The sequence below is a fragment of the Cherax quadricarinatus genome, chromosome 78 (assembly GCF_038502225.1).
Source record: "Cherax quadricarinatus isolate ZL_2023a chromosome 78, ASM3850222v1, whole genome shotgun sequence".
Taxonomy (NCBI): Eukaryota; Metazoa; Arthropoda; class Malacostraca; order Decapoda; family Parastacidae; genus Cherax; species Cherax quadricarinatus.
Window position 1 is genome coordinate 10798526 of NC_091369.1, and position 54970 is coordinate 10853495.

General features: G+C 40.4%; 3 protein-coding genes across 7 annotated transcripts; 2 read left to right on the plus strand and 1 right to left on the minus strand.

Moving 5' to 3' along the window:
• The first annotated feature begins 971 nt into the window (after positions 1–971).
• On the plus strand, positions 972–8996 carry LOC128701623 (probable glutamate receptor). The gene is made up of 9 exons (XM_053795487.2): positions 972–1048; positions 1645–1788; positions 2534–2624; positions 3860–4157; positions 4818–5035; positions 5437–5617; positions 6650–6749; positions 7527–7656; positions 8847–8996. Exons 1-9 carry the CDS (start codon positions 972–974, stop codon positions 8994–8996), a joined length of 1389 nt encoding a protein of 462 aa, XP_053651462.2.
• Positions 8997–10218: 1222 nt separating this feature from the next.
• Positions 10219–22220, minus strand: Sardh (Sarcosine dehydrogenase). 2 transcript variants are annotated; one of them, XM_053795478.2, is made up of 13 exons: positions 22121–22220; positions 20390–20518; positions 19660–19813; positions 18897–19060; positions 18257–18404; positions 17723–17911; positions 16865–17070; positions 16060–16222; positions 15508–15794; positions 14935–15129; positions 14295–14495; positions 11885–12212; positions 10219–11516 (listed from the first exon to the last, which is right to left on the minus strand). In XM_053795478.2, exons 2-13 carry the CDS (start codon positions 20501–20503, stop codon positions 10942–10944), a joined length of 2724 nt encoding a protein of 907 aa, XP_053651453.1. In that variant the 5' UTR covers positions 20504–20518; positions 22121–22220; the 3' UTR covers positions 10219–10941. The 2 variants fall into 2 exon arrangements, with proteins under 2 accessions (XP_053651453.1, XP_053651454.1); XM_053795479.2 differs by having other exon boundaries at positions 21963–22205.
• LOC128701622 (uncharacterized) lies at positions 13630–42900 on the plus strand. Of its 4 annotated transcripts, none has more exons than XM_053795483.2 (3): positions 13630–13921; positions 38570–38661; positions 41436–42900. In XM_053795483.2, exons 1-3 carry the CDS (start codon positions 13840–13842, stop codon positions 42573–42575), a joined length of 1314 nt encoding a protein of 437 aa, XP_053651458.2. In that variant the 5' UTR covers positions 13630–13839; the 3' UTR covers positions 42576–42900. The 4 variants fall into 4 exon arrangements, with proteins under 4 accessions (XP_053651458.2, XP_069957824.1, XP_053651460.2 ...); XM_070101723.1 differs by lacking the exon at positions 13630–13921 and adding an exon at positions 37041–37238; XM_053795485.2 differs by lacking the exon at positions 13630–13921 and adding an exon at positions 37269–38459.
• Positions 42901–54970: the final 12070 nt, after the last annotated feature.

The following is a 54970-nucleotide window of genomic DNA, read 5'->3' on the forward strand; positions in this document are numbered from 1 at the left end:
AAGTAATTAGAACTTGATAATTGATTTACCTTCAATGTATTGATGAATGAATTAAGCTTATTATTCAAACATAAGGATCATGCCTCATTACCCTGACCACCGATATCTAATTAAATCCTGGTTTCTATTGGAGCATTTCCCCATTTGCGATGTATTATAGTCGACTAACTCCTAGATACCTATTTATTGCTAGATGAACAGAGACAGCAGGCGTAAGATTTGTCTACACTCCATGCTTTATCGTTTTTTATATTTGTGTCGTCAGATCAGCTAGTGAATTTTGTATTTCATGTACATCCAGTGAGCGGTTGCGCAGGGAGATAGGATTGCAGATTTCACTTATCTTTTATATACTGTACTTAAGCTTCCGAGGGACATCGCCTCCAGGGCCAGGTCTTACAACAGATTTCCTTAGAAGGAAGGTATTACAGGATCTATTAATAAACACGCAGACAAATAAAGTTATATTGAATGCAGGTAAACGGTTTCTTACATGTTTACGAGACAGAAAGGAAAGAACAGTACTCCTGCTAGAGTAGAAAATGTTTAACAAGCTTCTTTTTCAGTCATATGACAGGACGGTATCTCCCTGGATTGCTGCTGTCTAACCTACAACCTGGTCACACTGTCTGGATCAGACTCCATAGCTAGCTTGTGTCTACTTAGCAGCACACTACTGATGTACTCAGTCTTATATAATAAAAAGTAGTTAAAAAGGTGTGAGGCAGGCATGTAATCAGGCCAGGCAGGCAGGCAGGCAGGCAGGCAGGCAGGCAGGCAGGCAGGCAGGCAGGCAGGCAGGCAGGCAGGCAGGCAGGCAGGCAGGCAGGCAGGCAGGCAGGCAGGCAGGCAGGCAGGCAGGCGAGGGTAGTCGGGGCTGGATACTAGTAGCGCGTGAGTGGTTGGATCTCACGCACCTGGTATTTAAAAAGAAGGCGGAATCTTGCCTGTACACAAGGGTTGAAGGACTGATGGCCCGACCACTGAGAGAAGTACTGGTGAACCCGAAAGTGGTAAGAGGTCTGCAGGAACACCCTGGTACCTACAGGTAACTTTCATCCCTCCCTCTCTTCCACATTTACACATGAGTAAGTTTATTTAGGTACAGGCACACATAAGTACAATTATCATGCATTGTGTAAATTACCTAGGATAGCTCAAAAAATGTATACTCGGGATCTCCACTCTGAGTTTTTACATTTAGTATGTAACCCATAAGCCCACGAAGAGACCGATCATTGAACTTATAAAGACGAAGGCAAATTTTCTTCAAGTGGGTGATGGGTAGAGACGGAGGTCGGAGACTGCCGCTTTAAAAATTTACAGCGTTTGCATTAAATAATCCCATGATTAGCACAGGCACAGTGGTGATAAATTATGAAGATTTAATTATCGGTAGAGCGTTTGGCACAACCGAAATGACCCAGGAGTAAGGCGAGACGTTTAGCTTATACCACTTACCTCTTGTCACTTAGCAGTAAATGAATACATAGGAATTTGTCGACTGTTGGAGATAGCATCCTGGAGAAGAGAACGTAAGAATCCAGACGGAAATAAGTAACACTGCTTGGCTTGTTTGACCTATCCTGGGTTATTAACCCTTTGGTAGAGTAATCCAAAGATTTTCTTCTCGACGGGCTGCAGGTTCGAGGGCGGAGCTTCAATGGTGGTGTCTGCCGTTCACTGGCCACCTCACGTAGTAGTAACAGAAGACGCTAGTGGACGCCTCTCCATTGAGGGGCCCTTGGCTAACCTCCTGGACACCCTCGCTGCCTCCCTCAACTTCACGTAAGATTTAGAGTTTGCCACTGAAGTAGCTGGTTTATTGTGCACCCCATATCCATCCTGTGGACGGTAGCGCAAGAACATATGGATACACAAAAGGCCTAGGAACTAGGCCCCAAAAAAGTTAAGGCACATGGATAAATGCATGTTGCCTCAAGCGTCACAGAGCTTACCAAGACTCACGACAGATTCGAGACTACGTCATTCACGACAGATTCAGAACTGGGTCAGTCACGACAAATTAATTTAGAACCGTTATTCACGACAGATTCAGGACTGGCTCACTAACGACAGACTCAGGACTGGTTCACTAACGACAGACTCAGGACTGGTTCACTAACAACATATTCAGGACTGATTCACTAACGACAGATTCAGAACTGGTTCACTAACGACAGATTTAGGACCGGTTCACTTAGAACCGATTTGCTCAGAACAGTTTCCCTGTACAGGACTGAATTCTTACGATAAATTCAAGGGTGAATCTCAGTCTGCACCTCCTTATATTTGAGCATTTTCTACCCCTACCTATCTAATTCAGTGAGCATGAGTAAGCGTCAAGACAGCTACAGGACTGAATTCTTACGATAAATTCAAGGGTGAATCTCAGTCTGTACCTCCTTATATTTGAGCATTTTCTACCCCTACCTATCTAATTCAGTGAGCATGAGTAAGCGTCAAGACAACTACAAACATAAGAAATATATTACCTAAGTACGGATTGCCTTAGCATTGTATTTTTCGTCAGGTACCATATAGTGAAACCAGCAGATGGCTCCTGGGGCGCAAAGTTCAAGAATGGCACCTGGTCTGGCATGGTTGGCCAAGTGCTACAACAGGTGAGTCCTTCTTCTCCTCCTCCTCTATCTACTGATGGATGCAGCCATTCTTCTTCTATACTTTATTCCCTTCCCTTACCACTGTTATTGCTAGTTTTCATAATTTTCTTCACCCTTTCTCATTGCTGCTACAAGTAATTGTCGTTCTCCTAATCTTCTATTATTTATCTTCCACTTCTTGCGTTTGCTAACACCACAAATAAATATAATGCAAAGAGGCAAATACTGTCAGTGAAATGCATCACAACAGATTACTGCTGGAGAATCAAGCAGAAGAGATTCATATTATTAAGGTTACTCCTTATTAGTCTTTCTCTTAATTACAACTCATGAACTAAGTTAAAACAGTTGGTAATGCGTCTGTCCAACTAGGGATGAGTTGGCATAAGACCTGTTAATGCTACTTTGGAAATATTGACACAAGACTTGCTAGTGATGCTGCTGTACATTAACATCTCCGTTCAAAGCAGGTGAAATTACAGATCCAGAGAGTGTACAGTGATCCTTTACTGCACGTATAAGTTCTGCCAAGCATCTTAACTACTGGGAACGCTTGGAATCACTTGACTTGTACTCGTTGAAATGCAGGAGAGAGAGATATATCATAATGTACACTTGGAAAATCCTGGAAGGAATGGTCCCGAATCTGCACACAGAAATCACTCCCTACGAAAGTAAAAGACTGGGCAGGCGATGCAAAATACCCCCAGTTAAAAGTAGGGCGCCATTGGTACGCTAAGAGAAAACACCGCAAGTGTCCGGGGCCCAAGACTGTTCAACAGTCTCCCACCAAGCATAAGGGGAATTACCAATAAACCCCTGGCTGCCTTCAAGAGAGAGCTGGACAAATACCTAGTCAGTGCTGGATCAGCCGGGCTGTGGTTCGTACGTTGGACTGCGTGCGGCCAGCAGTAACAGCCTGGTTGATCAGGCCCTGATCCTCCGGGAGGCCTGGTCGTGGACCGGGCCGCGGGGGCGTTGATCCCCGGAATAACCTCCAGGTAGATGCTATGGACGTAAAACTGTTGGGTAATGGTACATTCAAATGCTGAAAGAGTTGGTCAAATAACTCCTTATAGAAAACTTAGAAATTCACAGCAGATACTTATCTGTTCCATTGCCTCAGTATTGCAGTTGAGAGGCATAATAACGTGTTGCAATTTAGGCTGAGGAGCTGATGTATATAATGAGCATTTTTTTCCTGTTAAATATAAAACCAACTTTACCCCTTACAGGAGGTGGACATCGCTCTGGGGCCATTTGGCATCACTGAGAGCAGGAGTAAAGTGGTCGACTTCACCCGCTCTTTCTACTTCGACGACCGCAGCATCCTGGCAAGGAAGGGCGCTCCTGAGGTTGACCCCTGGGGTTTCATGCATCCCTTCACAGAGATGGTGTGGTGTGCACTGCTGCTGACGCTGTTCCTAGCCTGGCTATCTCTCGTTGTGCTTGGTCGTGACCACAAAGGTTACGGTCACATCACGTGGGCTTCGAACCTCCTCTTCCAGCAGCTAAGAGTGCTCATCCAACAAGGTAAATTAAAAATACAGAAAAAATGCTAAAATATTAAACTGACATTCACATCAAACCTATATTATATTGAAATAAAATAATAATAGTCCTTTATCTTCTTGTGGTACAGTTATAATTACTACTAAAGATATAACTGCAACAAATTAAAAAAAAATATATTGTCTCTGTTGCACAAACGATTCCATAGGGGCAAATTTAAAAAAATGTAAAGTACTTTATATTTCGGCTTATCACCGAGGTCTTCTTCAGTAGACTGTGCAAGTCGAAGTATATAGTACTCTTCTGGAGGAGTATTTGTCAACAATCAAGTTTCAGACACTTCATTCAGCTCCTCAGAGCTGAGAAGTGTACCAAGGATTCAACTGTCATTATCCCTATGAACTGTAACACTGAGATGTTAGAACAGGAGAGTAGCTCTTCTGGAATCTCTGAGTCTTCTTCCTAATTCAGGAATGTGGAAGTACTGTTTCCCTATGAGCCGAGGGTGTCTTTGTCAACCAACATGTAATGAGGAAGTTCGCCACACTTTTTATAGACACTTTTTTAATATGTTGTTTTATTTTATGCAAGTTGATATGTTTTTGTCTCTGTCAATCTTCATTATACCTCTGTGTTTCCTGTTTATTTATAATTAGTAAGAGCATTGCTGTCCACGGTCAGACGCACCAGTGAAGTTGTTCCGCGGGCGCGAGCGTTTCCTGGTGGGTGGGTGGGTGGTGGTGGCTATGATGCTGGTCTGGAGCTACCAGAGCACCCTGGTGGCATTACTGGCGGTGCGATATATACCCCAACCCATACGGAGTATCAGGGACGTCGTGAACAACCCCTCCCTCACCGTCATCATGGAGCCCAACACCATTGTCACCGACACTATCTCCGTGAGTCAGGCTCCTTTTTCAGGTACTTGAGGAAGACAGGTTCGCAAAAAGTGGACGAAGGATTGAGCCTCCATCACTCCTCCCACTGAATGACCCAATGGGTAAACCGCTTCATGAAACACAACTGAAAAGGTCCTTGATGTAAATAATTAACTAGATTCAAATTCACTACTGTCGCGCAACAATAGTGCCGACAATAATGAATAAATGAAATGTTGCAGAACAAACTTTTATTGGGACAGCGTTTCGCTCTGTGTAGAGCTTTATCAAGTTTATCACGACTTGACAAAGCTCCACAGAGAAACATTGTCCTAAAAGAAGTTTATTTTAGAACGTGTCTTTTCTTCACCTCAAAATAAACATCAAATAACTTTGGATGGGGGGGGGAGGGACACTTACAGACAATCAAGTTCGGTGATTTGAAGGAGCTGAACGACCTAAAGTACATTGGTCGTGTGGATTACCAGCCAGCATCCAACTTTCCCCAGGCTCTAGATAATCTGGTGAGGCGCCACACACACGTCATCATCAGCACCAGCCTCTCCTCTGACCTCTTCATTGCTGACCTCTACGCCAAAACAGGTAGGCCTATATATATATATATATATATATATATATATATATATATATATATATATATATATATATATATATATATATATATATATATATATATATATATATATATATATATATAGGGAGGCACCACCTCTAGAACTGTCCTGGGGACACGTAAAATTGGTCAATTAGCAAGAACTCATTTAAAATTAAGTCATTATTAAAATTTTCTCTTATACGTTTAAAGATATGTTTTTCATTTGTGTTAATGTAAAAATTATTAATTTTGTACCAAAAGAACCTTAGAAAACTTACCTAACCTTATTATAACAAGCGCAATTTAATTTAGCCTAATCCAACTAAATATATTTTAGATAAGTTTACAATAATTTAATAATAAACAAACACAATGAAATATATTTTTTTCGTTAGGTTCAGAATGATTTTTCGAAATTATTGCATACACACATTTTCGCTTGCCTTATTCGGCAAGAGCGTTGCTATTTAAGCCAAATTCGCAAGTTTTACCTATTAGGCACGACAGGCAAATGGTAGTGTAGACACAGCAAAGACCCTTTTTTATATAGCGCTGCACTCCCTTGTTGATGAAATGTATAAATCAAAGATTCTTTGTCACTGCTAGTGCCGCTGTTGTCATGAAGAGCAATGACTCCTATACAGAAATTGGTGCATGCATGAACAACTGGGCTTCCACCCTTCAAGCTTAGCCGTTTGATTTACTCCTTGCAATCAAATGTGTCCATGTAACTAAAGTTGACACCTTAATTATAAGCGAGTCTCTGTCATCTATAAATTCTTTTGGCACTAAAAGTCAACTGTGATGTGCTCGTGTTTGAAGTCAAATACAAGTAGAAACGTATTAACTTCTGTTTGTATCTTAAAATCCATATAAAAGTGTATGTGTGTGTGTTATTGGCAAAAAGACACGTATGCACTGAGAGACATTTACTAAGGAAACTTTTTGCCTTAGTAAATGTCTTGATCAGTTCATACGTCTTACTCATCCACGTAATAGTGTCTTCCGTGGCACCGCAGGAAAGTGCGACTTCTACAAGGCGCGACAGACCTTTTTCACCTCGACTCACTGTATCATTGGACAAAAGGGCAGCCCGATCGTGCCAGTCATCAGCTATCGGTGAGTTTTTTTTTTTATTTTGCAAAGTTGGATATTTCAGCTGTATGCTGCGACGCAGTTCTATACAACAGTTACTTCAAATACTTGGGATAAAAGATATTCATGTTTTCCTGCCATATTCCATCACACTTGATGGGTTTTATACATGAGTGTTGAAATATGTCAGTCTAAGCTTTGGCCCTACCCACCATGGTAGGGTGACCCAAAGGAAGGAACGCATTTACTTTCATTCATTCAGTGGCTGTTTTGCCAGAACAGGGAAATCACAACTGAAATGACCTTCCGAACTGCAACATTCCTACCCATCCTTCAGAGTACAGACACTGTACTTCCCACTCTTAGGACTAAAGTCCAGGTAATCAGCTTCCTTAAATAAATATTACCCTGCTTATACTCTAGCAGCACATCCAGTACCAAAAACCAGATGTCTCCACTTCGACTTACCAGGTTCATACTTTAAAGATGAATGCTCAAACTACTACCGTTCAAAATTTCCTCGATTCCACTCCCTCCAACCCTTCCCGGGACTCCCCTTACGCCTGCTTCCATTCACCCCACACACACACACACACACACACACACACACACACACACACACACACACACACACACACACACACACACACACACACACACACACACACACACACACACAAATACACACATACACACACACAAATACCATGAACAAGACTATAACTAACATTGCTAGGTTTGATACAAGGGAGGGAAGGATACCAAACTTGAAATAAGTGAATTCCTACTGTTCTGACACAGGATTCGACCCTTAGTGGAGTCGGGGTTGTACGTCTACTGGTTGTTCCGAAACATTCATTTCCTCGCCAGCTGCAAGGCATCACCCTCCAAGATCACCGTCAGGGAGGCTCTCTCTCTCAGTAACCTCTTGGTAAGCTTCATTTACTTTCATTCTAAGACCTTTGAGTAGTTACTGGCTTCTCTCCAATTGTCATGCAAGAACCTTGAGTGATTACAACCGGTGCCCCGTCACTCAGTCACTCAAGAGTATTAAGTTTCTTCTGGGTTACTGTCACTTGTATTCACTCAGACATCACCATTCGCTCGCACACTAGCTTATATACCGGTATTATGAAATTCTAAGTAGCAACAACATTAACTTTAAGTACACTTTCATTCTCTGAAATAACCAAACGTACACTCAACAATCAACACTCACCATATACATTCAACATTCACCATATACACTCAACATTCACCATATCCACTCAATCAACATTCACCATATACACTCAGCAATCAACATTCACCATATACACTCAACAATCAATGCTTATCACTAGAATATCGTGAGTTAATGATTGTTGAACTAGGATACATTTGTAATGTTATGTTTTGTTTATAATCATGGGGAAGCGCTAAACCTGTAGGGATTATACAGCGCCTGTAGGTAGGGATATGGAAGGTATTCAGGCTCAATTCAGGGAACTGGAGCACAGATCCAGCGTCAAGGAAGCTCCTTTGAGGGAAATATTGCCTATATCGTTACTCCCACAAGGAAAAGGGGGTAAGGGTTGTTATCTTAGTGAAAGGCTCTTGATCCAAAAATTTAGTTAATATCCTTATTCTTACATTAAAACTGACTGCCGTCCATTTCCTTGGGGCTGTATGACCCCTTCGGATTCAATGCATGTACATGAGTTTTATTATTAACCATGAGAAGTAATAAACCCATACGAGTTTGCTAGTGTATGTTATACACGTATTCTTTGGTTAGTAGTTATAGCCTTATAATCAGAATTCCTAATGTAAAATGTGTGCAAAAAGTGTTGCACAGTATTATTTTACAAATTCTGCATTTTTTATATTTATATTTTCATAAATTCTTTTGCTGTAATTGCAGCATCGAGATGGTTAATGTTTATAGTGTAGTAGTACATATTCTTAAAGTGTTATTTAAATTTAAAATGTTTTACTTTTATATTATAGCCACATTCTGCAATTTTTGGCAACGTCGTTTGTTTTTACGAAGTTATCCTATGAAGTGTTAGAAGTTCCTTTGAACCTCTCTTCGCTGTTGCTACTCCTACTAATTTTTGTTTCTGTGGTTGATCATCCCAGGGCATCCTAGTGTTACTGGGGGCTGGCACTTTCCTTGCCACCCTCGTCTTCTGTCTCGAGCTCTGCATCACTGGACACTGCTCCGCCAAACGCTGCTTTTCTGGACGTCTCTCAGCCTCACGCGGCTTTTCTGGGCACTGCTCCGCCTGACGCCCTGGATCTATCTAACATCATGGACACGACTTCGTGTAACGAGATCCTTCACGCAACGTTATTTTTTTCTGTGTAACACTAATATAGCTGACCAAATTATAACATGAAATGATAACTCATGTAAGAAATTATGTGGGTGAATTTCACAGGTATAATGCTGAATTAACATTTCACACGTAACTTGGGAAAACTCTGGCACATTTAAAACAGATTATACTTACTAATACTTGTTGTACCTCAGATTATTATTATTATAATAAAAAAGAAGCGCTAGTTGTAACTCAGAGACAGGTGGGACTTGAACAGTGGGTCTCATCACTGTCCCTCATTCGATGCCCACCTCAGCTCCCCAAACTCACACATCTGGACCCTAAATTATTTGAACGTATAGTTCTAGAATTTTAAACAAAATATTCCAAGCCAGTAACACTGGCTGTATTAAATTTGGCTGCGAACTGTATATATATTTAGTTGTATCAATTACTTGATCTGAATAATTTGTCCGAGTGATTATATATAAATTACATAATTAGAAAAAATGAGGGACATTTAAATATTACTCACTAAATTATGATCCTGGTAATATATCCTAACGCCTCCCTATCGGGAGGCAACTAATATTGGTCTCACCTGCAGTGAGATTTAATTCACACTGGGAGGCGTACATTACATATTTGATGATACATGTGGTCGGCAATGTAGATTCTCCAGCAACAACCCACGTTTTATTCGTATTATCCTTATCACTTTGTATTAGAACCCTTTCAGATACACGTTAAATTCACTTATTATAGAGGACACTATATTTACCAATTCTGCTTCTATCGGCTTAGATTAAATGAGATTAAATCACAAATTCCCAGTCCGATCTGTATTACTCTCCCATTTTCGTTTTTCTCCTCCTACGTTTTCTCAAGCAATACATCTTTTCAATTAATTTTATAACCCTTCTAGGTATGTACTACATTTTCATTACTGGAATATTCCTTTCTTTTTAGCATTATAAGTACGTAAATTATAGGGGTTGTTGATTTCTCTGTGACTTAACATCTTCTAAGTCACATCAACACTACACATCTACACTACGTTATATAAATAATATCTCTAATTTATTACATTAATTACAGGAAAATTATAAAAAAAATCCACAACTAATCTCAAGTGAAATCTTGCAAATCCACTAATAAAAGCATGAGCAAATATAAAATAAATGATAAAATAATGTTTTGTTTTTTATTCATATGTAAATAAAAAAGTATAATGCACATACAAGGAACTGAGGATCTACTTGACATTTACTTGACAAGTCCTGAAATCTTTAAATATATTTGGTACGATATACCCTAAACTATTCTCAGTTTAGTTTCCATGCAATATTTTTTTTCGATTGGAAAGAAGATACTGTACAGTTTTTTTTTTTTAATCTCAGCAGCTACTCTAATTTCATCTTAGCGTACAATATTCCGAGTGTTCCAACCTAGCTCACCACAAGCTTCCTATATGAAGTGCAGTGTAGGGTCATTATCTTAGTTCTTGACTCCCTTTCTTAACCTCTAGAATTTGGTGATAAATTGTAGCCACTGCTTCATTGTTCGACCTTATACATGTATTAAATTGCAAGCTTCGTTATGTGTTCATGTTCCCAGGCAAGTTACTATTATACTTATAAACAAATGCTAAACCCATATGGGTCATTCGGCACTTCATCCAAGCAATTATCACTGATACGAGCTGTACATTCCCTACCAACATACGCGCACACAAACACAAACCACAGGCTTCTTAATGCTTTACCTTAAATTTGTTATTTCCCTGTACTCTAAAAGGTTCACAGATTTCAAAACTAGAAGCCTCGGAGCATTACAATAAACCATTGTACAAAACACAGATGCTTATAAATTTTTGCCCATTTTTACTATTAAGTTTTATATGACTTGTGAACCTACGTTGGCTGGTCTTCATAAATGCCTTTGATTCGAAGGTTCTTTGGGTCAAACGGTGGACGGGTGTGAACAGTAGCATCAAAAGTTTCTCCCATGGATTCCAGCTGCCACCTTCCACTTTCGAGGAAGTCACTTGTCACTTTACCTTCACTGGGGTTGTGCACGTACCCATACGCAATGGGCCGACCTAGAGCAAAAGCATATTCAGCGCGACGTATATAACCCACTGGCTCCCCATTACGCCAGATTCCCTCCAAACCCCAAAGAGGTCGTAGAGGGTCATCTAAGGTAAAGGTCACCAGTTTCTTGGTGATTCCCTCGGTCTTCTGTACCTCCAGTGCCTCACGACCCAAAAATTTTATGGGAGTCTTAAGCTTACACGTGAAAGCTAGACCGGCCTCAAAGGGTGTGTCATCTGGACGAATATCAGCGTGCCAGTGGCGGTAACCCTTTTCGCAGGAGAGGGAGTCAATGGCACGGTACCCAGCGTTAACAAGACCCAGTGGTGTGCCCACGGCCATTACCGCTTCGTAAACTGCGACCGCTGACGAGTTTGGAATGTGCAACTCCCAACCTGTAGTAAACATAGAGAGAAACATAGATTATAGATATCTTATGATTAATTGATAATATTCAAAGCATAATAAATCTTCAGTGAAAATATTGTAAATCACAGAATGGGTGAAGCTGGAACCCATGGCATGCGAGTCCTAAAACTTATTTGTTTGAAATCGTTTTATGATTTCGTGAGTGAGTCATACTGTAATTCATTATTATATTAATGGAAAAACGTTACACCAGTACGGATCATACAGCGCCTGGGAAATGGTACGTATTACGTAATCAGGATTCAAGGAACGCGAGGGTAGGTCCATTTATATTAATTAAAAGCTTCTCATTATCAAGGCAGCCCCCTTGAAGGGAGTAGCATGCATTACTTACCCATTTCTCCCACAAAGGAAAGTCTGAGAGCACGAGCTTTGTGTCCAGCGATAGTGATAACTTTATGAGTGGAGAATGGAAATACTTCATCACTGAGGTCTTCGTCAGTCAGCTGCTGCAGAATAGCCCTGCTGTTAGGGCCCTGCACTGACAACATTGCCAGCTTCTCTGTATGGTCTAACACGTCCACATCCCACTCATTATTTCTTATTTCCTTGACAACATGGGCCAGGTTCTGGAGTGCCGCTGCCCCTCCAGCTGCAAGGTAGAATCCTCGACCAGTGAAGGTGGGATCACACGCAGACCCCTCACCTCCTTCACAAATGCTCTGTGGCAGACAGCACAAGGATAATAATAGTATTTGGGGATGATAGGCATAGCGTTATTTTTTATAAGTTATTATGTATCGCAGTGGTTTCTAATCAGTGGTGTACAACATCAGTGGTATGTAGATTACTATTATATACTGGGGAGTGCTAAACCTGTAAGGGTCATATAGCTCCTGTAGGAATGGAAATCAATTAGCTTCGATCCAACGAAAAGGAAGGACAAGTCCAATTCCCTAGATCAGGAGCCCGTCACCAGCGTCAAGGAACCTCCCGTGAGGGGCCTGACTGCGGTAGTCACATATTACCCATATACCATCAGTGACGAATATTTTAATCCATAAAATAAACAGTAAACTGTTAGTGTATATGAACTCAGATACAGTATACACCTTTGGGTGTGTATACTGTCAGATTCCTGAATATTAAAAAAATAACAATCAAGCAGCAGTTCCAATCTTTAGTACAGAATTAATGTTTATGTGCATTAATGCTGTAAAATACATTTTGATTACACTTCTTTATGTTAAATAATGTTCTAAATTTACACTTAGTAAATTTAAAATATCTTATAAATAATGTACTGCACATTATTGTATCAGTACTGTACTCTTCAAATTGCAATGTTTTTGTCTTTCAAAAAATCCTATATATGCTGTATCTACCCTATTGCAAATATTTTTTTTATTTTTCATCAGTGGTATAACTTCTAAAAGCTGGAAACCACTACTATACTTAACCTATTTATGTATTATATGTATTAAATTTATGAGAGAATTAATACATATTCAGTCGTTAAAGAACTGCTTGTATGAATATAAGAAAGCCAAAAACACATTCTACAGAATGAGTGCAGTACTGGTTGGTTGGGATACTAGGTTTTTTAAAGCCTGTCAGTTGCACCTTTACCTTTGATATACCTTTAATGAGTTCTGAGTTTTTCTACTCACGAAGACCCATAGGATGTATACACCACTAGTCAAGAATATATGTATGTTCTGATGAGTATCACTCTTGATGTGTATATGCTGAGACAAACAGTGCATGTATACAAGAAGTGTCTTAGTATATAGATTGAATTTACTTTAATCCTATATTGGATATTAATTTAAAGTATCCATGACTTGTAGTGTACAGGTAACATGCAGCTTAATGACCATTCGTGCAGTAGACAGGTTTGAAGCCTAATGAACCAACCATTTAGTAACCCAGCAATTTCCATTATTTTTTTAAATAATCGAGAATGTGAAACTGGCATAAATCTGTCTTACATTTCAGCTACATATAGCTGTCTTTATATTTATAAAAAACATATCTATGAACATTTAGTCTAATAACGTCTTTAACTATGACATCGTTAGCTACAAAGCTTCATTCTGTCTATGCATTTTTGTTTATTTTTGGCATTAAAATATCGATTCGAGATAAAATTGTGCTATGTGGCAACTTAAAAATGTGAACGATAGGCGAGAAGTGTGTAACGCGTTCAGTGTGTTATCAGCCGCTGAGGGTGGATGTCATCAGCCGCTGAGGGTGGATGTCATCAGCCGCTGAGGGTGGATGTCATCAGCCGCTGAGAGTGGATGTCATCAGCCGCTGAGGGTGGATGTCATTAGCCGCTGAGGGTGGATGTCATCAGCCGCTGAGGGTGGATGTCATCAGCCGCTGAGAGTGGAGTGTTGTTTGGTGATTGCGCTATATTGTTTTTCAGGTTTGAGACTATATTTTTTTAAGTTATACTGTATGTATTACCCTAAAATCCATGTTTTTATGATTATTTTGTACTTTATTTTTTGTTAATCCGGTATAGATATTTCTATATCGGATTAAAGGAACCTCAGTGTTTATACATACACATACGTATGCCCCTCGGATATGCATAATTTCTCTCGGTGCATATACATCAAGGGAAATACACTTTAGAATATGTACAATGTATATTCTATAAAACACAACGTATCCTGAAAAATATATTTAGGGACGTGTCCAGGGGGTCAACGCCCCCGAAGCCTGGTCTGGGACCAGGCCTCGGCGGAACCTTATGATACTCCTGCATGCTCTCAATATGTTGCATTAACACTCACCACAGTGAGGTCTGCTTCAACGCCAGCCTTGTGGTTTAACATGCAGGTGTAGACTGTAGTGCCTGGAACTCGAGATACATCAGCTGAGAAGATCCAGTCAGCAGCTCTCTGCGCATCAGGACCCGTCATGTAGAACTTACCGAAGTAAGACATGTCGAATATGGCGGCTTTTTTGCGGCATGCCAGGCATTCCCTCTGTATCTGTCACATGAAAATTTGGTATTAAAGAACTACTGGAGATGTCAGTAGGCAACTGTAGCTCAACAGTAGATTAGCATGCCCACTGTTGTGCTCCTTATTCTGATATATGTACCTTTTTTTTTCATTACCATTCACTCCATCTCACTGTCTTGCCAGAAGCACGCTTACACTAGTTATAAAACTGCAGCAATGTACATAATATTTATATTCAGAAATAAGCAGTAAACCCGTATGAATCATGCAAGACACTTACGGTACTAGGACATTTATAAAAGACGTTTTACCCGTCAGGGGCTTTATCAATACAGATAGGGAAGTTAACTCTGCTTAAAGAGAACTTGCTCATCGCCGGAAATAGTTACATGCAGTCTGTATATTCCACTAGAAAATTTCTGCTACTCTTAAATTTAAAGAAAGTCAATAAGGATGTTTTACTTACTGTGTGATGATGTGTTGGAAAATCAAAGGAATAATCAGCTGTGAGTAGATTCTTATATAGGTCGTCAGTATTGAGTGGGTTTTCATAGGCACCATACCAGTCGTATGTCATAGTAGGAGTTGGTTGTGAGTTGAACCACCCAGGTCGCTCCCACCCATGGCGCTCTTGGAACACACAACCCTTATCCTCCAGTACCTATTGTGGAACAAATCAACACACCACTGAAGAAAAGACAACGTTTGCAGAGGATTTTAGTGCTAAAGCTCTACACAACGAAACGTAGTTACAATAAATGCTTGCTCTGTAACCAATGTTGCTCTTTCCACCACCCCAGGGGGGCGGTACCGCCCACTTTGAAATCACTGGACTACACAAAGGTTATTAAGGCTTTAAGTCATCTGTACACCAACAGTCAAGAATACTTTGAGATTAAAGTGAACTCACTGTATACACACTTCTAAGTGTATATGTACACTGACATATGTACAGATACACATCACTGTATATAACCTTGTTCTGCCACTGTGTAAAAACAGTTTGTTGTTGAAACAAAAAAAAAAAAACTCATCTGACCTGATGAAGAGGAGAGCGTCTTTGTCCACGAGCGGCCAGTGGTTCGTCGTGAGGAAACACAATACTGTAGTTCTTGGCATATGACTCGTGGGAACGAGCCGAGACCCAGGCCTTGTTGCTGTTGAGAGGAGGATGGAACCTACGTATGTCGTAGCCGAACATGTCAAACTCGGGGCTACCTTGAGCTACCCACTTAGCCAATTGGTCACCACAGCCACCGCCCAGCATCATCCCACTACTGTTGAACCCACAGCAGTGGTAAAAACCTTGCACCGTGGGGTCTTCCCCTGTGGCAGCCAAAGATTGAAATGTTATTACATTTGAGCTCAAAACCTACGAACTGGAAATGCAAACTAGACATTCCGGTCCGTCCTAAACCATTATGCTAAGGGTTATGCAGTACCCGGGCAGTAAGAGATTCAAAAAAGGATTGGGTAGTTCCAATCCCTTAGTTCAAGAGCTTTGTCAATATATATATTAGATAAAACACAGCATATACATACATTATATTGAAAAACTCTTTTACTTAAAACAGTTTAATTTAGAACTGACCCATAAGAGGTTTGTGATCAGGAGTGAAGGACTCCGGCCCACACACTGTAGACTTTATGCCTGTGGTCTTAAGTACAGGCACCCGGTTCACTGCCCCACTGATGTGGGCACTGAACGCATCCCAGTCCAGTTCGTACAGTCCAAAAGCAAAGTCCCGGTCCAGCTGTGGGGAGAGAAACAGTTGATCAAACGGGTCATAACATGTGTCATTTACAGCCAAATCGTCAAAACTAGCTGACACCAGGTGACGCTGGTGATACAAACAGGGTGGGAGATACAGCAGGAGGCAAAACAGGTGCTGCTGCTGCTGAGAGGCATTCATTAAGCATACTGCTTTGATCCCACAAAACTACAAAATACTCTTAGTTGACTAAAAGATATCTAAATCAAGTGTTGTAATTTTCTCTCAATTTAAAAACTACATTTGAATTAGGGAACAGCTACTGTGTGTGTAATACACGCACTCAAGGGCTCTCGATCAAAGGAATTTGAGCTACCCTCTCCTTCCTCAATTCAGACTTGTTTTTTTTTCTTCGCATTCCCAAAAGCTCTTTATATGTTTTACGGGTTTATCGCATAATAATTAGCTATCAGAATGCAAGGCACCCACAGTATCGGTCACTCAGCATCTGTTCCTTAATACTGGTGAAGAGCTGTTGATCCAAGAAGCTGGACTTCCTCTTCCTTGGATTGAACCTGATTATGTCCCAATTCCAGGCCGCTATATGATCTTTATGGATTTAGTGCTTCCCTTAATTAAAAACAAAGAGACACCATTATTATCGTTTACCCTCCTTTATCTTACCCTTTCAAGAAAGATGGGGTTGTTTTCGTAGCCTCCTACAGAGAGCGCGTCTCCTTGCAGCCTCAAGTACACAGATGCATCGTGGTCTCTCACATTAGGCATGTTTTCTATGCCTGGGATCTTCTCAGTTACCACATAAGAGTGTTTCATGGGTGTCAGGGGCACCTCGATACCCACCATGCTCGTAATGTCGTTTGCCCAGCAACCTGAAGTGCATGTACGCTCTGGGTTATACATACATGTCAAGTTATATTCAACTGAACACAAAATACATGTATGGAGATAAGTGTGGAGCTTGCTATATATTAAAAGCAGCAACCAACTGTAACTGTGCTGCAATCCATGTATTTTTTTTTTCTTATTCGCCGGTACTCTGTAATTATATGTATAAACATAACTAATGTAATCTGTGTAGGTTATTTTTTGTAAATATAATTTTGTAATTTGTGTAACGTCTAAATGTAACTGTAATGTATATGTAATTACGAAAACGTAATTGTACAATCTATGTAAAATTAATTGCGTAATGCAACGTGATATGTTTGTTATTCAACATGCATTATTTCAGGTAATTACAAACTTTTTTCTAAATTAATATTTACGAAAACTGACATGAACATTTGTGAAATTATTTTTATTAATGTAATAAATGCTACTGCATAATGCATTTCCTCTTATACAACTTTATACGCATCTTGCTTAATGAAGACACAAAAGTGCGATATTCACTGGGGAAGCACTAGACCTGCAGGGTGCCATACAGAGTCTGGTAAGTGGAAGTAATCAGGTTTGGTTCATATCCTAGCACCTCGAATCCTTGAACATCAATGAACTCCTGCCCTTGAAGTGTAGACTTGCCAGTAGCATTGACGACTGCATCTGTCTTGATAACACCATATGGAGTGTGCACCTCCTTCACTTTCCTACCACCTAACGTGGTCTCCACCGTGCGTATATCACTAACTGGGCATTGCTCCACCACTGTGGCTCCGGCGTGTCTTGCCCACCGCGTCAGGGCGCTGCATAAGCCAGCAGGGTCCATTGTACCTGCAGAGTAAGCTGTGTTAGTCCAGCAGCTGTCAGTGATATATGAACCAAGAGCTGAATATCTGTGCATACACTGAGAGAAGTATATATATCTAAATGGTAGGCGCATATATTGAGTACATACAGTTTAAGTCCCTATTTTATTGGAAGCGCCAAACCCGTTGGGATCATATGGCACCTGGGGAATTGAAGGTAACTTGGTTCGATCCAAGGAGAGAACAGGTCCAGTTCCTTAGATCAAGAGCACCTCTGGCATCATCACCTCCCTACTTCCCTTGAGGAGGGTCTTAAGACAAGTTGACACATTTATCACCATAAGACTCAAGGCTGTAAAATCAGTCTTACCATCACCCGGGCAGTACAAAGTACCAGTAATGTCTTCAACATTCAGGAGTGGGTAGAGTTTCTTCGTCTCTGTTGGGTCAAGTACATAGCTCTCTATGCCATGAACCCTCCCGATGGTCATGAGTCGCTTGTATTCATTCAAACGCTCCTAAAAGTAATGGTCATGTAGAGTACATTATTATTATTATCAAAAAGAAGCGCTAAACCCACTAGGGTCACAGTGCTACATGTAAAAATATTACTTTTTTGTTAGATATATTCTCAGCTCGATCCGTGTGGGTTATTCAGCGCTGTCTCTAGATATTATTAGATTAATATTTATTGTAGATTTTCCAGTGAATTTGGAAACTACATTTAGTTTCGAAAATTAACAGTTAAAATGCCCATGGAGACAGTTTTCTTTTAATGCTATATTTATAATCGAAACCAAAATTTAGAATTACAAATTTAAAGTCTAACTGAAAAGTCCTTTGGTATAACGAGAAAGTTCTCATTTTTTTTCCTGGTTTTTAGATAAGTCATCTTAAATTTATCACCTCTGAGTAATACATGGGAGTAGAGCTGTTTAAAAATATGTAATCAATAATAGGTTTAGCATTTAAAGTACGCATTTATAGGCTATAAATGACAAGTCAATTACTTTATTAGAGGCAATGAAGAGTCCACCATTGTTAATCCAGCCAGGATTGACTCCTGTCTCTTGCTCCAGTCTGATGAGCATCTCTCGTGTGGTGTGAATAAGCTGGATTTCTGTATCGCTAGGCCGTAGGCGCCACAAGAGCCCCGCTGTGTGCCATGTTGTTCCTGTCAGGTGAAAATGTAATATCCATTATATTTCCTTCAAAGGGAATGAATGCTGGTGAAGATTACTTGATCTAATTTACATCTAGAAAATCCTAGAGGGACTGGTCCCAAATCTGCTCACACAAATCACTCCCTATGAAAGCAAAAGACTTGGCAGGCGATGCAACATACCCCCAATGACAAGTAGGGGCACCATTAGTACACTAAAAGAAAACACCGTAAGTGTCCAGGGTCCAAGACTGTTCAACAGCCTCCCAGCAGCCATAAGTGAAATTACCAATAGACCCCTGGCTGTCTTCAGGAGAGAGCTGGACAGATACCTGAAGTCAGAGCAGGATCAGCCGGGCCGTGGTTCGTACGTTGGTCTACGTGCGGCAAGCAGTAACACCCTAGATGATCAGGCCCTGATCCATTGGGAGGCCTGGTTGTGTACCGGGCCGCAGGGGCGTTGATCCCCGGAATATCCTTCATGTAGCCCTAAGGAATTGGAGCTGCCCTCCCCTTCCTTGAATGCTGCATGACTCTACGGGTTTAACATTTCCCATATTATATATAATGCATATAGTTTAATATCTCTTTAAATACAGATAAGACAGTACCTGCGGTGAGCTGGTGTGCTTCAAGGAGGACGGTGTTGGTGATGCCGAGCCTAGCCAGGTGATAGAGTGTACTACAGCCCAGTGACCCACCACCAACCACCACAACTTCTGCTTCTGATGGTACTCTTATGTTCGATGACGACACCTTCTGATCCTATAAATACCATACATCCAAAGGAGAGGAGGGGCTTTTGATTCAAAGATTATAGCTATTCCCACTTCCCTAAATCAAACCCATTCTCTCTATTCCCCAGTCTCCAGGCGCTACATTACTATTATTATAAAAAAAGATATCATTTATTAATATGTAGCAAATTAAATACGACAGCTACAAGAACCCATAAATAATAATAGTCTTAGACTCATTTTACTTTAAAATAAATTACACTAACTTTATTGTTTTAGGTAAAATACGTGCAAATGAAATTCATTCCAACAGTATAGATAACAGTTATAGTATTTAGCAGCTGTATAAAATATTTTACTTGATGGATAGCTGACTAACACTATAACATGAGTTGGGAAACTGAACATTTGGGTCCCTCCTGAACCATATTCCCCGTGACTACAGTGGTCCAAGATGGACTGAAACGGCATAACGTATATACAATATGTGATTAATATTCGTCAGTTTAATTACTGTTTACTTTAATGACAAACCCGAGTTATAATTTTAATAAATTTACATTAATCGTCCTGTAAATCCTGACGGAGTGGCTTAGGCACTGACCTTCATAGTGGTTTTGTGAGGGACACCCTCCATGCCACTGGATGCTCGTACCCCATCCTTCATGCAATTTAAGGGCACCAACAGCTCCCTCAGTCGTCTCAAAGGCGCCGCCATCCTCTCCTACCCTTACTGCAATACAGAAAATTACTGCTCTCTCCATGGTGACTTGGATGTTTCAGTCGCAGTGGTTAACGCGACGGTCTGGAGTTTTGAGACTTACCGCGGGTTCAAACCCCATCCGTGGTATGGTTTGTTTGCAATCGTGTCATTACGATTTCGTGAGTCAGTCCTAGGGAAGTATGACCATCATAGATACAAAAGGAACTACCAACAGACCCCTAGTCTCCAAGAGGAAACTTTCTTGATAGGTTCCTGATCAGGCCAGCAACCATAGTTCCTTCTGGTAGTTCCTGATCAGGTCTCAGTAGTTCTCAGTAGTAGTAACCAGTTACCAGTAACCAGTGTACCGTTGACTCAACGACCAACCGTCTCTGCCTGAGTCACTATCTGAACTCATATTGCGCTGACCTGGCATTATTCAAAGACCCTCTATGGGTACGTGGGCGGCCAGCCAGTCAGTCAGTGTTACGAGTGGGAGCAAGGAGGCAGGTCACGGCTGTAAGGGCGCAACCCACCTTATCTGTAATTATACGTACTACCAGCCTACGTGAGTATTTCTTACCTAATCCACGTGTCGAACTCCCACATGATACAGGCCGGCAACCATAGTTTCTCCTGGTAGTTCCTGATCAGGCCGGCAACCATAAAGCCTCGTCCGCTACCAGGCCAGCAACCATAAAGCCTCATCCGCTACCAGGCCAGCAACCATAAAGCCTCGTCCGCTACCAGGCCAGCAACCATAAAGCCTCGTCCACTACCAGGCCAGCAACCATAAAGCCTCGTCCACTACCAGGCCAGCAACCATAAAGCCTCATCAACAAATTTTGAAAGGAGAAATCTCCCAGCCATTTATCTTGCAAAAGATGTTGGGTTCTTAGGCAAGCACCCTGTGAGGAAAGTTACTCAGCGAGCAGTGGCAACCTGTGAGAAGTGGCACCCAGTTGGGAATGGTACCCTGTGGGGAGGCACCCTGTGAGGAGTAGTAACATGTAAGAAGTGTCACCTTGTGGGAAGTAACACCCTGTGACGAGGGGCCCCTGTAGGGAATGTGGCACCCTGTGGGGAAAGTGGCATCGTGAGGAGTAGCACCTCTCCCAAAGACGAGGCCCCTATCCCTATCCCCTAGGCACAAACCACTCATCATGCCACCGCGTTAAAGAACCCAACATGAGAAATAAATGAATGGGTAACCACTTTGTATTGCTGCCAGGCATCAACAGAACTACAAGTCAAGTCATTTCACAACAACTTGGCAACAAACTCATGTCACTTTCAAGCAACACGGCAAACAACAATATATATATATATATATATATATATATATATATATATATATATATATATATATATATATATATATATATATATATATATATATATATATATATATATATATATAATTTGTTTCAAAGATATACGTTGACAACAACATATGACATAAAATAATTCTTACTTGTATTAGAGTAAATATGTCCTCACAAAAAATACTGTCATAATATGAATTAAATTGAAATTTAACTATACATTGTAGTTTATCGTCTTAAAGTAAATTTTTACAGGCGCAGACACGTAAACGTTAAAAATGCCACCAAAACAACAAGTGATTTTTACAATGAATCGTCCATTTGTGAATGATCACTAGAGCTTGGAAATAATTCCGCAGCACCTCACTTCTCAAGCTTCAAGCGTCTACTGGCTCGATCAGCGCAGATTATCAGATATTATTTTTCTCATTGCTGGTAGTCTCTTCCACAGTGTCTTATTTTTGTTGCTGTTGTTTATGAAAATTACACATTCGATTTTTTTGGGTCGCAGTTAGTATTGAAAAGGCATTATGTTTAGAGAGAAATGTCATCTTCCTCGGAAAGAGAACACGCCTCTAAATTCTAGGAAGCTGATTGGTCGAAAGGGAACGTGTGTGGCATTGCGCATACACACACACACACACACACACACACACACACACACACACACACACACACACACACACACACACACACACACACACACACACACACACACACACACACACACAATTGGAAGTTGAAGACACAAATGAGTCAGAGAGATAGTAGGAAGTATTTCTTCAGTCATAGAGTTGTAAGGCAGTGGAATAGCCTAGAAAATGACGTAGTGGAGGCAGGAACCATACACAGTTTTAAGACGAGGTTTGATAAAGCTCATGGAGCGGGGAGAGAGAGGGTCTAGTAGCAGCCGGTGAAGAGGCGGGGCCAGGAGCTAGGACTCGACCCCTGCAACCACAAATAGGTGAGTACACACACACACACACACACACACACACACACACACACACACACACCTCAACTAGGTGAGTATACACACACAGAGGAGGCAGGAACCATACATAGCTTTAAGATGAGGTATGATAAAGCTCATAGAGCAGGGAGAGAGAGGACCTAGTAGCACTCAGTAAAGAGGCGGGGCCAGAAGCTGAGTCTCGACCCCTGCAACCACAATTAGGTGAGTACACACACACACCTCAGTAAGGAATCGTTCAAGACTCGGTACACCGTGTACGTCAGGCCCATATTGGAGTATGCAGCACCATTTTGGAACCCACACCTGGTCAAGCACGTCAAGAAATTAGAGAAAGTGCAAAGGTTTGCAACAAGATTAGTCCCAGAACTAAGGGGAATATCCTACAAAGAAACGTTAAGGGTGGTGGCCCGGTGGCTTAAGCTCCCGCTTCATACACGGAGGGCCTGGGTTCGATTCCCGGCGGGTGGAAATATTTCGGCACGTTTCCTTACACCTGTTGTTCTGTTCACCTAGCAGCAAATAGGTACCTGGGTGTTAGTCGACTGGTGTGGGTCGCATCCTGGGGGACAAGATTGAGGACCCCAATGGAAATAAGTTAGAGTCCTCAATGACGCACTGACTTTCTTGAGTTATCCTGGGTGGCTAACCCTCCGGGGTTAAAAATCCGAACGAAATCTTATCTTAAATCGACCTGACGACACTGGAGGACAGGAGGGTTAGGGGAGACATGATAACTACATATAAATTACTGCGTGGAATTGACAAGGTGGACAGAGACAGGATGTTCCGGAAATGGGACACAACAACAAGGGGTCACAATTGGAAGTTGAAGACTCAGATGAGTCAGAGGGATGTTAGAAAGTATTTCTTTAGTCAGAGTTGTCAGGAAGTGGAACAGTCTGGAAAGTGACGTAGTGGAGGCAGGAGCCATACATAGTTTTAAGACGAGGTTTAATAAAGTTCATGGAGCAGGGAGAGAGAGAACCTAGTAGCGATCAGCGAAGAGGCGGGGCCAGGAGCTATGAATCGACCCCTGCAACCACAAATAGGTGAGTACAAATATGTGAATACACACACACAGCAGCGATCATAGAAGAGGGCCCAGGAGCCATGAATCGACCCTTCCAACTACAGTTAGGTGAGCACACAAATACACACACACACACACACACACACACACACACACACACACACACACACACACACACACACACACACACACACATTCTCTCTCTACACACACATACAGAAGTGCATATCGAGAATTATCTGGTTAATACCAGCCAGACTTGGTGTTGCTGGCTATGTGTTGTGGAAATTTATCGAGTCCAAGAAATTCCACCGACGGGTTAGTTTGTAAATAAGCCGATGCAGCGGGCCGGAACCCTTAACACCCACCCAAACAACACAAAGACAACTTTTGAAGTTTACATACACTAATTGAGAAATTTACACGTTAAGGAAGTCTTAGGTAGCTTTAAATTGACTCACGAAATCGTAATGACACGATTGCAAACAAACCATACCACGGGCGGGATTTGAACCCGAGGTCAGAGTCTCAAAACTCCAGACCGTCGCGTTAGCCACTGGACCAGCTAGCCACAATAAGATTCGTCCAACTAAGTATATTTCTACACCATAGGAAGGTTAGCATAGGCACCACTGTGACCACAAATGCAAGTTTTTACAGACGAATCTCCAGCTAGCGTGGCCGTGACGAATTCTAGCTCAAGTCCCCTCACTGCCGTCAACATGACTTGCATTTGTGGTCACAGTGGTGCCTATGCTAACCTTCCTATGGTGTAGAAATATACCTAGTTGGACGAATCTTATTGTGGCTAGCTGGTCCAGTGGCTAACGCGACGGTCTGGAGTTTTGAGACTCTGACGGCGGGTTCAAATCCCGCCCGTGGTATGGATAGCTTTAAATTGTTAGTAAATAATATTAGAATTAATATTGTAGCCTTAGACCATAATATTAGGTTGTATTACCTTGAGTTTACCTGGAGAGAGTTTCGGGGGTCAACGCCCCCGCGGCCCGGTCTGTGACCAGGCCTCCTGGTGGATCAGCGCCTGATCAACCAGGCTGTTGCTGCTGGCTGCACGCAAATCAACGTACGAGCCACAGCCCGGCTGATCAGGAACTGACTTTAGGTGCTTGTCCAGTGCCAGCTTGAAGACTGCCAGGGGTCTGTTGGTAATCCCCCTTATGTGTGCTGGGAGGCAGTTGAACAGTTTCGGGCCCCTGACACTTATTGTATGGTCTCTTAACGTGCTAGTGACACCCCTGCTTTTCATTGGGGGGATGGTGCATCGTCTGCCAAGTCTTTTGCTTTTAAGTGAATAGACTATATAAATTGAGACTGCTAGCATCTTGCAAGGTATCACATAGAAGATTTCCAAATATATATACATATATGTATGTATATATATATATATATATATATATATATATATATATATATATATATATATATATATATATATATATATATATATATATATATATATATATATATATATATATATATATATATATATATATATATATATATATATATATATATATATATATATATATATATATATATATATATATATATATATATATAATTTGTAATTGTCTAGGTAGTAGGTTGGTAGACAGCAACCGCCCAGGGAGGTACTACCGTCCTGCCAAGTGAGTGTAAAACGAAAGCCTGTAATTGTTTTACATGATGGTAGGATTACTGGTGTCCTTTTTTCTGTCTCATAAACATGCAAGATTTCAGGTACATCTTGCTACTTCTACTTACACTTAGGTCACACTACATATACATGTACAAGCATATACATGTATATTCATACCCCTCTGGGTTTTCTTCTATTTTCTTTCTAGTTCTTGTTCATTTCCTCTTATCTCCATGGGGAAGTGGAACAGAATTCTTCCTCCGTAAGCAATGCGTGTTGTAAGAGGCGACTAAAATGCCGGGAGCAAGGGGCTAGTAACCCCTTCTCCTGTATAAATTACTAAATATAAAAAGAGAAACTTTCGTTTTTCTTTTTGGGCCACCCTGCCTTGGTGGGATACAGCCAGTTTGTTAAAAAAAAAAATTGTAATTGCGTATTTGTTGCTATATGGGATCCCGTCTTCTTTCTTCATCATATAATTTTTATTTTTAATATCCAATTATTAAAGCATTTACTGCATCCCTTTGTAATTCATTCCACTGATCCACCAACCTGTGAAGAAAAAATTCCTAATATTGATATTCTTTGTGGTTGGGGTTGGTGATTTACGCTGCTTAGTAATATATTCGTCTCTGTTTTCTTCTGCCTAGTCGATTTCTTCACTTGGGTAAGTTTTACAATATATAGGGATAATTACAATATATATTTAGGTACACCTGTATACCTGCTCGTTAATGCAAATATCTAATTAGCCAATCACGTGGCAGCACCTCAGTCCCTAAAATCATACAGACATGGTATAGAGGTACAGTTATTCAGACCAAACATCAGAATGGGGAAGAAATGTGATCTAAATGACTGTGAACATGGAATGATTGTTGGAATAGGGTAACCACCTCTCAAAATATAGGTATGGCGTGATCACCTCCCATAGTATAGGTATGGGGCGACCACCTCCCATAGGACACGTATGGAGTGACCGTAACTACCCCCGATAGGATAGGTATGGGGCGACTACCTCCCACAGGATAGTGAGAGGTAACTTGCTTCCCACTATACTATCAGTTTGCTTCTCATTGTCCACTTCGCCCTATCATACTGATTAGCCATCACATAAACACAGCAGTCCGATATGGACCATAACTTTTTTTTTAATTCTGGTATACCAGTATTGTACAGTTGCCTTAAATTATAAGAGGTTACAAAGATTTTTTATTAAACTTAGCTACATAATACTGTGTGGTTACTCTGATCTATATGACATTTTGCAGGGTAGGTTAGGTTAGGTAAGATCGTCAGGAAACAGGACAGTTGTTTCCTGACGCGGGTCTTAGTCATATGACGACCGATGAGAAGATACACAAGGTAAAGAAATCTATCTGCTTGAGCTGGGAAACATTTGTAGGGCGATAAGGCTATAGTTTCAGTAGTTAAGGCAGCCGTAAAGTTTTCCTTCAAATAGGGCTGGAGTTACTTTTAAGTGGGAATTTTCATATTGGATGATATATCACATGTTTAGTAGAAAATGGACGAGGACTTCATCATCGTAAATTAATCATAACTTACTTCTTACAATATCTGTAATAAATTAAAAGATGAAAGATAAAGTAGCAAGTTGTGGATGGACAAAGAACATCAACAACACAATTTGTAAGATGCCTCAAGGGGTATATAGTTATAATATAAATGCTATACATTACCGACAAGCTGATGAGAAAGATACGTGTCAACATATGGTATCTTTATTGGCGAAACGTTTCGCCTGCGCTGCAGACTGCGGGACTGATTATAATGATGTTGGTAGAATTACCGACGATATGTTAGGTAAAAGGACACAAGTACAACTAATGTGACGTTTTACTGTGGCAACATTTCGCTCTCCAGGAGCGAAACTACCCTTCCACGTCGTCTACTGTATCCACTACTGTAATTCATACCTAGTGTTGTACATGTGTCTTGCTCATCAACTTTTTAAGAGATTAAAGCATTCTTGGTTGTTTGTATATTAAAATAATGCATTTTTAATGACCAACGTGCAATCGATATACATAAAAAAAACTCACAAACTAACAGTTTAAAAAGAACATGCCAGAAGTCACTACACTGCAGTGCAGCAACATTACACTAGTGTAATATCTCATCTGTAACTGCCACACAGTAAGATTTGAGTGTGAACAAGAGGGTACATCCTCAGACGCAGACGCTTAGGGATTCGCGATCACTGCGCTGATTTGGGGACCCCATGGCCATTTTCATATGCTGCTTGTTCAACTTGTTACCTAAGGCGAAACACTTGCAGTTTATGCATAACTCACTGAGGTGAACCAACTTTACAAACAGCAGATGGTTTAGTCACGGGGCCCCGATGACCATCTCGCTAATCTGTCCATGGATTTCCTTGAGATTGAGAGACTGTGACATCATCCCTCCTGGAGTATTCTGGATGAGGTATGTCGATAACATCCTCATCATTTCACCAAACACATTTGATCTCGTACACAAATAACCCGCACATAGGAGAGAGGAGCTTACGACGACGTTTCGGTCAGCCTTGGACCGTTTACAAATGGTCCAAGTCAGACCGAAACGTCATCGTAAGCTTCTCTCTCCTATGTGCGGGTTATTGTGTATTGTTCCAGTCACGGTATTGTGCCTTTTTGTTATTTATTGATCTCTTCCAGCTCAAAGACTATCTCGATGCTATTGAGCCTTCCATTCACTTCACATTGTAAGAGGAAAACAACAACACTGCATATCTTTAATGTCCTTATACAAAAAAATAATACCAGAAACTTCCTTTGATTTAGTGTGTACTGTAAATCCACACCAATCAAAATGATCTCATTTATTTCTGGTCTCACCACTCCGCTTGAATTTCGGTTGACGTTCTTTCTAAGGGTTCTCAGAATTTCCAGTCTTGATATCTTGAAAGACGAGGGCCTAAAAATCACCAAGATCTTCCACATTTTACATTTTAATGCTTCCATTATCTCCTGACACAGGAGAAACTTTGGGCATGTTTCCTTACTCCTTCCCCTGTTTACCTAGCAGCATGTAGGTACCGAGGTATTAGTCGACTGTTGTGGGTTGCATCCTGGGGAGAATCATTATTATTATTATAATAATGGGGAAGCGGTAAACCCGTAGAATTATACAGTGCCTGTGGGGGTGAAAGGTATTCAGGCTTAATTCGGGGAGATTTTTTTATATTTTGCCACCGAAGTGGCTAGTTTATTGTGCACACCATATCCATCTTGTGGACGGTAGCGTAAGAGCATATGGATACACAAAAGGCCCAGGAACTAGGCCCCAAAGGGTTAACAGGAATACATATGGATTTATATCTACATATCTATAGTTCAATTATCTGTTACAAGCAAATTTAGGAAATTTGCTTAGTATATCTGGTATCTTATTTTCATTAATAAGATATCTTGACATGTCACATGGGTTATTATACTGTCTATCTCTGTATTCCTCAATAAGTGGACAGTTAAGCACATAGTGTTCAAGACAGTGACCATATGCCTGATCACATAATTTACATTTAGTTTGATCATCTGTGTCTCCCTAACTGCCAGAAGTACTTGTAACCAAGCCTAAGTCTGGCCACTACAACATGTCAGTCTGTTCACATTGCACGTTGCTCCATAAACATACTTATCTATGATCATGTTATCATAGTAATTCAGGGAACTGAAGCACAGATCCAATTCCCTAGATCAAGAGCCCCTCACCAACGTCAGGGAACCTTCCTTTGAGGGGTCCTGAGGGAGAAGATTAAAGCACTGGGTCACTTTGTCTAACTTTTTTGAGTTTTCCTAGGTAATCTACACATATGCTGCTATGTATGATAATGTATGTGACTATTTATGTATACCTATACTTGAATAAACATACTAATCTCACGTGAAATAAGACAGTCTTCGATGATGCATGGACTTACTGGGTTATCCTGGGTTACTAACCCTCCTGGTTAAATATCCGAACGAAATCTGCTCATATCTCCTAAAAAACACGATGCACATCTATAGGTGTATATTCCGTGCGATGTACCTTTAGCTCACATATATACCAAGAGGAAGTTATTATTATTATATTCAGGAGGAAACACTAAACCCGTTGTGGTCACAGTGCCTGGATTTGATTAGATTTTCCCACCGAAGTGGCTAGTTTATTGTGCACCCCATATCTATCCTGTGGACGGTAGCGCAAGAGCATATGGATACACTGGAAATATAAACACAAATGCAGTATAATGTGATCCTTTATTGACAACGTTTCACCCACACAGTGGGCTTTTTCAAGTCACACACGGATCTACCTGGGGTTGGAAGGTACGAGAGTATTTATAGTCATGTTCAGAATGTTGCGGTCAGGTGGAGAATGCTGCATCTGATGATCTACCGGGTGGGGTTATACAGTCTTGGGTAGCTTGGCAGGGGTATTGGACAAGTTGTGAGTAGACCTTCTGCAGTGTTCTATGTTCTTATGTGGGATAGCGATGAAGAAGTTTCTTGGCGAGTGGTTCAGCTATGTTATAGAAGCCATTGTTCTGGTTGAAATTGTTGGTTGTAGAGATGAGCGATGATTCCAGGATTCTTCTGTATTGAGTGTTGTCTTCTGTGGCTATAAGTCTTGAGTTTCTGTAGTTAATTAAATGGTTGTGTGAATTGCGATGTTGTAAATGCCGTAGGTTTGATTTGTAGAGCTTGTTATTGAAAGAAAAACAGTTGAAATTAACACAGTTCAATTAAGTCAACAAAATCTCCGGGAGGTAGAGGAAGGTTAAGGTCCTGATTGACTTTACGTCGTAGAACCTCGATGGCTTTTTTGGTAGGTACTTTTGTGAAGAGGGAAGTCACATCCAAACTGCTTAGTTTCTTGTTACGGATGGAGAGGTTACGGATGCGGTTGAGAAGGTCACCTGAGTGTTTAAGATGAGCGGGGCTGATGGTCCCCAGAAGGCAGGAAAGATGTTTGGCAAGAACTCCGGCTAGTTTGTGTGGAGCACTGCCTATTCCTGACGTGATTGGTCTTAAACATTCAGGTGACCTTCTCAACCGCATCCGTAACCTCTCCATCCGTAACAAGAAACTAAGCAGTTTGGATGTGACTTCCCTCTTCACAAAAGTACCTACCAAAAAAGCCATCGAGGTTCTACGACGTAAAGTCAATCAGGACCTTAACCTTCCTCTACCTCCCGGAGATTTTGTTGACTTAATTGAACTCTGTGTTAATTTCAATTGTTTTTCTTTCAATAACAAGCTCTACAAACAAACCTACGGCATGGGAATGGGGTCCCCCATCAGTGCCGTCCTAGCCAACTTATACATGGAACACCTAGAGTCCGAACACTTCGCCAACATCATCCCTTCAAGCGTCACTTGGTTACGATACGTGGACGATGTCCTCATAATAACTCCAAAACGTTTTGATGTACGGGATCTTCAGGCAAGGCTCAACGCAGTTGAACCGGCGATCCAGTTTACACTAGAAGAAGAGTCCAATGACAAGCTACCTTTCCTCGACGTCCTCATTCACAAAGTAGACAACAACCTAAGATTTCAAGTTTATCGGAAACCCACCAATAAAAATGATCTCACACACTTCTATTCCAGTCAAGATACCAAGACCAAAAGAGGCATCATCATCGGGTTTTTCCTAAGAGCATACCGAATTTGTAGTCCTGAGTTTCTTGACGAGGAGTGTACATACATTCACCAAACATTCACAGAGTTACATTTTCCTTCTTTTTTCATCAAAGACTGCAAGAAAAGAGCTCTTCAGATCATAAATTCTCCACGCATCAACACCACTCCCAGCAAAGTTATAATTCTTCCCAACAGTCAGGTTGCACTGAACGTCTCAAAAGCACTTTCACAAGCTAACACCAGAGTCGCCATCGCTTCTAGCACTTCAATAAAGGATATAACCAGGACAAAATCCAAGCACCACGAACCAGTCAATGCAGGAGTTTACACTATACCCTGTGGAGGCTGTGACAAGATTTACGTAGGTGAAACAGCCAGAAACCTCGACACCCGCCTCAATGAACACATTTACGCATGTAGGAACGATAACTTGAACAACGCCTGTGTACAACGCCGAAATTCCACCAATCATCTCATGAAATTCAGAGACGCCCAATTAGTGATCAAAGAAACTAATTTCCGCAGACGCAAGTGCCTCGAATCAGCACTGATCGCTGTTTCGAATACAATTAAACAAAACAACGGCAGCTTCACCATCTCCGAAGTCTTAGCAAGAATCCTCCTGAAAACAGTAAACCCTGCCATCACATAGTCTCTCCTGTTATACTACACAAAGCACAGAGAGTGAACACTGAAATAAGCTGCCTCATTCCAGTTTATATTTGTCCAACCTATTTTTATGTTACCCAAGTAATAGCTTTTATATCCTTTTACTCATGTACGAATTAATTGCTCTACCATATTGCATTACTTTTGTCACTACCACTACTACTACTACTACTACTACTACCACTAGTGAACATCGAAATGGTACCTCACTAGTATTCACCTCACTCTGAGCCTTTATATACCCTCTGTGTCCATGTATTGTTTGTAATGGCTTGATAAAGCTCCTGGAGAGCGAAACGTTGCCACAATAAATGTCACATTAGTTGCACTTGTGTCCTTTTACTTTACATATTGTCGGTAATTCTACCAACTTTATTACAATTGCGATGTTGTACACAGGCATTCCTTGTATCGTCAGTCCTGCTTGCATATTGGTGTTCTGAAATACGTGTTTGGAGGTCTCTTGATGTTTCGCCCACATATAATTTGTTGCAGTCATTACAAGGGATTATGTATACCCCTGCAGAGGATGGAGGCTTGTCCTGTCTACTACTGGTGATGTCCTTGATGGTCGTGGTTGTGGAGGTAGATACTTGGAATGATGTTTTGGCAAAGATGTTGGAAACATGTTTGGCAAAGGAGTTGGTTGGGAGGACTATGTATCTCTTCTCGGCAGTGTCTTCTCTGGGTGTGTTGAAGATGTTTAATGCCCGCCGTCTGCAGTCTCTGATGAAGTGACGAGGATAGTGGAGTTTAGAAAATACTTGTTCAATTATAGTGCATTCTTCCTCAAGGAACTCATTGCTGCAGATTCTGAGTGCACGTAGGAAGAAGCCTATAATTACACCACGTTTGGTTTTGGTGTCGTGGTGAGAGTAGAAGTGGAGAAGATCGTTTTGGTTGGTGGGTTTTCGATAGACTTTAAAACGAAGTTCGTGGTCAGCTTTGCAGAGCAGAACATCAAGGAAAGGAAGAGTGTTGTCGACTTCTTCTTCAAGTGTGAACTGGATTGAAGGCAGCAATGAGTTCCTTGAGGAAGAATGCACTATAATTGAACAAGTATTTTCTAAACTCCACTATCCTCGTCACTTCATCAGAGACTGCAGACGGCGGGCATTAAACATCTTCAACACACCCAGAGAAGACACTGCCGAGAAGAGATACATAGTCCTCCCAACCAACTCCATTGCCAAACATGTTTCCAACATCTTTGCCAAAACATCATTCCAAGTATCTACCTCCACAACCACGACCATCAAGGACATCACCAGTAGTAGACAGGACAAGCCTCCATCCTCTGCAGGGGTATACATAATCCCTTGTAATGACTGCAACAAATTATATGTGGGCGAAACATCAAGAGACCTCCAAACACGTATTTCAGAACACCAATATGCAAGCAGGACTGACGATACAAGGAATGCCTGTGTACAACATCGCAATTCACACAACCATTTAATTAACTACAGAAACTCAAGACTTATAGCCACAGAAGACAACACTCAATACAGAAGAATCCTGGAATCATCGCTCATCTCTACAACCAACAATTTCAACCAGAACAATGGCTTCTATAACATAGCTGAACCACTCGCCAAGAAACTTCTTCATCGCTATCCCACATAAGAACATAGAACACTGCAGAAGGTCTACTCACAACTTGTCCAATACCCCTGCCAAGCTACCCAAGACTGTATAACCCCACCCGGTAGATCATCAGATGCAGCATTCTCCACCTGACCGCAACATTCTGAACATGACTATAAATACTCTCGTACCTTCCAACCCCAGGTAGATCCGTGTGTGACTTGAAAAAGCCCACTGTGTGGGTGAAACGTTGTCAATAAAGGATCACATTATACTGCATTTGTGTTTATATTTCCACTGTGTCGGTATTTTATACCATTTATTTCCATATGGATACACAAAAGGCCCAGGAACTAGACCCCAAAGGGTTAACAGGAATACATATGGATTTATATCTACATATCTATAGTTCACTTATCTGCTACAAGCAAATTTAGGAAATTTGCTTAGTATATCTGGTATCTGATTTTCATTAATATCTTGACATGTCACGTAGGTTATTATACTGTCTATCAGTCAAGGAGAGTTGACTCCAAATCCTTTAACCAAGAGCCCTTCATGAGTCTCCCCTACCCACCTTCCATCCCACAAGTACCCCGTGCGAGGCTAGGAACAGTAACATACATGCTGGTTCATCACTTTACAGCCGCATAGCCTCTCAAAACCCCCAAATGACAGTTCTCGATCTAATTCACCCTGACTAGTAAATGCTGTTTTATGTAAGGCTTGTGTAACTTTATTTGCATAATATATTATATGTGTCAATGACCTGTACTGTCAAGACTATTGTAAACAAAAGAAAGATTGTGTGTGTGATACCTAGATTACAACTTATAGTGTAGTTGTGTACGAAATGGTATATAATACCATTTCGTGTAGTGTAGCCATGAGTCTGTTGATCCCATGAACATCAGAGGACCCCCATACCTAGTGTCAAAAACTCTTATCTCCCATAATAAAGGACCTTGTAGAAAGTTATATACATATGTCAGTCGCCTTAATTGTATAATATGCTGTGCTCCACTTTATAGAAATAAAGTTTGTTTGTTTTTTAGCTTCAGAAACATCTCTTGTTTAATGTTATATATGGTTAAGTAAGTTTATTCAGGTATACACAAATAGTTATATAGATTATCATGCATAGCAGCATGTGTAGAGAACCTGGGATAACCACGAAAAAGTCAGAGTGACTTATTTCCATTGGGGTCCTTTTAATACATTATTATACAATGTAGGAAATAATATTTTATTATTATACTATAAAGGATATATACTAGGAATAAGGTAAAAAGAGTTATTTACATTTACATGTGCGTTAGCTAAAAAAATAAAAAATGATTCTCCTCCCTTTCTGTCATTTTATTTTATATAAAATATTCTGTATGTAATGATCATAAATATTTATCAAGTTTAATATATATTTTACCACTAGCCTGGTAGTTAGTTAGTTTAATATGTTTATTATGCACCCCATACCCATCCTGTGGGCGGTAGTCAAAAGATTACAGAGGTACATAATTGGTCCAGGGACTGGACTCCAAAGTTTTGATAACTGAGCAAGTTACAGAGGTAATGAATTCACAATTTACAAAGGTAATGAACTCACAAATTACAAAGGTAATGAACTCCGGGTAGGTCTAGCCTGGTAAATTGCTATTTCAGCACTAATTATGTCTACTGTTTTTAACTTAAATACATAAATTGTATGTTCTGGTTTTAGTTTGTTCGATATACTTTGAATAACGAGAGGCTTTCTAAAACATTATACAATATTGATACCAGATGTAATTCCCGAAAATGTAACTCCTTGTATTTCGGAAATGAAATTAGCATTTATATTTGTATAATTGAGTGAGTGTGGGGGTGGGTGGGTGAGGGTTGATCTAAATAAACTTCCCTTTCTCCCGCCATGGCATCCCTCCCTTCCGTCCTTCCTCCCTCTATCCCTGCTACCCTCCCTCTATCCTTACTTCCCTCCCTCTGTCTCTCCTCCCAACCTCCATTCTGTCGTCATGGTAACAGCCCCCTGCCTGCTTACGAAGCAATAATTCAAAGTATATAATACTATAACCTTGATAACCATTTTGTTTCCCCTTCAATGTGTATGCAATTTAGAAGCATTTTATTATTATATGTCGGTCTTCCAAAAGCGTCATGTGAGGTTTATCTGAGGAGTGGGAAGTCCATATGCCCCTCGTTTGTTGACACTAGGCCCATGTAGTGTTTTCCTGGTACCTTGGACGAGGTTGGTGTGTTGTGTCACTCATTGTTTCTTAAGATTTATTTTATCATTTATGCATGTATGTCTTACGTTTGCACTCTGACTGGACTAAAAATGTATTGTTGGCTGATTTGTGTGTACAGTTGTTTTATATTTGTTGTTATACTTGATTTCCCAGTAACTTAGTTGAAATCAAGGACCCAATGGAAATGTCACGTTTTCTGACTTTTTGTGGTTATCCTAGGTAATTTACACGTATGTTACTGTTTATGATGATTATAGTCACCTGAATTTGTGAAACTACTTAAGTGTAGCTATACCTAAATAAACATACGTATTTCATTATACACAGGCCCGGTGGCCTGGTGGCTAAAGCTCCCGCTTCACACACCCGGGTTCGATTCCCGACGGGTGGAAACATTTCGACGCGTTTCCTTACACCTGTTGTCCTGTTCACCTAGCAGCAAACAGGTACCTGGGTGTTAGTCGACTGGTGTGGGTCGCATCCTGGGGGACAAGATTGAGGACCCCAATGGAAATAAGTTAGACAGTCCTCGATGACGCACTGACTTTCTTGGGCTATCCTGGGTGGCTAACCCTCCGGGGTTAAAAAATCCGAACGAAATCTTATCTTATCATTGGACTACACCCTTGATTCTCGTGAGGGACTGTTGATTCCTCGGACTGAACTTATTGCCTCCCGTTCTCCCAGGCAGTGTATGATCCCTACTGGTACTAATTAGTACTCCATCATGATTGTAATAATATTATATGCATACAACAGTTATAAACTTTAATGATCTAACCTAGAATTTAACCCATAAAAGCCAAATAGGATTGATTTCCACTAAGATCTTATTTTGAATCTTCTTCAAAATGTTCATAATTAATCTAGTATCAAGGACCCCAATGGAAATAAGTCACTTCTCTAACTTTTTTGGATTATCCTAGGTAATTTACACATATGTTAATATGTTCCCCGTGGTCTGGTGGCTAAAGCTCTCGCTTCACGTGACGAAGATCCAGGTTTGATTTCCGGCGAGGGTAGAAACATTGGGCGCGTTTCTTTACACCGATTGTGTGTCCCCCCATCAGTAAAATGGGTACCCGGGAGCTAATCGACTGGTGCGTGTCGCATCCTGGGACAAAACTGACCTAATTTGCCCTAAATGCTCTCTATAACAAGCGACTTTCTGTATAGTAGTATGTCATTAATGTCAGCTAGGCCTGTATACCTTGTACATGTATTTGTAGAAATAAAGATATATTATGTATGATAATGTATTTAACTGTATTTATGTGTACGAGTACCTAAATAAAGTTTGAACATGCTTAGAAGGCAGTATTCAGCTTTATTTAGGTTAAATATACAGGTCTATTAAATTTATATAATAGACTAAGCACTTGATTATTACAACCATAAGGTTGTGATCAATTATGACTGAACCCTAGTGGTGAGGTCTGCGTGGTTTGGGATCTCTTGTCAGGAATGGGTGTCACTTTCCCCACAGGTGTGTCACTTTCCCAAAGGGTGCCACTCTTCCCACAGGGTGCCACCCTTCCCACAGGGTGTCATTCTTCCCACAGGGTGTCACTTCCCACAAGGTGCCGCCCTTCCCACAGGGTGCCACTCTTCGCTCTTGCTGTAGGTACGGTGCCACTCTTCGCTCTTGCTGTAGGTACTTCAGTATACCCATTGGGTGCTTGCCTGATTAAGAACCCAGCATTTCCTTCGGCACCATTAATAAGGTTATTTCCCTTATCGTCAAAATTTGCTGATACTTCGGATGACAAAAATGTGCAGGCACTGTACTTCCCACCTCCAGGACTCAAGTCTGGCTAACCGGTTTCCCCGAATCCTTTCATAAATGTACTTTGCTCACACTCCAACAGCACATCGTCATAAAAATAATTTGCCTCCACTTGCTCCCTAACACGCTCACTGGAAGTCCAAGTTCCTCACATACGAAACCTCCTTTACCCCCTCCCTCCATCCTTTCTTAGGAGGACCCACCCCACCTACCTTCCACTTCAGATTTATACGTTCTCAAAGTCATTCTGTTTTGTTCTATCCTCTCTAAATGTCCGAATCACCTCAACAGCCCTCTGGATAATACTTTTAGTAACTCTGCACCTCCTAATCTCCAAGCTACAGATTCCCTGCATAATCACACCCCACATTGCCCTCAGATACTAATCACTACCTCCATGCTTCACAACCACATAAGTGTTGATACCACTATACTCTCATACATTCCCTTCATTGCTTCCATGGATAACGTTCTTTGTCGCCACAGACTCCCCAGTGCACCACTCATCTTTGTGGATCGTCAGTTATATAGGTCACCTGATCTTCCATAGCTATACCCACCTGCTGACAAGTCCACTCCCAAATATCTGAACACATTCACTTCCTCCTTTTCCCCAAGCTTTCATTTCCTATTTTCTTTTTTGTTACCCTCATCGCCTTACTCTTTCCCATGATCACTTTTAACTTCCTTTTATATTCCCTCTCCAGTTCGTCCACTAACCTCTGCAACTTCTTAGATTATTATTATTATTATAATCAAGGGGGAAGCGCTAAACCCGGAGGATTATACAGCGCCTGGGGGGGGGGATGTGGAAGGCATTCAGGCTTAATTCGGGGAACTGGAGCAGATCCAATTCCCTAAATCAAGAGCCCCTCACCAACATCAAGGAACCTTCCTTGAGGGACAACTTCTTAGAGTGAACTGATCACGAAAGTGGCAGATTGATAATGGTGGTGTTAAATTTATAATGTTACAAACGGAATATGTTTACAGGCTGAATCAGCATCATGTTTTCTGTTGATAAATTGATGTATATGTGGGGAGGAAAGTCTGCTTTTTGTAAGTATTGGTGTTTTTTCGGTAGTAAACTAAATAAGTGGATATTATGGGTTGTTGAAAGGGATGTGTGTTGTTATTTTCACGTTTTTGATTGCTGTATTGTGTTTCAGAGGAAATGGCAGACGGGGGCCAGGAGATAGAAGAAGTCTTGGTACCAGAACTGGTACTGCCTCATGGCTTGACCGCAGACACCCTAGCTACAGTAAGAACAGCTTTTCTGCAGTGTTATGAGTGTTTAGTTGTGGCATTGGGTAGGTACCAAAGTTTGTGGCAGAAACATTGAGAAGGTACATAGTATGTGGCAGAGGCATTGAGTAGGTACCCCACAACAAGTGCATTAATGTTGGTGAGGGGCTCTTGATACAAGGGACTTATTCTCTCCTTCCCTAAATTGAACCTGAATGCTTCTTATTTCCCAGGCACTATATAAACAGACTATGTGTTTACTGCTTCCCCTTGATTAAATAAGTGTGGAAGAGGCATTGGATAGGTACCTTTGCAGCACAGGCACCTCCTGGCCGTTACTCTAGCTTCATCCATATTTTAATCAAACACTTGAATAATAGAGCTTATTTGTAATTTCATGTAAAGCTCTAATTTTCATTGGGGGTATTATGCATCATTTACCATGCCTCCCACATTCATAGGGAGTAAATTCAGTGTTCTGATTTGGAACCTGTTTGCGTACTATTTTATAGGTTTAAATTCTAATATGCATATTTTCTCACCTGAACTTTAAGGCTTATTAATTATGAGATTTCGGGTGTTACCATAATTTCAGGCATTTGAATTGATAAGGGCTATGAAAGTTCTCTGCACATTATCCATTTCTGGATACCTGGAGAGGGTTTCAAGGGTCAACGCCCCTGTGGTCCGGTCTGTGACCAGGCCTCATGGTGGATCAGAGCCTGATCAACCAGGCTATTACTGTTGACTGCATGCAAACCAACGTACGAACCACAGCTCGGCTGGTCAGGTACTGACTATAGGTGCCTATTCAGTGCCTTCTTGAAGACAGCCAGGGGTATATTGTAATCCCCCTTATGTATGCTGGGAGACAGTTGAACAGTCTTGGGGCCCTGACACTTACTGTGTTGTCTCTTATCGTGCTAGTGGTGCCTCCGCTTTTCTCTGGGGGGATGTTGCATCGTCTGCTGAGTCTTTTGCTTTCATAGGGAGTGATTTTCATGTGGAGGTTTGAACTAATCCCTCTAGGATTTTCCAAGTGTATATAATCATGTATCTCTCCCACCTGTGTTCTAGGGAGTACAGGTTGAGGAACTTTAAGCATTCCCAGTAATTGAGGTCTTTTATCACAGTTACGTGTGCCATGAAGGTTCTCTGTACATTTTCTAGGTTAGCAATTTCACCTGCCTTGAAAGGTGCTGTTAGTGTGCAATACTGTTTGAGCCTAGATAGAACAAGCTACCTGAATAGTGTCATCATGGGCTTGGCATCCCTAGTTTTGAAGGTTCTCGTTATCCATCCTGTCATTTTTCTAGCAGATGCAATTGATACAATGTTGTGGTCTTTGAAGACGAGGTCCTCTGACATTATCGCTCCCAGGTCTTTTACATTAGTTTTCGTTCTATTGTGTAGTTGGATTTTGTTTTATACTCCAGTACTTTTTTATTCTCCTCATGTTTTCCATATCAGAGTAATCAAAATTTCTCATTGTTGAACTTCATATTGTTTTCTGCAGCCCATTTAAAGATTTGGTTGATGTCCGTCTGGAGTCTTGCAGTGTCTTCAATGGAAGACGCTGTCATGCAAATTCAGGTGTCATCTGCAAAGGAAGACACAGTGCAGTGGCTTACATCCCAGTCTATGTCAGATATGAGGATGAGGAACAGGATGGGAGTGAGTACTGTGCCTTGTGGAACAGCTTTTCACCGTAGCCACCTCAGACTTTACTCTGATTACTACTACTCTTTGGTTCTGTTAGGAAATTATAAATCCATCTGCCAACTTTTTCTGTTATTCCTTATAATGCATTTTGTGGGATTTTACATCATGGTCACACTTGTTAAAGGCCTTTGCAAAGTCTGTGTACCACATCTGCATTTTGTTTGTCTTCTAGAGCATCCAGGACCTTGTCATAGTGGTCCAGTAGTTGGGACAGGCAGGAGTGACCTGCTCTATACCCATGTTGCCCTGGGTTGTGTAACTGATGGGTATCTAGATGGGTGGCAATCTTGCTTTTTAGAACCCTTTGAAAGATTTTTATGATATGGGATGTTAGAGCTATCGGTCTGTGGTTCTTTGCAATTGCTTTATTGCCCCCTTTGTGGAATGGGGCTATGTCTGTTGTTTTTAGCAGCTGTGGGATGACCCGTGTTCATGCTCCCTCTCCATAGGATGTTCAAAGTACATGATAAGGGCTTCTTGCAGTTCTTGATGAGCACATAGTTTCATGAGTCTGGGCCTGGGGGAGAGTCCATGGGCATGTCATTTATCACCTTTTCGAAGTCATTTGGCATCAGGATAATATCAGATAGGTTTGAGTCTACCAAATTCTGTGTCTCGCCCATAAAAATTAATTTTAGTCTTTGACTCTCAGTCTGATTAGTGGCTCGCTAAAAACCGAGTCATATTGGGACTTGAGTAGCTCACTCATTTCCTTGCTGTCATCTGTGTAGGACCCATCTCATCTAAGTAGGGGCCCAATACTGGATGTTGTTCTTGACTTTTATTTGGCCTAAGAAAAGAAATATTTGGGGTTTCTTTCAATTTCCTTTATGGCTTTTAGTTCTTTCTGCATTTCTTGACTCCTGTGAGCAATTTGTGCATTTTTGGCAATCACTGATTTTTAATGGATATCATTTTATTACATTATTTGTGACCCTATCCCTTCTGCTGATGTCTTTCCCTCAAACACCTTCACCTCCTCCATCTTATTCACTTTTTCCATATTGCTTTGAATGACCCTGAGGTTTAACAGTTGATGAATATAATAATGATGAATTTTTGTTTCAGTTGATGACAAGTATACTGCTTCGCCAAGTCTATTGTCAGGCTTGCCCTTGGGCTCAGTGGCTTCTTCTAGCAGCACTGGAAATTCTACATGGCCATCCTGTTCCAAAGTTAGATGCACAAACACTTATCATGTTGCAAAGAACAGATAATAGAGAAGGCCCAAAAAAGAACTCAAATTCTACTAATGGTTTGAAAGAAAATTCTCCTGAGACTAGCTCTATCAAAGAGCATGCATCAGAAGGGAAAATGTTGGTTGGTGAATATATAGATCACAAAGAAATGAAAAAGAACTCCAAATATAGAAAAAGACAAAAGGATAATTTAGATATCTCTAGTGATCAGATGTCAGACAGACAATTGTGTGTAGGCAGTGATATTGATGTACAGAGAACCCCAATGAACATTGGAAAAGACATGGGTGTACAAACAGTCTCCAGCATGACCAAGGACTCTAGTGTACAGACAATCCCTAGTATGGGCAAGGACTTTGGTATACAGACAACCCCAAAGATCATGGGTAGAGCTGTTAACAAGTGGGTGCAGGTGAAGAAATTTAGACAAATTTCTCAAAGTATTCAGACTGAGGAATCATTTTGTAGCATTAAACAATCTATAAAATCCACACATGATGAAGAATCTCAAACCGAGAATCTTGAAACAGTGAAAAACATCTGTGATAAAGAAACACAAACACTAATTGAAAAATCAGAATCAAGGTCAAGAGAAAGAAAAATGTCTTTTGATTCTAAATGGAGGTTGTCTCATATATCTGATTTACCTAAAAGAAGATACTGCAGTGGTGTCTTGTCTGAAACCAAGAGAAAAAATGTGCAAAGAGAGCATTCAGGAAAAGAGAAAGGGTATGCATATTTTTTTCATTCTTCCAGGTCTCCGGAACATTTGAGGGATAAAAATCATGAACTAACAGTGAATGGTGATTCGGATTTGAGCCTCCCATATTCAGTACAAGAGAGCCATTTAATCAGTGATGCCAAAAAGAGTGAACTTGATATCCCATTGTTTCATGGTAGACCATTAATAGGATGTAAGAGTGAAAAAAATGCTGCTGACATTCCTTTGGATCCTGTGAATGGAATAGAAAGTTTATTGCTTGAAGATCCTCGTTATACAGAGAACTGATATGCCTTCATAACTTTCCTATGGAGTAAAATATAAATATTTTAATTTGTATTCACTACATGAAAATATTATAACAACTTATTAGAAAACAAATAATGTATTTTAAAAATCCAGATCCAGATCTCCAGATCTATCCAGATCCAGATCCAGATCTATATTTACAGCTTAGTTGTGATATTTGAACAGCCCATATTATGTACAATATTATGAGCAGATACAAAATAACTGGAATATTTTCATGGAATGATCATTACAAACAAGTGCTTTCAACACAGCACAGTTAGAACCTTTCAGTATACATACAGGTAATGTGTATTTGTCATTATTCACTTTTGTTTATTTACCCTAGGTCCATCTAATTTAGAAATATTCCACAGTATGTGTGTGTGTGTGGAGGCGAATGCACATATTCGTTACCTTCTCTGTCCTAATGAATGTTTTTAAGTTGTGCATGTGAAGGAAATGTTGAGATTAACTATTATGGTACTTAAAAAAATAATGAAAAAATTTTTATGGGACATATGACATCTGTCCTTCAGTTTTGTTTCCTTTTTCACCTGTCCCTTCTTTGTCCTATCACTCTTTCACTTTGTTACTTTTTTGTTCCTGGCTTTTGTGCAGGTACTTCATGCCAGAAGTTCATAAGCTCTGGTTCTCTGTGTATCACTCTAGTCAGATTCAGTATATTGGAAGTTCATGAGTAGCACCTAGGTTCTGGCTCTATAATTGGAGTCAGGTGATGTACATTGGAAGTTTGTGTGTAGCCCCTAGATTGATAAAGGATTGAGTAGATTTACCAGGTTAGTAAGGAGAAGAGGCCATAGTGTGCATTATAAGGAATTATTTATATTTTTTATACTTTTACCTCACCATGCAGTTTTTTTTTTTAACCATTTTACTCTTCCACATCCTTCATTTCTTCCATTGTAATCTTCCACTTCAGTCTCTTACTTCCTCCTCCTGTCACTTTCTTTCTTCTCTTCAATTTAACTTTACTCTTCTAGCTTCTCTTTCTTGTGGTATAAAGATACAATATACAAAACAAGTTTGTATTGGAATTGTTTTTCACTCAATTTTCATTATTATTTTATATTTTGTGAAACACTAAACCTATGTTGATTCAGATCATTCGTATTCTAATCATGAAATAGACATGCCACTTTTGCAGTCAGTCAGGCTAAAGGAGAAAATTTATTGTCACTCACCCTTTCTCCTTCCATCTCTTTTTTCCTCCACTCTCTTCCCTTTTCCTGTCTGTTTCCTTCTCCTATTTCTTGCTTTGCCATTCCTTCTCTTTTCTCTTCCATCTCCTCATGACCCATTCAGGCTCAGTGTTTCGTTTTGAATACATATACAGTACCGCAATAATGTTATAATAAGAATTTGCCTCCTGTCTATTCTTCTATTACCCTTTCCTGTATCTTCCCTAGAGCTGTCTCTGCAAGTAAGACACAATATGCAGTTATGGTATTTTATTGAGATGTTTTGCCCACTATGGATGATACAGTCCCTGGTGGATGAAATCTTTTCATAAATAAAATGTTCTAACCCACGCATTATGTCTGATTGACTGTATATTCTGCCTCTTTCATACTCTTCTATCTGTATCTTTGCCCGTACATCTTTTTTCTCCTCCTCTCCCTCTAATGCTTCTCCATCCATGTTTCCCTTCGCTATGTTCCCCCATCTCTTATCTCTTTTCCCTTATCCTCCGTTTTGTTCTCTACTTTTTCTCTTCCCTCCATTTCTTCCATCTTGCTCTTTCAAAACTTATCTTCTCCTTTTCTTCACTCCTGCTCCCCTTTTTTCTTATTTATCTTTTCCTTCCTTTTCCTCTATTCTCTTTTCCTAACTCCAACTATAGTGTATCATGATCCCTCCTCTCTCTCCTCTCTCTCTCTTTTTTTTTTTACACAGGGTTTGACAAGGTTAAGGATCCCTAGCTTTATTGACAAGCTATTTACAGGTTAAGGATTCCTAACTTTATTGGCAAGCTAAGAGCTGTTACCTACATCAGCTCATTTGAAAGCATTTTTATTGTTATGAGACATACAAGTAGGGAACATGATGAAGTTGGAGCCATCTGTGGGCCAGCATTTTCATTTGATCAACTGACTTTATCTCGTTGACATCATTATGCTGTACGAATGTGTTCCATACTCGAGTCATCCTGGGTATATAGGATCTCAGATGGAGTGAAGTTCTGGAGAAGGGTACAGCCAGAGTGAAGTTGCTGCTTTCTGCCCGTCTTGTGGCATAAAAGCTTGTTTCACGCTGTCCTCAAAGTGGATCTCTCCTCTCTCTCTCTCCTCTCTCTCTCTCCTCTCTCTCTCTCCTCTCTCTCTCTCCTCTCTCTCTCTCCTCTCTCTCTCTCCTCTCTCTCTCTCTCTCTCTCTCTCTCTCTCTCTCTCTCTCTCTCTCTCTCTCTCTCTCTCTCTCTCTCTCTCTCTCTTCTCTTTCTCTTTCTCTTTCTCTTTCTCTTTCTCTCTCTCTCTCTCTCCAAGTACATGTACAAGGTATACAGGCCTAGCTGACATCAGTGACATACTACTATATAGAAAGCCACTTGTTATGCAGAGCATTTTGGGCAAATTAGGTCAGTTTTGTCCCAGGATGCGATCCACACCAGTCGACTAACTCCCAGGTACCCATTTTACTGATGGGGAACATAGACACCCATTGTAGAGAAACGTGCCCAATGTTTCTACCCTCGATGGGAATCGAACCAGGCCATGTGAAGTGAGAGCTGTAGCCACCAGGCTAAGGATTCCTAACTTTATTTACAAGCTAAAAGCTGTTACCTCTACTGTTTGGACATGTAGAGAGGATGGAACGAAGTAGAATGACTTTGAGATTGTATAAATCTGTAGTGGAGGGAAGGTGGGGTAGGGGTCTGCCTAGGAAAGGTTGGAGGGAGGGGGTAAAGGAGGTTTTGTGTGTGAGGGGCTTGGACTTCCAGAAAGCATTTGTGAGCATGTTAGATAAGAGCAAATGGAGACAAATGGTTTTTAGGACTTGACATGCTGTTGGAGTGTAAGCAACGTAACATTTACGAAGGGTTTCAGGGAAACTGGCAGGCTGGGCTTGGTTCCTGGAGATGGGAGGTACAGTGCCGGCACTATGAAGGAGGGGCGTTAGTGTTGCAGTTTTATAACTGTAGTGTAAGCATGCCTCTGGCAGGACAGTGATGGAGTTAATGATGAAAGTTATTCTTTTTCAGACCACCTTGCCTTTGTGGGAAACGACCAATGTGTTAATAAAAATACAGCCTCCTCACTTAGCGACATATACTCGTTTACCGACGCCTTGGACTTATGACGGGGGCTCTGAACAGTATTCGTACCTAAATAATGTATATTAGAGCTGATTTCCTCTATTCTATTCATTTCAATATACTGTACACTACTGTATAAACATTTAAAAATATACCAGAAGTGTTATAAATGGTGCAAAGGTGACATTAAAATAACATCAAAGATGGTTGACACAAATCCACTACCATTGTAGTATGCTTCTCACTTAGCAACGAATTCGTTTAGTGATGTGGTCTCAGGAATGGAACTCTGCCGTTAAGCGAGGAGAGGCTGTAAATAAATACATCAGCTCATTTAAAATTCATTCTCTCTCTTTCTCTCTCTCACTCTGTCTCCTCTTCCCTCTCTCTCTCTCTTCTTCCCTCCTCTCTTCCCCTCCCTCACTCTTTCTACCCCCTCCCTCTCTCTCCTCCCTCCCCTCACCCTCTTCCCCCTTCACTCTTCCCCCTCCCTCTCTCTCCCCCCTCACTCCCCCACCCTTTCCCACCTTCCTCTCTCTCCCTCCTCCCTCTCTTTCTCACCCTCCCTCTCTCACTATACCCCCTCCCTCTCTCACTTCCCCCTCTTTTTTTTTTACACAGGGTTTGACAAGGTTAGATTAAGGATCCTTAGCTTTATTGACAAAGTATTTACAAGTTAAGGATTCCTAACTTTATTGACAAGCTAAGAGCTGTTACCTACATCAGCTCATTTGAAAGCATTTTTATTGTTATGAAACATACAAGTAGGGAACAGGATGAAGTTGGAGCCATCTGTGGGCCAGCATTTTCATTTGATCAACTGACTTTATCTCGTTGACATCATAATGCTGTACAAATATGTTCCAGACTCGAGTCAGCCTAGGGATAAATGATCTCAGGTGAAGTGATGTTCTGGGGAAGGGTACAGCCAGAGTGAAGTTGCTGCTTTCTGCCTGTCTTGTGGTATAGAAGCTTGCTTCTTGCTGTCCTCAAAGTGGAGCCAAGTGTGGTACTTTGACGATGTTGGCCTTGTACATAACAGTAAGGCCACCCACATCCCTCCTGTGTTGAAGGCTCTGCTGAATTGACAGATCTATCCAGGATGGGTCCAGGTGAGAGATGAGATGTCTTGCTCTGTTCTCTACTCTGTCAAGCAGTCGCAGATTAGAGGGGGGCAGGCAAACCAAGAAAGTGGAGAATACTCAAGGTGTGAGCATACTTGTGCCTCATACAGAGTCTTGCAACCCCTACTGTCATGCAGATGCGAGATACGTCGAAGTGTTGTACGCTTTCTGTCTGCCTCGTTTACAGGATTTACGTGGTTCTTCATGGTCAGTTTGGAGTCATATTTCACCCCAAGGATATCAACTTCTTCCCCAGGTACCAACACTCTCCCATTCATTCTTACTACTGCTCTGGCATTACTATCATGGTGTTTTCTCAAGTGCAAATGTTATTGCCATCGGTTTCCCCAAGCTGGTATAGCTCTTAGCTGGTGATTGATGTAGCTTAGAGCAGTTGGCATTTCTTCTCTTGAATAAGTAAATGTCAGAGTACAGTCATCTGCATATGCATGGGATTCTGGAATGAGATGAAGGAGGTCATTGAAGTAGACATTCTATAACAATGGTCCCAGCACACTTCCTTGTGGAACACTTGCCCCAATAGGATGTCTTGATGATTCTGTTCTATTGAGAACTCTCTCTCTCCACTTATTCCATCATCATTTCTGTTCTATGTCTTTTCCCCTCTTCCATTGTCTTTCATCTCTCTCCTCTATCTCTTTATCTTCTGTTCCTCTATTACTTCTATCAACCTCTTTCTCTGTTTCTTCTCTTCCCCACCTCATCTGCCACTTCCATTCTCTGCATCTTCATTTCTCTGCCTTTTTCCCTTTCTCCTCTCCTCTGGCTCTTCACTTCTCCTCCTCAGCCTTTTTCCCCTTCTAATCTATTTCTCTTCTTGTGATTCTCTCCCCTCTGTTTTACTTACTTCCTCTATCTTTATATGTTTTTTACTTTCTCATGTTTCTTAGGCATAGTGTGCTTTGTGACACATTGTTGATTTGGCACATTTTTGTGAATAAAATATTAGAAATTCATAGTACAGAGATAATGTTTTATGGTGTTTTATATAAATAATATTTTTGAGTAAAATAATTAATTTTGGTTAACATAAATAAAATGGTGCTATCTTCACAGTTAAAGTTTTACTTTATTGTATGTTATCATTTTTTTTATTTTCACTTTGCATTAGTTTTGCTAATTTTTTATAATAAACATTTTATTTAATTTGTGTATGCCTACAATACACAGGTTTCCTATTCTTGGAAGTGTTTTACTTATCTCTCTTAGTTTAGCTTAGTTTCTACAACAGCTGAAGGTTATTATTTTAATTCAGTAGTGTATAACATTTTGTTTCTGTTTTTCTGCTGCTTGCTCTGCTCTCTTCCACTGTATATTTATTTTTAAAACACCCATCATCTCTCACCAAGGTAGGGTGACCTGAAAAAGAAGAAACACTTCTTTTTAGAACCATACAAATACAAATTTTATTTCAAAAAATGCAAAGTGTTGTTAAAGCTTTGAGAATTACATATCTTTATTATGTTTTGTTTGGAAGTCCCCTTGTTATGCAATGTTTTTTTTTTCCATTGTTAGACCATTATCAGGCTAAGTTGTTAATGATCTAGGACAGACCACAACAGTCTATAGTTTTTGGTTTCCTTACAGATTGTTAACATTATCTTCAGTCTCAGTAACAGTCATGACTGGTTACATTAATTATAAACAGTTTAGTAAAATTTATGAATTCATAGTAATACATGTTAATTATCATTGACATTTTTTTAGTCATGTTGTGGGGGATTTGTCTTAAGGCACAGTATAAAGATGTGAAACACTGACAGGTTGGAAAAGCCATTAAGGAAACATGGATAAAGATGCAGATATAAATTGAAACAGTACTGACAAAAGATCATGTTCCATATACATTAATAATATAGTTAATAAATTTGATAATTAAAAGTCAGGATAAGAGTTAAAGAGCACATTCATAACTGGTAATTGAGTTGTAATAGTCTACAAACATACCAACTGATTATTTTAGAGAAGACTTGCAACATTATTAGTACATTGCCCTACGAAATACAAGGTAATCAATTTTGATCTAAGGAAACCAAGGGTAGTTACAGTTCCTTGGATCAAGAGTTCTTCACCAGCATCAAAGAACTCTTCTTGAAGAGTTAAAACAAATGTGCACCAAAGACTGGTACTTTACTGGAGTTCATTAATTTCCCAAAGGGGATTAGTAATGTAGTTTAATTGCTACATAATATTGAGTAAATTTGAAAGTGTTCAAGTTGCATAAATGCTTTGCAACTTCCTATAATACTGTACTGTACAGTTCTTGCATAAAAAACCAAAGTTATTTTTTTCCTGATTATTATTTATACATTGATTTCTTTTTGATAATACAATACCATTTTTTTCTGCATGAAATTTACTGAACATTGTACCATTTTTTACTGGAATTAGGATTAACACTACATAGATTCAATTTTCACCTGTTTATTACTGTAATATATATATATATATATATATATATAGTGCTGTTTGGTCCATTCATTTGTTTCATGATGTGATGATAATAATTATAACTAGTAACACCACCTAAATGTGATCCAGATGCTGAGAAATTATCTTAGTGTGTGTCTGGTAATCTATAGGAGATACCAGAATTTCCAGGGGAGGATGATATGCTATGTCCTGCAACCTACTGTGTGTAGTGTACTGCAGTCCTTGTGGATCAGGTTCATATTTTATGTTTATCCTTCTGCAACTTGTTTGAAGAGATATTAAAGATGGATTAACTGAAGAATATTCTTTACTACTGGATGTGATTATATATTGTACAGAAATTACTACAAGTCAAGTACCATTAAGTGTGTCAGTGATATATTTTTTTTTTTTTTTAATATGGTATGCTGTGATTGCTTTTACTCTAAAAATTTGTGTACAGGACAAATATCAAAAGGGGCCTGGTCCCAATGCTGTCAGGTTTTCAGTGATGCACTGTTAGAATTTGAAATACAAATAAAATTAATCTACTCAATCTGGGAGTCAAATTGCAGACAAAATAATAAATTTGTTCAAGAAAGTTGTTATGCTGTAATAATAATAATAATAATAATAATAATAATTTTTTTTTTTTTTCAACAAGTCGGCCGTCTCCCACCGAGGCAGGGTGACCCAAAAAAGAAAGAAAATCCCCAAAAAGAAAATACTTTCATCATCATTCAACACTTTCACCACACTCGCACATTATCACTGTTTTTGCAGAGGTGCTCAGAATACAACAGTCTAGAAGCATACACATATAAAGATACACAACATATCCCTCCAAACTGCCAATATCCCAAACCCCTCCTTTTAAAGTGCAGGCATTGTACTTCCCATTTCCAGGACTCAAGTCCGACTATATGAAAATAACCGGTTTCCCTGAATCCCTTCACTAAATATTACCCTGCTCACACTCCAACAGATCGTCAGGTCCCAAGTACCATTCGTCTCCATTCACTCCTATCTAACACGCTCACGCACGCTTGCTGAAAGTCCAAGCCCCTTACCCACAAAACCTCCTTTACCCCCTCTCTCCAACCCTTTCGAGGACGACCCCTACCCCGCCTTCCTTCCCCTATAGATTTATATGCTTTCCATGTCATTCTACTTTGATCCATTCTCTCTAAATGACCAAACCACCTCAACAACCCCTCTTCTGCCCTCTGACTAATACTTTTATTAACTCCACACCTTCTCCTAATTTCCACACTCCGAATTTTCTGCATAATATTTACACCACACATTGCCCTTAAACAGGACATCTCCACTGCCTCCAACCGTCTCCTCGCTGCTGCATTTACCACCCAAGCTTCACACCCATATAAGAGTGTTGGTACTACTATACTTTCATACATTCCCTTCTTTGCCTCCATAGATAACGTTTTTTGACTCCACATATACCTCAATGCACCACTCACCTTTTTTCCCTCATCAATTCTATGATTAACCTCATCCTTCATAAATCCATCTGCCGACACGTCAACTCCCAAGTATCTGAAAACATTCACTTCTTCCATACTCCTCCTCCCCAATTTGATATCCAATTTTTCTTTATCTAAATCATTTGACACCCTCATCACCTTACTCTTTTCTTTGTTCACTTTCAACTTTCTACCTTTACACACATTCCCAAACTCATCCACTAACCTTTGCAATTTTTCTTTAGAATCTCCCATAAGCACAGTATCATCAGCAAAAAGTAACTGTGTCAATTCCCATTTTGAATTTGATTCCCCATAATTTAATCCCACCCCTCTCCCAAACACCCTAGCATTTACTTCCTTTACAACCCCATCTATAAATATATTAAACAACCATGGTGACATTACACATCCCTGTCTAAGACCTACTTTTACCGGGAAGTAGTCTCCCTCTCTTCTACACACCCTAACCTGAGCCTCACTATCCTCATAAAAACTCTTTACAGCATTTAATAACTTACCACCTATTCCATATACTTGCAACATCTGCCACATTGCTCCTCTATCCACTCTATCATATGCCTTTTCTAAATCCATAAATGCAATAAAAACTTCCCTATCTTTATCTAAATACTGTTCACATATATGCTTCAATGTAAACACCTGATCTACACATCCCCTACCCACTCTAAAACCTCCTTGCTCATCCGCAATCCTACATTCTGTCTTACCTCTAATTCTTTCAATTATAACCCTACCGTACACTTTTCCTGGTATACTCAGTAAGCTTATTCCTCTATAATTTTTACAGTCTCTTTTGTCCCCTTTCCCTTTATATAAAGGGACTATACATGCTCTCTGCCAATCCCTAAGTACCTTCCCCTCTTTCATACATTTATTAAACAAAAGTACCAACCACTCCAACACTATATCCCCCCCTGCTTTTAACATTTCTGTCATGATCCCATCAGTTCCAGCTGCTTTACCCCCTTTCATTTTACGTAATGCCTCACGTACCTCCCCCACACTTACATTCTGCTCTTCTTCACTCCTAACAGATGGTATACCTCCCTGACCAGTGCATGAAATTACTGCCTCTGTTTCTTCCTTAACATTTAAAAGTTCCTCAAAATATTCTCGCCATCTACCCAATACCTCCATCTCCCCATCTACTAACTCCCCTACTCTGTTTTTAACTGACAAATCCATATTTTCCCTAGGCTTTCTTAACTTGTTTAACTCACTCCAAATTTTTTTCTTATTTTCATTAAAATTTCTTGACAGTGCCTCTCCCACTCTATCATCTGCTCTCCTTTTGCACTCTCTCACCACTCTCTTTACCTTTCTTTTACTCTCCATATACTCTGCTCTTCTTATAACACTTCTGCTTTGTAAAAACTTCTCATAAGCTACCTTTTTCTCTTTTATCACACCCTTTACTTCATCATTCCACCAATCACTCCTCTTTCCTCCTGCCCCCACCCTCCTATAACCACAAACTTCTGCCCCACATTCTAATACTGCATTTTTAAAACTATTCCAACCCTCTTCAACCCCCCCACTACTCATCTTTGCACTAGCCCACCTTTCTGCCAATAGTCGCTTATATCTCAGTTTATACACTTTCACCTCCCTCTTACTTGTTGTTGCCACCTTCCTCTTTTCCCATCTACCTCTTACTCTAACTGTAGCTACAACTAAATAATGATCCGATATATCAGTTGCCCCTCTATAAACATGTACATCCTGGAGCCTACCCATCAACCTTTTATCCACCAATACATAATCTAATAAACTACTTTCATTACGTGCTATATCATACCTTGTATATTTATTTATCCTCTTTTTCATAAAATATGTATTACTTATTACCAAATTTCTTTCTACACATAGCTCAATTAAAGGCTCCCCATTTACATTTACCCCTGGCACCCCAAATTTACCTACTACTCCTTCCATAACATTTTTACCCACTTTAGCATTGAAATCCCCAACCACCATTACTCTCACACTTGATTCAAAACTCCCCACGCATTCACTCAACATTTCCCAAAATCTCTCTCTCTCCTCTACACTTCTCTCTTCTCCAGGTGCATACACGCTTATTATAACCCACTTTTCACATCCAATCTTTATTTTACTCCACATAATCCTTGAATTAATACATTTATAGTCCCTCTTTTCCTGCCATAGCTTATCCTTCAACATTATTGCTACTCCTTCTTTAGCTCTAACTCTATTTGAAACCCCTGACCTAATCCCATTTATTCCTCTCCACTGAAACTCTCCCACCCCCTTCAGCTTTGTTTCACTTAAAGCCAGGACATCCAGCTTCTTCTCATTCATAACATCCACAATCATCTCTTTCTTATCATCTGCACAACATCCACGCACATTCAGACTTCCCACTTTGACAATTTTCTTCTTCTTATTCTTTTTAGTAATCTTTACAGGAAAAGGGGTTACTAGCCCATTGTTCCCGGCATTTTAGTTGACTTTTACAACACGCATGTAAAAAGAGAGCAAATGAGAGAGTGGGCGAGATGTTATCAACAAATTTTGTTGAAAATAAGAAAAAGTTTTGGAGTGAGATTAACAAGTTAAGGAAGCCTAGAGAACAAATGGATTTGTCAGTTAAAAATAGGAGAGGAGAGTTATTAAATGGAGAGTTAGAGGTATTGGGAAGATGGAGGGAATATTTTGAGGAATTGTTAAATGTTGATGAAGATAGGGAAGCTGTGATTTCGTGTATAGGGCAAGGAGGAATAACATCTTGTAGGAGTGAGGAAGAGCCAGTTGTGAGTGTGGGGGAAGTTCGTGAGGCAGTAGGTAAAATGAAAGGGGGTAAGGCAGCCGGGATTGATGGGATAAAGATAGAAATGTTAAAAGCAGGTGGGGATATAGTTTTGGAGTGGTTGGTGCAATTATTTAATAAATGTATGGAAGAGGGTGAGGTACCTAGGGATTGGCAGAGAGCATGCATAGTTCCTTTGTATAAAGGCAAAGGGGACAAAAGAGAGTGCAAAAATTATAGGGGGATAAGTCTGTTGAGCATACCTGGTAAAGTGTATGGTAGAGTTATTGAAAGAATTAAGAGTAAGATGGAGAATAGGATAGATGAACAAGGAGGCTTTAGGAAAGGTAGGGGGTGTGTGGACCAGGTGTTTACAGTGAAACATATAAGTGAACAGTATTTAGATAAGGCTAAAGAGGTCTTTGTGGCATTTATGGATTTGGAAAAGGCATATGACAGGGTGGATAGGGGGGCAATGTGGCAGATGTTGCAGGTGTATGGTGTAGGAGGTAGGTTACTGAAAGCAGTGAAGAGTTTTTACGAGGATAGTGAGGCTCAAGTTAGAGTATGTAGGAAAGAGGGAAATTATTTCCCAGTAAAAGTAGGCCTTAGACAAGGATGTGTGATGTCACCGTGGTTGTTTAATATATTTATAGATGGGGTTGTAAGAGAAGTAAATGCGAGGGTCTTGACAAGAGGCGTGGAGTTAAAAGATAAAGAATCACACATAAAGTGGGAGGTGTCACAGTTGCTCTTTGCTGATGACACTGTGCTCTTGGGAGATTCTGAAGAGAAGTTGCAGAGATTGGTGGATGAATTTGGTAGGGTGTGCAAAAGAAGAAAATTAAAAGTGAATACAGGAAAGAGTAAGGTTATGAGGATAACAAAAAGATTAGGTGATGAAAGATTGGATATCAGATTGGAGGGAGAGAGTATGGAGGAAGTGAATGTATTCAGATATTTGGGAGTGGACGTGTCAGCAGATGGGTCTATGAAGGATGAGGTGAATCATAGAATTGATGAGGGGAAAAGGGTGAGTGGTGCACTTAGGAGTCTGTGGAGACAAAGAACTTTGTCCTTGGAGGCAAAGAGGGGAATGTATGAGAGTATAGTTTTACCAACGCTCTTATATGGGTGTGAAGCATGGGTGATGAATGTTGCAGCGAGGAGAAGGCTGGAGGCAGTGGAGATGTCATGCCTGAGGGCAATGTGTGGTGTGAATATAATGCAGAGAATTCGTAGTTTGGAAGTTAGGAGGAGGTGCGGGATTAGCAAAACTGTTGTCC

What these genes read in the sequence shown, in the direction of transcription:
- LOC128701623 (XM_053795487.2), top strand. Translation starts at nt 972, where the DNA reads ATGGCCCGACCACTGAGAGAAGTACTGGTGAACCCGAAAGTGGTAAGA. An exon ending in GAACACCCTGGTACCTACAG is followed by an intron (nt 1,049 to 1,644) that starts GTAACTTTCATC and finishes GACGGGCTGCAG; the next exon opens with GTTCGAGGGCGGAGCTTCAA. An exon ending in AAGAGTGCTCATCCAACAAG is followed by an intron (nt 4,158 to 4,817) that starts GTAAATTAAAAA and finishes GTCCACGGTCAG; the next exon opens with ACGCACCAGTGAAGTTGTTC.
- Sardh (XM_053795478.2), bottom strand. Translation starts at nt 20,503, where the DNA reads ATGGCGGCGCCTTTGAGACGACTGAGGGAGCTGTTGGTGCCCTTAAAT. An exon ending in TGCAGTCGTCAATGCTACTG is followed by an intron (nt 17,071 to 17,722) that starts GCAAGTCTACAC and finishes CATGCACTTCAG; the next exon opens with GTTGCTGGGCAAACGACATT. An exon ending in TGATCACAAACCTCTTATGG is followed by an intron (nt 15,795 to 16,059) that starts GTCAGTTCTAAA and finishes TGGCTGCCACAG; the next exon opens with GGGAAGACCCCACGGTGCAA.
- LOC128701622 (XM_070101723.1), top strand. Translation starts at nt 37,079, where the DNA reads ATGGGTGTCACTTTCCCCACAGGTGTGTCACTTTCCCAAAGGGTGCCA. An exon ending in ACTCTTCGCTCTTGCTGTAG is followed by an intron (nt 37,239 to 38,569) that starts GTACGGTGCCAC and finishes ATTGTGTTTCAG; the next exon opens with AGGAAATGGCAGACGGGGGC. An exon ending in CCGCAGACACCCTAGCTACA is followed by an intron (nt 38,662 to 41,435) that starts GTAAGAACAGCT and finishes TTTTTGTTTCAG; the next exon opens with TTGATGACAAGTATACTGCT.